The sequence below is a fragment of the Microtus oregoni genome, unplaced genomic scaffold, assembly GCF_018167655.1.
Source record: "Microtus oregoni isolate MIOR12 unplaced genomic scaffold, Mior012 000012F_ref0000307, whole genome shotgun sequence".
Lineage (NCBI taxonomy): Eukaryota > Metazoa > Chordata > Mammalia > Rodentia > Cricetidae > Microtus > Microtus oregoni.
This window is the reverse complement of record NW_024543071.1, coordinates 21,161,683-21,227,755: the sequence shown is the minus strand read 5'-3', so window position 1 is coordinate 21,227,755 and position 66,073 is coordinate 21,161,683. Positions and strand designations below refer to the sequence as shown.

General features: G+C 38.2%; 1 protein-coding gene across 1 annotated transcript; it reads left to right on the top strand.

The window, feature by feature from the left end:
- Nucleotides 1-27,213: 27,213 nt before the first annotated feature.
- On the top strand, nt 27,214-52,028 carry LOC121453780 (cytochrome P450 2C27-like). The gene is made up of 9 exons (XM_041660688.1): nt 27,214-27,429; nt 28,986-29,148; nt 29,551-29,700; nt 35,887-36,047; nt 38,833-39,009; nt 43,043-43,184; nt 47,142-47,329; nt 50,261-50,402; nt 51,547-52,028. The coding sequence occupies exons 1-9, from the start codon at nt 27,262-27,264 to the stop codon at nt 51,726-51,728; spliced, it is 1,473 nt and encodes a 490-aa protein (XP_041516622.1). The 5' UTR covers nt 27,214-27,261; the 3' UTR covers nt 51,729-52,028.
- Nucleotides 52,029-66,073: the final 14,045 nt, after the last annotated feature.

Sequence of the window (66,073 nt, the reverse complement as noted above, 5' to 3'; positions counted from 1 at the left end):
AACCAGTGTCCATGAGTAGCTCCAGTCAGAGGATAAGTCACAGTGAGGGGTGCAATTGCAGGGTCAGGTCATGCCTTGCTTTGCTGATAGTGTCAATAAAAGTTAAAATTTTAAATATACTTTTTCCTTGATGTTATTAGGTTAGAAGTGAGCATGCATTTTGTTTTCCTATTGCTAACCATGAACTCCATGTACATCCCTTCTCTTCCCAAAAGAATAATGGCCCCAGGAGGAGTCACATTTCTATCACTTTTAGATGCATTACTTCCTTCCTACTACATTACAAGTATTTAAATGAGATGATTATCTCTTCTCTAACTTAATCTTAAAGGGTCACTTTGTCTAAGTTCCTACCTTGGGTTCCACTGCAGATTTATTTCTGTATATACATTAGTGCACAAGCACATATACTCAATGCTATTTGATCCATAATACAAATTGTTGTGGTACAAAATGCGACTTTTTATTAAAGTGGGTCAAAGTACTAATATTTTACACAGTTATGTATTTCCTAATAAAGATATTCTGCACAATTTACTCTGCTATCCTCATGCCTTTAAACTTGCATTCAGACATGCCACTCGTTTTCCTGAGTATTTTTTGCAGTCAGCTTCCATAGGAAATTATCAGTTATAATACTATGTTTACCAATCGCTTTGATAAATTAACTCTCGTCCATCTATTATCTATATGTCTTTCTCTATATCATCCCCTCTCCCAAATATCTATGTATTTTGTCTCTCCTTTCTTTTTTTGTTTTATTATTATTATTTTATTACTATAAAAATACCAATTCAAATTCCCACTTCCTCCCCTCCTCCACTCTCTCCACATACCTTCCCAACCCTCCCTTCTGCAGTCCTAAGAGAGGACAATGCACCCTCCTCTGTGGCAAGTCCAAGGCCCTCCCTACTACATGTAGGTTGAGAAAGGTATACATCCAAATAGAATAGGATCCCAAAAAGCCAGTACATGCAGTAGAGACAAATTCCAGTGCCACTGACAGTGCCCCCTCAGTCTGCCCCAACTATCATCCACATTCAGAAGGACTATCTTGATACCATTCTTATTCACTGCAAGTCCAGTTGGACTTGCTGAGCTCCCATTAGCCCAGGCAAACTGTTTCAATGGGTGAACCCCTCATGATCTTGATCTTCTTGCTCATATTTTCACTTTTTCCACTCTTCAACTGGACCTTGGGAGCTCAGTCCTGTGCTCCAGTGTATTTCTCTGCCTCTGTTTCCATCTGTTGTTGGACCAAGGTTCTATAGTGATAATTAAGATAATAATCTGTCTAACTACAGGGCAAGGCCAGTTCAGACACCCCCTCCTCTATTGCTTAGGGTCTTAGCTGAGATCATCCTTGTGGATTCCTGTGCATTTTTCTAGAGCCAGGTTTCTTACTAATTCCATAATGCTCCCCCAATCAAGATATCTCTTTTCTTGCTGGCATATCTGTCCTTTCTCCATCTCGACTATTTCATTCCCTCAAGTTCTCCTCAACCCTCCCCTTCTCCCCTTCCATCTACTCCTGTCCCCTTGCTACCAATTTTGTCAGACGATCTTGTCTGTTTCCAATTCCCAGGTGGGTCTATATATGTTATTCTTTGGGCTCACCTTATTATTTAGTTTCTATAGGATCATGAACTTTTATAGGATCAATGTCTTTGTTTATGGCTAGTATCCACTTATGAGTGAGTACATACCATATTCATTTTTGTGGGTCTGGGTTACCTGACTTAGGATAGTGTTTTCTAATTCCATCCATTTACATGCAAAATTCAAGATGTCATTTTTTTTTAACAGCTGAGTAGTACTGTAATGTTTAAATGTGCCATACTTTCTTCATCCATTCTTCAGTTGAGGGGTATCTAGGTCATTTCCAGGTTCTGGCTATTACAAATAATGCTTCTATGAACATAATTGGACAAATGCTTTTGCAGCATTATTGAGCATCTTTTGGGTATATTCCCAAGAGTGGTATTGCTGGATACTAAGGTAGGTTGATTCACAATTTCCTGAGAAACCGCCACACTGATTTCCAAAGTGATTGCACAAGTTTGCATTCCCATGAGCAATGGCTGAGTGTTCTCCTTACTCTGTATTCTCTCTAGCATAAGCTATCATTGGCGTTTTCGATCTTAGACATTCTGACAGGTATAAGATAGTAGTTCAGAGTTGTTTTAATTTTCATTTCCCTGATAGCTAAGGAATTTGAACATGTCCTTAAGTATTTTTTGGCCATTTTAAATTCTTCTTTTGAGAATTCTCTGTTTAGTTCAGTACACCATTTTTAATTGGCTTATTTAGAAGTTTAATGTCTAATTTCTTGAGTTCTTTATATATTTTGGAGATCAGTTTTTTTTTTGTCTGATGAAGGGTTGATAAAGATCTTTTCCCATTCAGTAGGCTGCCTTTTTGTCTTATTGATTGTGTTCTTTGCTTTACAGAAGCTTCTCAGTTTCAGAAGGTCCTATTTATTTGTTGTTGCTTTTATTGTCTGTGCTACTGGGTCATTTAGGAAGTGGTCTCCTGTGCCCATGCATTGCAGGCTACTTCTCACTTTTTCTTCTATCAGGTTCAGTGTGATCAGATTTATATTGAGGTCTTTAATCCATCTGGACTTGAATTTTGGGCATGGAAATAGATATGGATCTACTTTCATTCTATTTCATTGACATCCAGTTATGCCAGCACCATTTGTTGAAGATGCTTTCTTTTTCCATTTCATAATTTATCTTCTTTGTCAAAAATCAGGTGTTCATAGGTGTGTGAATTAATTTCTGGGTCTTCAATTCAATTCCACTGGTCAATGTCTCTGTTTTTATGCCAATACCATACTATTTTCATTACTGTAGCTCTGTAATAGAGCTTAATGTCAGGGATGGTGATGCCTCCAGAAGTTCCTTTATTGTACAAGATTGCTAGGCTATCCTGGGATTTTTGTTTTTACATATGAAATTGATTATTGTTCTGTCAAGATCTGTGAAGAATTGTGTTAGGATTTTGATGGAGATTGCATGAAATCTATAGATTGCTTTTGGTAGGATTGCCATTTTTACTATGTTGATCCTTCCTGTCCAAGAGCATAGAATATCTTTAAATTTTCTGCTGTCTTCTTCAATTTCTTTCTTCAAAGACTTAAAATTCTTGTCAAATAGGTCTTTCATGTCCTTTGTTAATGTTACCTCAAGATATATAATGCTATTTGTGGCTATTGTGAAAAGTAATGTTTCTTTGATTTCCATCTCAGCTTCTTTATGTTTTGTGTATAGGAGAGCTACTTTTTTTTTAGTTGTTCTTGTATGCTGCCATATCACTGGAGATATTTATCAGTGTAGGAGTTCTCTGGTAGGGTTTTTGGGGTCACTTATGCACACTATCATATCATCTGCAAATAAGGAAAGTTTGACTTCTTCCTTTCCAATTTGAATCCCCTTGATCTCCTTATTATCTTATTGCTATTGCTAAAACTTCAAGCTCTATGTTGAAGAGATATGGAGAGAGTAAACAGCTGTGTCTTGTTCCTGATTTTAGTGGAATTGCTTTGAGTTTCTCTCCATTTAATTTGATGTTAGCTGGTGGCTTGCTGTATATTGCTTTTATTATATTTAAATATGATCTTTATATCCCTAATCTCTCCAAGACCTTTTTCATGAAGGGGTTTTAGATTTTGTCAAATGTTTTTTACACATGTAATGAAATGATCATATGGTTTTTTTTTCTTTCAGTTTATTTATATGATGAATTACATTGATAGATTTTCATATGTTGAACCAGCTCTGCATCTCTGGGATGAAGCCTACTAATCATGATAGATGATTTTTTTTGATGTGTTATTGAATTCTGTTTGCCAGTATTTTATTGAAAACTTTTGTGGCCATTTCATGAGTGAGATTGGTCTTAATTCTTTTTCTTGTTTGAGACTTTGTGCAGTTTTGCTATCAGGGTAATGGTAATCTCATAAAAAGTGTTAGGCAATGACCCTTCTGTTTCTATTATGTGGAGTACTTTGAAGAGTATAGATATTCGCTCTTCTTGAAAATTCTGGTAGAATTCTCCACTAAAACTATTTGGCCCTGGGCTTCTTTTGGTTGGGAAGTTTTTGATGGCAGCTTCTATCTCTAGGATCATGAATTATAGGCTCAATGTCCTTTAATTATGGCTAGAATCCACTTATGAGTGAGTACATACCATATTCATCTTTTTGGGTCTGGGTTACCTCACTCAGGATAGTGTTTTCTATTTCCATCCATTTGCATGCAAAATTCAAGATGTCGTTGTTTTTTACCACTGAGTAGTACTCTAATGCAATCTAGGTTGTTTCCAGTTTCTGGCTATTACAAATAATGCTGCTGTGAACATAGCTGAACAAATGCTTTTGTAGTATGATAGGGCATCTCTTGGGTATATTCCCAAGAGTGGTATTGTTGGATCCTGGGGTAGGTTGATCTCGAATTTTCCTGAGGAATTGCCACACTGATTTCCAAAGTGGTTGCACAAGTTTGCATTCCCACCAGCAATGGATGAGTGTTCCCCTTACTCCACATTCTCTCCAGAAAAGGCTATCATTGGTGTTTTGGTTTTAGCCATTCTGATAGGTGTAAGATGGAATCTCAAAGTTGTTTTAATTTCATTTCCCTGATCGCTAAGGAGGTTGAGCATGACCTTAAGTGTCTTTTGGCCATTTGAACTTCTGTTGAGAATTCTCTGTTCATTTCAGTGCCCCATTTTTTAATTGTGTTAATTAGCATTTTAAAGTCTAGTTTATATGAAAGCACAGAAGTATATATCTTAATTAAGGGAACCATTTTACACCTTTTCCACCATTGAAGACCCTGTGTTCTTTCTAACTTCTCATATCTTTCAAATCCTTCGAGATTCATGAAACGCACACTCTACTGTGCAGATTCTTGAGATACTGCACTTCCCTATTCTCAGAAACACTATTCTTATCACTTTTGCCCCTGTGTATCTAAACTTGATCATTTTTGTTTAACTGTAATACCAAGAAATTATTATCTTATGGTAATTTCTCTGTGGGACACTAATACTGCTGTGGATGGTTGGGTTTGTGGGGCAGGGTGAGACTTGGAGATTACAGGGTGCAATGTGGGGATGGTGAAAAGGCCTACTCAGCTAGTATTGATGTGTGGGGGATGGGCGCAGGATATGTTGGGTCCTAGAACCTAGAGACTGGGCAGTCCAGCTGGGAGACCAGCCATTCACCTCTTTGTGCAACCAGTGCAAGTGGGGTCTGTACCTATGAGATAGAATATTTTGAGTTTCTATGTATATTATTATATTATCTACAAACAAAAATTCTTTGACTTCTTCCTTTTCAATTTGTATTCCCTTGATCTCATTCAGTTGTTTTATTGTTCTAGTTAGATCTCCTAGTACTGTATTGAATAAACACGGAGAGATTGGATAATCTTGTCTTGTTTCTGACTTAGTGGAATTGGTTTCTGATTTTCTTCATTTAATTTGATGTTGACTGGAAGCCTTTTGTAAATTGCCTTTATTATGTTTAGGTCTGTTCCTTTTAGCCCTAGTCTTTCCAATTTTTCTTTACTTTTAAATGTAATATTTTTATTGATTATTTGGAAATTTCATTGAATGTACCCCATCACCCTCACTTCTTTATCTTCAAAGGTCCACCCTCCTCTTTTGTAACTTCTTCCCAGAATAGATAAAAAAATATGTCCAGTTTGTTTTGTTCCAATAGTCCATATATTGGAGTATGGTCAAACTCTTTTTGGTCAGACAGTTAAAAAGTGACTCCTTCTCTGTCCTGCTTCTACAAAACAGTAGCCATCTCTTTTGAAGAGGTATGGTTTATCAACCTTGTCAAAATTTTTATGAGTTCTTTTAGGTGGCTTCTTTTCTAGGTTTGTACCTTTTTGATGTTGGGGGTAGGGATTTTCACAAAATTTTCCTATGTCTCTCTTTTTTCTCTCTGAGTCTTCAGTCATTGTTACCACTGCAGAAGCTTACTTGTCCTTCATAATCAGCAAGAACACAGATCATGGACTTCCACATGGTATCTGGTCATAAATTGGGCTTCTGTTGTTTAATATCAACTGTAAGTCTTGGAGTAGAGAAAGAGGCTCACCAAGAGGTGAAGCCTTAATTATCTGAAGGAGTAGAGTGGTTCAGCATTCTTGGAAATGACTGACACCTGATGTGGGTTTCCTTCTGTATGCTATGAATATGTTTTGTTACCATTGGTGTATAAGAAATATTTAGAGTATACTTGGCAGTTATAAGTTATTACAACGGACCTGGGTTCGCTTCTCAGCACTCTTACAACAGCCTATAACTCCAATTGCAAAACAATGTACACCCTCTTCTGGCCTCTGATGGTATTAAATGAATGTAGTGAATACACAGACAACCAAGCATACACATAAATAAAATTAAAAAGTTAAAATATCCATCCCAAAAGTTAAGCATTTATTTACATTGAAAGAGTGAAATTGTAGGGATAGCCCAGCCCAATGGGGGGCGTGTTCGCCTCGGGCTAATGTTTACGTATAAATCTGGCAGGCATGAGCCCCACCGCTCTCTTTTTTGTATTTCCTGCCCATCGCTGGATCCTGGTGTTGTAAGCTATCCCTTCATTAAAATTTACTGTTTCATATTAAGCTAGCCTGGTTATCACACCACATACATTTGGTGCCCAACGTGGGGATTTTGGCTCCCCCCCCCCCCCCTGCATGGCCCTGGGGCCCAAGCTCAATCTTTCCCAGCCTTTGCAAAGTGTGACTGGGCTCCTGGCCTGCCAGACTTGCTGGGGTCAAGCAACAGTGGTGCATGCGCCTCTGTATTCAGCCCTGTCTCCCCCCCCCCCCCCCCCCCCCCCCCCCCCCCCCCCCCCCCCCCCCCGTGGCTGAATCCGGCCTTGGCTCTGCCTCATTTCCTGGCCCTTCCCCCTGCTGCTTACAGTTAACTTTCAGTTTTGGGTTTTTAGTAGACTTTTCAGACCCTCTCTGACTCCTGCCATGTGGACTCACGTGCACCTCACCACCACAACCATCTGCCGGCAGGAAACAGTCATTACAGGTAAAAATTTTCTTTTATAAATAAACATAAGTACAGATTTGATTGAAAATGCCTAAAAACACATTTTTGACAACACTCTGGCTGGACCTTCTCAAAATGCTCAGAGACTAGTTACAGTTTTCTTAGGTGAAAGGTTAATTTGGGAAGTTTACCATCATTTTCTTTCACAGGACCCCTTAAGAAGAACGTCGCCCCCATGTCAGCTAGAAACAATCTTAGAGGACGATGTCCCCTCTCCCAACAGAGTTTGCCCTCGGGGTTAGGGACATCATTTACTGGTTGGTTTAGGGTTGAGGGGATGGGGGAGATATTTTATGGAATTATGGGTATTCTCAAAGAAAAGTGGGGGGATTAACTGGTTTGATGGGATGATTGATATTTGTGAATTACTGTTTTTAGAAAATTATATTGGTAATGTTTCCTGTATATTGATATATTGAATATTAAAGGTGAGTGTTCCAACCTCTATTTTTGTACAAGAATATGCATATATCTTTCTCTATATTGTATTGATACATCTACCATATTACAATGTACATTTCTACCTCTGATATTATTTATATAATAACATTGTTTACATTTGATATGTAATGACATTGTTTACAGTTGAAGATCATTGTCTTCATATATTGCACAGTTGTTTATTCTCTTAGTCTTCAAGTTAGATAGGTATTGAGAATTATATGTTTGTTATATTTATTTTTAGGTTAATCAGGTTTTTTAGATATATAGAGATTATATTTAGTATAGATAGTGTAATCTTCAGCCTCTTCGAAGAGCTGTAGAAAATGGCCTTTATCTAACCTAGAAGATATTCTGTGCCAACGAGACACAATCACTCCTGGCAACGCCACTTCTGAGAAAACGTTGAGCAACAAAGACACTCCACTGGGAGCTTGTCTTCTTGGCAGAACTGGCCTTTGGGTTAAGAAAAGCCCATACCTCAACTACTGACAAAGATACAAAATATCCATAAGTGGATAAAACAGGATTGTCTTATCTTGCCAAGACAGGGTAGGATAGTTCTAAGAAAGTTCCTTGCCTTTAATAATGGTATGTCAGTTATGTTAGGCCTTAGCCAAAGTTGGTTGACTCAACATTGCAAAGGAGACTTTGTGTGATTGCCCACGTAGTCAGTTGTCTCTGTCATTTGCTGCACATTTTGGATATCTCTCATTTGTTAAGTAATATTTATTCCCTTCTCAGATCTTTGACTGAGTTGAAGATTATATAATTGTAGTTACTCTCTACATTATTTAGACTCCTTGAGATAAAATGTTTAGCAAAACTTTTGTTATATGTTTCTTGCTAAATATTGTTTGTTATATTTATTATTTGTTACCATTGTATATAGTTGCATTTGGTTTAGTTCTGTCTTATTTAGACAAAAGGGGGAGATGTAGGGATAGCCCAGCCCAATGGGGGGTGTGTTCTCCTCAGGCTAATGTTTATGTATAAATCTGGCAGGCGTGAGCCCCACTGCTCTCTTTTTTGTATTTCCTGCCCATCGCTGGATCCCTGGTGTAAGCTATCCCTTCATTAAAATTTACTGTTTCATATTAAGCTAGCCTGGTTATTACGCCGCATACATGAAATTTTTTTCTTCCTGTTTTGTAATTATACAGCACAGTTAATCACAAATATTTGAAAACCTTTCATTCAGATCTAATCATCAACTTTTCCAAAGCTCTCTTTCCTCTCAATTTTCTCAAAATTCAATTAACTATCATTTTACTTTAAATTTCTATTTACATTTACTTAAAAAAATCTTTCTATTTATTGAATTAAGAATATAATTTCATCTTTTTTTTCTTCATTTACCCTTCACAAACCCTTCCATCTATGTCCTTGCCTACTTACTCTTGTTCATCTTTAAACTTTGCATTCCTCAGGAGACTAAGTATGGAAATTGTCTTTCAGTGTCTTCTTTCCTTCAGCACAATAATTTTCACTACTATGGCAAGAGAGAGATTACATTTGAATGGCAGCAAAGCACTCTATCATAAGTATGTACCATAATTGCTTTGTCTGGCAGGAGTAGATGCACACCTAAGTGTTTTGGTTTTTTTTTTTTTAATTGAGAAAAGGAAGAAAAAAAAACAAGTTTCCACATCCTCCCAGCCTCCCATTTCCCTCCCCCTCCTCCCACCCTTCTCCCTCTCCCCCCATCCTTCTCCACCTCCTCCCAATCCTCTCCCCCTCCCTCTCCAGTCCAATGAGCAGTCAGGGTTCCCTGCCCTGTGGTAAGTCCTAGGTCCTCCCCCCTCTGTCCATATCTAGGAAGGTGAACATCCAAACTGGCTAGGCTCCCACAAAGCCAGCACATTAAGTAGGATCAAAACCCCGTGCCATTGTCCTTGGCTTCTCATCAGCCCTCATTGTTCGCCATGTTCAGAGAGTCCAGTTTTATCCCATGATTTTTCAGTCACAGTCCAGCTGGCCTTGGTGAGCTCCAGCAGATCAGCTCCACTGTCTAAAAGGGTGGGTGCACCCCTCGTGGTCCTGAGTTCTTTGCTCATGTTCTCCCTCTTTCTGCTCCTCATTGGGACCTTGGGAGCTCAGTCCAGTGCTCCAGTGTGGGTCTCTGTCTCTATCTCCATCCATCACCAGATGAAGGTTCTATGATGATATGCAAGATATTTGTCAGTATTGCTATAGGATAGGGTCATTTCAGGTTCCCTATCCTCAGCTGCCCAAGGAATTAACTGGGGACCTCGGCTTGGGCACCTGGGAGCCACTCTAGATTCAAGTCTCTTGCCAACCCTAAGGTGGCTCCCTTAACTAAGAATTGTGCTTCCGTGCTCCCCTATCCAACCTTCCTTTATCCCAATCCTCCTTTTTCCCCAAGTTCCCCCCATCCTCCCCTTCTCCCTTTTCTCTCCCCATCTCCCCTTACCCCCAACCCACCCCACCCCCAAGATCCAAATTTTCTCCCCGGCAATTTTGTCTACTTCCCATAGCCAAGAGGACAACTATATGTTTTTCCTTTGGTTCACCTTCTTACTTAGCTTCTTTAGGTTCACCAGTTGTAGACTCTGTGACCCTTATTTAAGGCTAGAAACCAATTATGAGTGAGTACATACCATATTCATCTTTTTGGGTCTGGGTTACCTCACTCAGGATAGTGTTTTCTATTTCCATCCATTTGCATGCATAATTCGAGAAGTCATTGTTTTTTACCGCAACGTAGTACTCTAATGTGTAGATATTCCACACTTTCTTCATCCATTCTTCCATTGAAGGGCACCTAAGTTGTTTCCAGGTTCGGGCTATTACAAATAATACTGCTATGAACATAGTTGAACAAATGCTCTTGTCATATGATAGGGCATCTCTTGGGTATATTCCCAGGAGTGGTATTGCTGGGTCCATGGGTAGGTTGATCGCGAATTTCCTGAGAAACCGAAACACAGATTTCCAAAGTGGTTGCACAAGATTGCGTTCCCACCAGAAATGGATGAGGGTACCCCTTCCTCCACAGTCTCTCCAGCAAAGGCTATCATTGGAGTTTTTTATTTTAGCCATTCTGACAGGTGTAAGATGATATCTCAAAGTTGTTTTGATTTGCATTTCCCTGATGGCTAAGGAGGTTGAGCATGTCCTTAAGTGTCTTTTGGCCATTTGAACTTCTTCTGTTGAGAATTCTCTGTTCAGTTCAGTGCCCCATTTTTTAATTGGGTTAATTAGCATTTTAAAGTCTAGTTTCCTGAGTTCTCTATATATATTTTGGAGATCAGACCTTTGTCTGTTGCAGGGTTGGTGAAGATCTTCTCCCAGTCAGTAGGTTGCCTTTTTGTCTTGGTGACAGTGTCCTTTGCTTTACAGAAGCTTCTCAGTTTTAGTAGGTCCCATTTATTCAATGTTGCCCTTAATGTCTGTGCTGTTGGGGTTACACATAGGAAGTGATCTTCTGTGCCCATCTGTTGTAGGGTACTTCCCACTTTCTCTTCTATCAGGTTTAATGTGTTCTGACTGATATTGAGGTCTTTAATCCATTTGGACTTGAGTTTTGTGCATAGTGATAGATATGGGTCTATTTTCATTCTTCTACAGGTTGACATTCAGTTATGCCAGGACCATTTGTTGAAGATGATTTCTTTCTTCCATTGTATACTTTTGGCTCCTTTATCAAAAATGAGGCGTTCATAGGTTTGTGGGTTAAAATTCGGGTATTCTATACGACTCCATGGGTCGGCTTCTCTGTTTTTATGCCAGTACCACACTGTTTTCATCACTGCAGCTCTGTAATAGAGTTTGAAGTCAGGGATGGTAATGCCTCCAGACAATCCTTTATTGTATAGGATTGTTTTGGCTATCCTGGGTTTTTTGTTTTTCCATATAAAGTTGATTATTGTCCTCTCAAGATCTGTGAAGAATTTTGATGGGACCTTGATGGGGATTGCATTGAATCTATAAATTGCCTTTGATATAATTGCCATTTTTACTAGGTTGATCCTACCAATCCAAGAGCAAGGGAGGTCCTTCCATTTTCTGGTATCCTCTTCAATTTCTTTCTTCAATGCCTTAAAGTTCTTGTCAAAGATCTTTCACTTCCTTGGTTAGAGATATCCTAAGATATTTTATGCTGTTTGTGGCTATCGTGAACTGTGAAGCTTCTCTGATTTCCCTCTCTGCTTCCATATCCTTTGTGTATAAGAGGGCGACTGATTTTTTGGAGTTGATCTTGTACCCTTCCACATTACTAAAGGTGTTTATCAGCTGTAAAAGTTCTTTGGTGGAGTTTTGGGGGTCGCTTATGTACACTATCATATCATCTGCAAATAACGAAAATTTCACTTCTTCCTTTCCAATTCAAATCCCCTTGATCCCCTTATGTTGTCTTATTGCTATTGCTAGAACTTCAAGCACTATATTGAAGAGGTATGGTGAGAGTGGACAGCCTTGTCATGTTCCTGAGTTTAGCGGGATGGCTTTGAGTTTCTCTCCATTTAATTGGATGTTAGCTGTTGGCTTGCTGTATATAGCTTTTATTATATTTAGGTATGACCCTTGTATCCCTAATCTCTCTAATACTTTTATCATAAAGGGATGTTGAATTTTGTCAAATGCTTTTTCAGCATCTAATGAAATGATCATATGATTTTTTTCTTTCAGTTTATTTATATGATGGATTACATTGATAGATTTTCATATGTAGAACCAGCCCTGCATCCCTGGGATGAAGCCTACTTGATCATAATTGGATAATTTTTCGGATGTGTTCTTGGATTCGGTTTGACAGTATTTTGTTGAGGATTTTTGCATCGATGTTCATGAGTGAGATTGGTCTATAGTTCTCTTTCTTTGTTGAGTCTTTGTGTGGTTTTGGTATCAGAGTAACTGTAGCTTCATAAAAGGAATTTGGCAATGCCTCTTCTGTTTCTATATTGTGAAATACATTAAGCAGTATAGGTATTAGTTCTTCTTGGAAGTTCTGGTAGAATTCTGCATTGAAACCATCTGGTCCAGGGCTTTTTTTGGTAGGGAGGTTTTTGATAACCTCTTCTTTTTTTTTTTTTTTTTTTTTTTTTTTTAAATTTATTTATTTATTAAGGATTTCTGCCTCGTCCCCACAACCGCTTCCCATTTCCCTCCCCCTCCCCCGATCAATTCCCCCTCCCTCATCTGCTCGAAGAGCAATCAGGGTTCCCTGACCTGTGGGAAGCCCAAGGACTGCCCACCTCTATCCAGGTCTCGTAAGGTGAGCATCCAAACTGCCTAGGCTCCCACAAAGCCAGTACGTGCAGTAGGATCAAAAACCCACTGCAATTGTTCTTGAATTCTCAGTATTCCTCATTGTCCGCTATGTTCAGCTAGTCCGGATTTATCCCCTGTTTTTTCAGACCTAGGCCAGCTGGCCTTGGTGAGATCCCAATAGAACATCCCCATTGTCTTAGTGTGTGGGTGCACCCCTCGTGGTCCTGAGTTCCTTGCTCGTGCTCCCTCTCCTTCTGCTCCTGATTTGGACCTTGAGATTTCTGTCCGGTGCTCCCGTGTGGGTCTCTGTCTCTGTCTCCTTTCATCGCCTGATGAAGGTTAATATTCCTGAGGATGCCTATGTGTTTGTCTTTGGATTCACCTTCTTATTTAGCTTCTCTAGGAACATGAATTATAAGCTCAATGTCCTTTATTTATGGCTAGAAACCAAATATGAGTGAGTACATCCCATGTTCCTCTTTTTGGGTCTGGCTTACCTCACTCAGGATAGTGTTTTCTATTTCCATCCATTTGTATGCAAAATTCAAGAAGTCCTTGTTTTTTACTGCTGAGTAATACTCTAATATGTATATATTCCATACTTTCTTCATCCATTCTTCCGTTGAAGGGCATCTAGGTTGTTTCCAGGTTCTGGCTATTACAAACAATGCTGCCATGAACATAGTTGAGCATATACTTTTGTTGTATGATAGGGCCTCTCTTGGGTATATTCCCAAGAGTGGTATTGCTGGATCCAGGGGTAGGTTGATCCCGAATTTCCTGAGAAACCGAAACACTGCTTTCCAGAGTGGTTGCACAAGTTTGCATTCCCACCAGCAATGGGTGAGTGTACCCCTTTCTCCACAACCTCTCCAGCAAAGGCTATCATTGGTGTTTTTTATTTTCGCCATTCTGATAGGTGTAAGGTGGTATCTTAAAGTTGTCTTGATTTGCATTTCCCTGATTGCTAAGGAAGTTGAGCATGACCTTAAGTGTCTTTTGGCCATTTGAAGTTCTTCTGTTGAGAATTCTCTGTTCAGATCAGTGCCCCACTTTATAATTGGGTTGATTAGCCTTTTACGGTCTAGTTTCTTGAGTTCTTTATCTATTTTGGAGATCAAACCTTTGTCAGTAGCAGGGTTGGTGAAGATCTTCTCCCAGTCAGTGGGTTGTCTTTTTGTCTTAGTGACAGTGTCCTTTGCTTTACAGAAGCTTCTCAGCCTCAGGGAGTCCCATTTATTCAATGATGCCCTTAGTGTCTGTGCTGCTGAGGTTAAACATAGGAAGTGGTCTCCTGTGCCCATGTGCTGTAGAGTACTTCCCACTTTCTCTTCTATCAGGTTCAGTGTGTTCGGACTGATATTGAGGTCTTTAATCCATTTGGATTTGAGTTTTGTGCATGGTGATAGATATGGATCTATTTTCATTCTTCTACAGATTGACATCCAGTTTTGCCAGCACCATTTGTTGAAGATGCTCTCTTTTTTCCATTGTATACTTTTAGCTCCTTTATCGAAGATCAGGTGTTCATAGGTTTGTGGGTTAATGTCAGGGTCTTCTATTCGATTCCATTGGTCGACTTCTCTGTTTTTATGCCAATACCAAGCTGTTTTCAATACTGTAGCTCTGTAATAGAGTTTGAAGTCAGGGATGGTAATGCCTCCAGACAATCCTTTATTGTATAAGATTGTTTTGGCTATCCTGGGTTTTTTGTTTTTCCATATAAAGTTGATTATTGTCTTCTCCAGATCTGTGAAGAATTTTGATGGGATTTTGATGGGGATTGCATTGAATCTATAGATTGCTTTTGGTAGAATTGCCATTTTTATTATGTTGATCCTCCCAATCCAAGAGCAAGGGAGGTCTTTCCATTTTCTGGTGTCTTCTTCAATTTCTTTCTTCAAAGACTTATAGTTCTTGTCAAGTAGATCTTTCACTTCCTTGGTCAGGGTTACCCCAAGGTATTTTATGCTATTTGTGGCTATCGTGAAAGGTGATGCTTCTCTGATTTCCCTCTCTGCTTCCTTATCCTTAGTGTATAGGAAGGCAACTGATTTTTTGGAGTTGATCTTATATCCTGCCACATTACTAAAGCTGTTTATCAGCTGTAGGAGTTCTTTGGTAGAATTTTTGGGGTCGCTTATGTACACTATCATATCATCTGCAAATAACGAAAGCTTAACTTCTTCCTTTCCAATACGAATCCCCTTGATCTCCTTATGTTGTCTTATTGCTATTGCTAGAATTTCAAGCACTATATTGAAGAGGTATGGAGAGAGTGGACATCCTTGTCGTGTTCCTGATTTAAGTGGGATGGCTTTGAGTTTTTCTCCGTTTAATTTAATGTTAGCTGTTGGCTTGCTGTAAATAGCTTTTATTATATTTAGGTAGGACCCTTGTATCCCTATTCTCTCCAAGACCTTTATCATAAAGGGGTGTTGAATTTTGTCGAATGCTTTTTCAGCATCTAGTGAAATGATCATATGGTTTTTTTCTTTCAGTTTATTTATATGGTGGATTACATTGATAGATTTGCGTATGTTGAACCAGCCCTGCATCTCTGGGATGAAGCCTACTTGATCATAATGGATAATTTTTCTTATGTGTTCTTGGATCGGTTTGCCAGTATTTTATTGAAAATTTTTGCGTCGATGTTCATGAGTGAGATCGGTCTGTAATTCTCTTTCTTGGTTGGGTCTTTTTGTGGTTTTGGTATCAGGGTAACTGTAGCTTCATAAAAGGAATTTGGCAATGACTCTTCTGATTCTATATTGTGAAATACATTAAGGAGTATAGGTATTAGTTCTTCTTGGAAGTTCTGGTAGAATTCTGCATTGAAACCATCTGGTCCTGGGCTTTTTTTCGAAGGGAGATTTTTGATAACCATTTCTAATTCTTCGCGAGAAACCGGTCTATTTAGATCATTCACCTGGTCTTGGTTTAGCTTTGGTATGTGGTACTTATTTAAAAAAATGTCCATTTCTTTTGTATTTTCCAGTTTTGTGGCATACAGGCTTTTGTAGTAAGATCTAATGATTCTCTGAATTTCCTCTGTGTCTGTGGTTATGTCCCCCTTTTCATTTCTGATCTTATTTATTTTCGTGTTCTCTCTCTGTCGTTTAATTAGTTTGGATAGGGGTTTGTCGATCTTGTTGATTTTCTCCAAGAACCAGCTTTTTGTTTCATTGATTCTTTGGACTGTTTTCTGTGTTTCTATTTTGTTGATTTCAGCCCTCAGTTTTATTATTTCCAGTCTTCTACTTCTCCTGGGCGCGTCTGCTTCTTTTTTTTCTAGAGCTTTCAGGTGTGTTGTTAAGTCCCCAATGTATGCATTCTCCGTTTTCTTTAAGTGGGCACTTAGTGCTATGAACTTTCCTCTTAGCACTGCTTTCATTGTGTCCCATAGGTTTGAGTATGTTGTCCCTTTATTTTCATTAAATTCAAGGAAGACTTTAATTTCTTTCTTGATTTCTTCCTTGACCCAGGTGTGGTTCAGTAGTTGACTGTTCAGTTTCCATGAGTTTGTCGGTTTTTTGGGGGCAGCGTGGTTGTTGCCTTCTAATTTTAATCCGTGATGATCTGATAAGACACAGGTGGACACTGATATTTTTTTGTATCTGTGGAGGTTTCCTTTGTTTCCGAGTATGTGGTCAATTTTTGAGAAGGTTCCATGAGCTGCAGAGAAGAAGGTATATTCTTTCCTATTTGGGTGGAATGTTCTATAGATGTCTGTTAAGTCCATTTGCTTCATTACCTCCAATAATTCTCTTAATTCTCTATTAGGTTTCTGTCTGATTGACCTGTCCCTTGGAGAGAGAGGTGTGTTGAAGTCTCCTACTACTAGTGTGTGTGGTTTGATGTCTGCCTTGAGTTCTAGTAATATTTCTTTTACATAAGTAGGTGCTTTTATATTGGGGGCGTATATATTCAGGATTGAGACGTCCTCCTGATGAATTGTTCCTGTTATGAGTATAAAGTGACCGTCTCGGTCTCTTCTGATTGATTTTAGTTTGAAGTCAGTTTTGTTAGAAATTAGTATGGCCACACCTGCTTTTTTCTTAGGACCATTTGCTTGAAACACCTTTTCCCAACCCTTTACTCTGAGTAGGTGCCTGTCTTTGTGGTTGAGATGTGTTTCTTGCAAACAGCAGAATGTTGGATCCTGTTTTCGTATCCAATCTTTTAGCCTGTGCCTTTTTATAGGTGAATTGAGCCCATTAATATTAAGTGATATTAATGACCAGTGGTTGTTTACTCCGGTTATTCTTATTGCTTTTGGTAGTAGAGATTGTCTCCCTTCTTTGAGATGTGCTCGTGAAAGGTCATTAGATGCCTGGGTTATTGTAGGCAGTGTTGGCAGTGTTGGATTCCTTGGGTTGCGATTTTCCTTCTATTACTTTCTGTAGGGCTGGATTTGTGGCTACGTATTGTTTAAATTTGTTCTTATCCTGGAATGTTTTGTTTTCTCCATTGATAATGAATGATAGCTTGGCTGGGTATAGTAGTTTGGGTTTGCATCCATGGTCTCTTAGCTTCTGCAGAACCTCTATCCAGGACCTTCTGGCTTTCATAGTTTCCATCGAGAAGTCAGGTGTAAGTCTGATCGGTTTACCTTTATAAGTTACTTGCCCTTTTTCTTTTGCAGCTCTTAATATTTTTTCTTTAACCTGTATATTTTGTGTTTTGATTATTATATGGCGAGGAGATGTTTTTCTTTGATCCAGTCTGTTTGGTGTTCTGTATGCTTCTTGAATATTTAAGTGAATATCTTTCTTTAAGTTGGGAAAGTTTTCTTCCATAATTTTGTTGAAAATATTTTCTGGGCCTTTGAGCTGTGACTCTTCTCCTTCTTCTATTCCTATTATTCTTAGGTTTGGTTTTTTTATTGTGTCCCATAGTTCCTGAATGTTTTGTGTTGAGAATTTGTTGGCTTTGCTGTTTTCTTTGATCTGTTCGTTTATTTTCTCTATGGTGTCCTCAGCATCTGAGAGTCTTTCTTCTAGCTCTTGTATTCTATTGATTATGCTTGTTTCTGTAGACTCTGCTCGTTGGCCTAGATTTTCCATATCCAGCTGGTCCTCAGTTTGTATTTTCTTCTTTGCCTTCATTTCAGTTTTCAATTCTTGAACTGTTTCCATTACCTGTTTGATGGTTTTTTCTTGGTTTCCCAGGGTATCATGTACGTATTTACTCATTTCTTCAAACTTTTTGTTATACTTCTCATCCATTTCTATAAGGGCATTTTTTACATGTTGTTTAAGGGACTCTATTATCTTCATAAAGTCGATTTTTTCCATTTCTTCTGTGTTAGGTTGTTCAAATACTTCTGTTGTAAGATCATTGGGTTCTGATGTTTTCATGTTGTTTTTCGGATTATTGGGAGAATTCTTGCCTTGGCGCCTGCCCATCTCCTCCTATTGATCCTATCCAATGGGTCCTTTAAAAACCGGATCAGGTTTCCCTGCTGGCCAAGGGCTCCGCTTACAAAATGCCCTCACTCTCTTTCGTGGTTCCTGCTGCCGGCCAAGAACCCTCTCACCCCTCTGAAGGATCTTCAGGACAGGAGCAGGCTCCCCTTGTGCCAGTGACCTGGCCAACCAAAGGCCTACCTCTTTGATTCGATTGTAGTAGGGCGATCTGCTCTCCTTATTGCACGCCTGTTCCAGCCGCTTGGGTCTGTCTCTGCGCCGGTCCCCGAAAGCCTCTTCCTGTATGCGGTGTTGCTCCGCCGCGTCTGGCCGCCGCCGCTCCGCCGCGTCTGGCCGCCGCCGCTCCGCCGCGTCTGGCCGCCGCCGCTCCGCCGCGTCTGGCCGCCGCCGCTCCGCCGCGTCTGGCCGCCGCCGCTCCGCCGCGTCTGGCCGCTGCCGCTCCGCCTCTGTGCGTCTCTGATAACCTCTTCTAATTCTTCGCGATTAACAGGTCTATTTAGATTGTTCACCTGGTCCTGGTTTAACTTTGGTATATGGTATTTATCTAAAAAAGTTTCCATTTCCTTTACATTTTCCAGTTTTGTGGCATATAGGCTTTTGTAGTAAGATCTAATGATTCTCTGAATTTCCTCTGTATCTGTGGTTATGTCCCCCTTTTCATTTCTGATCTTATTAATTTGCAAATTCGCTCTCTGCCATTTGATTAGCTTGGATAGGGGTTTGTCAATCTTGTTGATTTTCTCCAGGAACCGGCTTTTTGTTTCATTGATCCCTTGTATTGTTTTCTGTGTTTCTATTTTGTTGATTTCAGCCCTCAGTTTGATTATTTCCAGTCTTCTACTCCTCCTAGGTGAGTCTGCTTCTTTTTTTTCTAGAGCTTTCAGGAGGTCTGTTAAGTCGCCAATGTGAGCTTTCTGTTTTCTTTAAGTGGGCACTTAGTGCTATGAACTTTCCTCTTAGGACTGCTTTCATAGTGTCTCATAAGTTCGAGTATGTTGTTTCTTTCTTTTCATTGAATTCCAGGAAGGCTTTAATTTCTTTCTTTATTTCTTCCTTAATCCAGGTATGGTTCAGTAGTTGACTGTTCAGTTTCCATGAATTTGTAGGCTTTCTGGGGGTAGCATTGTTGTTGAATTCTAACTTTAATCCATGGTGATCTGATAAGACACAGGTGGTTACTAATATTTTATTTGTAACTGTGGATGTTTGCTTTGTTACCGACTATGTGGTCGATTTTTGAGATAGTTCCATGAGCTGCTGAGAAGAAGCTATATTCTTTCCTATTTGGGTGGAATGTTCTATAGATGTCTGTTAAGTCCATTTGATTCATTACCTCCATTAATTCTCTTATTTCTCTGTTAGGTTTCTGTCTGATTGACCTGTCCTTTGGTGAGAGAGGAGTGTTGAAGTCTCCTACTATTAGTGTGTGCGGTTTGATGGCTGCCTTGAGTTTTAGCAATGTTTCTTTTATGTACGTGGGTGCTTTTATATTAGGGGCATAGATATTCAGGATTGAGACTTCATCCTGATGAACTGTTCCTGTTATGAGTATAAAATGCCCCTCTCCATCTCTTCTGATTGATTTAAGTTTGAAGTCAACTTTGTTAGAGATTACTATGGCCACACCTGCTTGTTTCTTAGGTCCATTTGCTTGATAAGCCTTTTCCCAGCCCTTTACTCTGAGTAGGTGCCTGTCTTTGTGGTTGAGGTGTGTTTCTTGTAAACAGCAGAATGTTGGATCCTGTTTTTTTATCCAATCTCTTAGCCTGTGCCTTTTTATAGGTGAGTTGAGTCCATTGACATTAAGTGATATTAATGACCAGTGGTTTTTAACTCTGGTCACTTTTTTAGTCGTAGAGTTTGTGTGTTTCCCTTCTTTGATTTGTGTTGGTGAAGGGTCTCTAGATGTCTGAGTAATTGTGGTCATTGTTGGACTCCTTGGTTAGTGATTTTCCTTCTATTACTTTCTGTAACGCTGGATTTGTGGCTGTGTATTGTTTAAATTTGTTTTTATCCTGGAAAATTTTATTTTCTCCATTTATAGTGAATGAAAGCTTGGCTGGGTATAGTAATCTGGGCTTGCATCCATGGTCTCTCAGTTTCTGCAGTACATCTATCATGGACCTTCTGGCTTTCATGGTTTCCATGGAGAAGTCAGGTGTAAGTCTGATAGGTTTAACTTTATAAGTAATTTGGCCTTTTTCCTTTGCAGCTCTTAATATTCTTTCCTTATTCTGTATGCTTTGTGTTTTGGTAATTATATGGTGAGGGGATTTTTTTTTTTATCCAGCCTATTCGGTGTTCTGTATGCTTCTTGAACCTTCATAGGTATATCTTTCTTTAGGTTGGGAAAGTTTTCTTCTATAATTTTATTAAGTATATTTTCTGGACCATTGAGCTGTGCTTCTTCTCCTTCTTCTACTCCTATTATTCTTAGGTTTGGCCTTTTTATTGTGTCCCATATTTCCTGAATGTTTTGTGATGAGAGTTTGTTGGACTTGCTGTTTTCTTTGATCAGTGTGTTTATTTTCTCTATGGTATCTTCAGAATCTGAGATTCTTTCTTCTAACTCTTGTATTCTTTTGGTTATGCTTGTTTCTGTAGACTTTGTTTGTTTACTTAAATTTTCCATGTCCAGCCGGCCCTCTGTTTGTGTTTTCTTCTTTGCCTCCATTTCAGTTTTCAAGTCTTGAACTGCTTCCATTATCTGTTTGATTGTTTTTCCTTGGTTTTCTAGGGTATCATTCACTGATTTATTCTTATTCAATTCTTCAAACTTTCTGTTATATTTCTCATCCATTTCTATAAGGGCGTTTTTTACATGCTGTTTAAGGGCGTCAATCACTTTCATGAAGTCAATCTTTTCTACTTCTTCTTGATTAAGGTGTTCATGTCCTCCTGTTGTGAGGTCGCTGGTTTCTGGTCGCTTCATGTTGCTTTTCAGCTTGTTGGGTGAATTCTTGCGTTGGCTTCTGCCCATCTCTTCTTCCAAATGCTCCCTTATGGATCTTCTTTTACTGGATCAGGTCTCCTTGCCTACCCAACGCTGGCTCTCCCCAATGTTGGCTCTCCCCAACGCTGGCTCTCCTGGTGCCCCAACGCTGTCTCTCCCCAATGCTGGCTCTCCTGGCGCCAAGAGTCAGGCCTCAGTGCTGATGGGGCAGCTTGCAAACAAAGTGCCTACCTTGCTTGGTGCAGGCAGGCCATAGAAGCAAGGGAACTCCCACATGCTTGGGTGCCCCAAGGATTCGTACCCAGTGCCCAGACAGGCTGGGCTGGGTGATGTTATGTGCCGAAAGAGGGCGGTGGGACCGAAGTGGGGAGGGTTCTGGATGGAAGCTGGGTGGGCTAGGCAGAAAGAGGCGGTATGCCGGCAGTAGAGGCCCTGCTGAGAGCCCAGGAAGGATAGGGGGCCAAGGAACCTCTGAGCTCCCTGTCCCAGGCTGGCGCCGGGTGGGGCCAGAAACTCACCCCAATGCTGGCTCTCCTGGCTCCGAGAGATCAGGCCTCCGTGCTGATGGGGCAGCTCGCAAACAAAGCGCCTACCCTGCTTGGTGCAGGCAGGCCATAGAAGCAAAAATCTGGGTTTTTGCTTTATAACAAAAAGCTGTCACAATACACAAAAGAGTGAAGAGTATTTTCTGTACACTTTTTTCTATTGTTTGTGGGTATATAACAACCTTAAAACTGCTTATAATATAGTAGTTCTGATTTTTAAGTTTTGAGGTGTTTCCAGGCTGCTTTCCATTGTGAGAGTAATAGTTAACACTGCTCCAATAGTGCTTATATCCTTATTATATATTTTTTGTATCCTCCAAAATCCGTATTCTCACCAGCGCTTGCTTTCTATAATCATTTTAACAGTAGAGAACAGTACTATAGTGAGGTGATATCTCACTGTGTTTTTGATTATCTTTTCCAGAAGACTTTCATCACCTACTATTTCACAACTACACGTTACAAGTTCTGTCCATATTTGCTGACAGTCTTGTATTGTGTGCCTTTGTTATTTTACCAATAAAAAATGATCCAAGTCCAGTTTTGTCTAAATCCATTGGCATTGAGTGTCTGAAAGAGTATATGCAGGGAGTGCTCTGTCTCTGGGGTTGTGGCAGTTCCACACACCTTTTCTACAGCTACCAGCCTGTGGTCAGGACTTAAAGATTCTGCCTGGCTTTTGGAGGAATAACCATGAAGTAATAACTATCAGGAATTTATAATACAACCTGTTATCACCTGCTATAGTTTTCCCCACAAAGCATATTTGTGTCAAATTTTGCTTCCTGGCTTTGGATCCTGGATGGTGATGGAAGTCCTAGGGAAAGTCTGTTCTCTACCAAAATACTGTTCAGGCATATTGTAATTTTATAGCCATAAAAAGCTGCCAGGTGCTGGGGAATGTGATATTAAGGTTTGTTGCTTTTGCTTATGTTGCATTTCTTTAACTCCATGAAGCTGTGATACTTTTCCAGTCTAGAAAACCTGATGGTCTAATAAAGATCTGAATGGTTAATAGCAAGACAGGAAAAAAATAAGCAGGGCTTTTAGGTAGAGCAAATATATAGAAGAAGAAATCTTGGAGAAAGGAAGGAGAGAAAAAAAGAGAAAGACATCAGGGGGCAGCCATCCAGCTACACAAAAATCCACAGGGCAAGAGTGAGAGTAAGACTTACAGAAGTAAGAGAACAGAGAAAGTCCAGAGACAAAAGGTAGAGAGGATAATATAAATTAAGAAAAGCTGGTAAGAAACATGCCAAGCTAAGGCTGGATCTTTGTAACTAAGTGTAAGCCTCCATGTGATTTAGGAGCTGGTTGGCAGACACCCCAAAAGAGTCAAAAGTTTGAAACATTGAAGTATAGTCATGTCTATCCATGTCTATCCATGGCTGCACAGGTTCCCACAGGACTCTATGGCAGGTCCAGAAGCTCCATCTGTAAGCTCTGACCTTAGCACAGGGACATGAGTCCCTGCCTGTCATTTCTCACTGAATTGCAGCAAACACTGAAACCAATGAAAGAGTCTCTGGTAGCTCCACCCACCATGTCTCTCTTCAGGTCACAAGCAGTGGGGATTTGGGCAGGGTGGTGGTGACAGTTCATGGCTGGCAGGTCAATGTTGTTCCAGAAGGGTCAATATGCAGACACGCAAAGGGAGTGGAGCAATGAAGTGTTATCACAATTTGTTCAGAACTGGTTTAGAGTCCTAGGAAATGATCTTTGTCTTCCAAATGTATCCACTGCTCCTAGCTAAACAATAGGGAAGTAGATATGACAGAGACAAGTCTTGATTCATATGTTCTTGAATGTAATTTTTCTTTTCATTATACCTAGGCTGAACATTATAGAGTCTCACTTGGTTTCTTAGTTCTTAGTGCTCTAAAACGACCTAATTGAATAGTGTGTCTGTAGGAATATGAGCACTGGAGAACCTTATTTATTACTCTTTGATAATTTGTCCGAATAAATCACAAGAACAGCAAACCATATTAACACAGATTTATAAAATGATAAAAGTATTACTTACAAATACAAAAACCCACCCAATTCAGAACATACTTATGAGATATTCAATCAAGTCTTTGTGTTCCTTCTACTCTTTCCCCTTCTTTTCATTTCCAAAATGTTGGATTTAAATTTCTGTAAGGGTTAAGGCAAGGTAGACACTTAAGACACTGACAGTTTAATACTTTTCCTTATTTTACTTGTCAGAGCCCACCGTGTCAGAAAGGTATCTTTGTAGGGGAATCCACTTGTGAATACTACTTCTCTAAAGGTAGAAGTAAACATGAAGGTAAACTGAGTGGGTAGAACTGACATGCTACCATCCAATCTGCTTCGCAATCCTCCCAGCCTTGAATCCCTCTACACACTGTCATTTCAGGCTTGCAGAGAGGTTTGCTCGGGTTGATCATGTAATATACAAGACTACCTATATGACTTAGGGAAAGTGAGCAGGAGGCTTTGCAGCTCCCCTAGTCCTCAGAGGTCAGGCTTAAACCCCTTTAGCCTCCTTAGTTCTTCTCATTGTGGGGAGACTCACTCTAGGGCTTTCTGTGGTAACAGGTGTCGTATATACTATGCAGATGCTCTTCCCCCACTGCTGAGTACCTGCTGGCTCACTTGAAATTATCATGTGCAATACAAAAGCCTGTCTTTTTAAATTTTCCAATCCTGTTTTACAAGTAAAAAAAATTACTGTGATTTTTGTTTATATGTCCATATAGTTTTATGGAGTGCTTTTTTTTTTTTTTGGAGTTTTATGGTGGCTGTTTTTTGTTGTTGTTGCCCTAGGAAAAAAATTTTCTGTTGTCTAGTTCATAAAATAATAATATTGAATCCTTGTTTGTTTAATAAATGTTTGTATGCTTTTTAAAAAAGTAAGAACTTTAGTGTTGTGAAGAGGTTAGAAAGTCACAAGTCCAGAACCAAGTGATCTCAGGCCGTCTCAGCTTGCTTTCTGGCAATTTGTAGCAAATTTTTCCAAAATCCTTACTTATTATCTATGTGACTATTAGGCAATCATTTTGAATATATAAATTGGTTCCTGGCTTCCACCAACCAAAATGATAAGAATGTCAGAAAGTATTTGAGGCCTGTACCTGAGTTTTCTCTACATTTTATAATCACCTTACCTAATGCGTCCACTGATTAATTTTTCATGTTTTTTTGAAATTGTTCCCATTTTGGAACAAAATATTGGGGAAAATATTGTTCCATTTTCTCTGCCATATATATTTCAGTTCAGAATAAATTATTTCTTTTAATTCTTTTGAGTGAGAACTATTTCTTAGACATGGAAGAGGGCCTATTTCAGATGAGAAAGATGACTGGGAGTCATAATGAGGAGGAACCAAGAGGATAAAGAAAGGGTATTTACAATGTCACAATCATGATATACTTGAATAAAAGTGACATTATGGGATCTATCCAATTTTGTGATTATTATGCACTAGTAATTTTTCATAAAAATGTCAAAATCGTTTTTAAAATTATGTGATGTTGATGAAAGAAGTGGCAAGCTAAGAAACAAAATGTAATGAAGGGTCAATAAACTATTTTCTCAAGAGTCAATTCATCTTTGTATGAGTTACAGTAATTGGTTATACTTCATGAATCATCAATAGCTCTTTTCTTAAAAAAAAAGTTGAGTGCAGAGGTCCATCTTTCTTTCAGTGTTCTATGATTCTTATATTCTATAAAAGAAAAAGTTGGTCCAAAGCATTGTACTGACTTACAAACGTGCCAGAACAAGTATCACTCTGGGCATGAAAAGAAATTTACTAACACTGTTTTATTCGAATCTATTCTTTGGGATTTTAGAGCAAAATGATTTGGGCAACTAATTCCTGCTTACTTTATGGTAAATAATAAGTGTAACCATGACTTTGGGAAATTGAAGCTTATCTTAGCTCCCTTTGTAGAGAATTTTGTAATCTTATCTAAAGATTACAAAACTTGTTCAAACATTTCTGACCTCTACGTAAAAATAACAATGACATAATTATTAACTAGATTCATGTTTACTGTGGATGTTAGTGACTATGGTCAGTATAGTGCCATAGTCCACTGTCACAAATTTGTGATGGCTATAATTAAATGAGTGCTTTTGTGCAGGGAAAGGGGCAAAATGCAAAAAGTGTAGGTTGTTAGAAATATCTCCTTAGGCTAAGGAACTTGAATACTTAGTACTCACTTGATGGTGCTATTATGTGAGGTTTAGGTCATGTCAAATATTGTTGCTGTCTAGAGACTATTGTGGTTATTCAGTTTTACTACAGCATTGGTTGGACAAGAAGAATTCTAAAAACTTTCTTTTTCTTTTTTGGGGAGTATAACAAAGGGTTATTTATTTGGGTATAAACTCACAGTGAGGGTACCAATCCACAGTCCTCCACATGCTTTGGGAACTGGAACCAAATACAGCAGCAAAGAGGCCCATTGAATGCTTTTCAATCCCATTTATATCATGAAATTTCATCCAACATGGGCCACTATCTTAAAGGCTATTAGCCGGAGGAGATCCCACAGCACCTCCCCCTTTTGTCAGAATAAGAGAGTTCTAAGCCTAAAATAAAACTATATATAATAAGAACAAATATACATAAAAATTAGAATTACAACCAGCATGACTCCTTAGGATAGGATAACTATTGCAATATTTAGCATATGTTTCTTATTTGAATGTTGTTCTAACAACTTTCTTTAAGAATCTATGGTAAAGCTGGTGAACTATGCATGCCCATTAGATAGTCACTTTGGTTTTTAAATTCTTTCAGCTCTGAGCTGTGAGACATTGGCAGTTCTTTGTTTCCCATTAACTATAGGATAAAAAGGGTCTTTCATAGTTGAACTACACAACAATGAAAAACAGTTTTCTTTAGCTGAAAGATTAATATATATATTTTGATTCAAGATGTGTGACAGGTTGCTATGCTTTGTTATCTTAGTTTTATAAATGACCAAAAATGAAATGAGGTATAAGACTTACATTGTTAAACAAAATCTGTCCAAATGTTCAATAAAGCTAAGAAATATTTTAAATATGCATGACTATGTGGTGCACAAATATATTTCTAGCCATTGGGACAATATAGCAAAAAATTATCAGTTTGAGGTCAACCTAAGCTACATAGTAAAGCTTTGTTAAAAAATAAATATATTTCATGGGATATACAAACTATCCATAAGTCTTATATTTTTACCTGTTCACTAACATGAGAATGGACAGGGTGATGTGTTTTCTATCATCTCAAGATTAATTTACTGCTTCCCAAGAATTGTTACACATTACAAATATGTTTGTTTATTCTTATTAGAAATACTTAGACTCCAATATGTACTGTTAAACTAGAAATTCAAATGGATACCTGTAAAGAAGGATAAGGGAAAAGAACATCTCCATTTTGACCTCAATCAGTAGGACAAAGTCTACTAGAGAGAGAGAGAGAGATTAAAGGTTACCTGACAGATCAGTCAATGATGTTTCAAAGAAGGACATGTTGAATTTGCAGGTAGTGTTATAAAAGCTCCATACTGGCTGATCACAGCTGTGTCAGAGAGGAGAATCTCCATGGATGCAGTTGTGTTCCTGGTGCTCAGCCTATCCTGTCTGTTTCTCCTCTCAATATGGAGACAGAGCTCTGAGAGAGAAAAGCTCCCTCCTGGCCCCACTCCTCTCCCAGTTTTTGGCAACTTCTTCCAAATAGATGTGAAGAATTTCAGCCAGTGCTTGAGCAATGTAAGTATTCTTTGTGCTCCGCCAGTACCTTATAAAGAAGATAAACTGAAAGTTGCTTTAGATGAAAATCTAGTATTTGAGGTAATATTGCTATAAATAATCACAAAGTAAAAATTCTTGCAAAGCATTGTGTACCTTATTACTTTATAGCTGGTCATGGTCAGAAAATCAGTAACGAGTGAGGTTTCTGATGAAAGGACACTTACATCTTTGCATTGTATAAAAAAAATCCCACAAAATTGCAAAGTTTGTAGATATTTCTTATCTTAACAAAAAAAGCCCAACCTTTTCCATTATATTTGATTGAAGACCAATAGTGAGTAATGTTTTATTCAATAAGTCAGGTAGAATTTTAGATATATGTTTTTACTCAAGTTATCTATTTGAAGCTTAACTTTAAAAACATAACTGATGCTTAATTTGACTATAGATCAATGGACATGGAATAACACAAGAAATGCAAGAATGAAGCTAAGACTTCAGCATATTGATGATATTTATATTCAGTGTTAATTTTTGAAAACCCTAAGTTTGGGGCTAAGAATTCTGCCATAGAATGAAATGTTGTTTTTTTTCCCCAGGGAATATTGCATGCCTATGGTACATCTCCTGTGGTGTCCACTCTCTGTGATTTTAGTAACAGTATACCTAATCTGGCTGCTCAATAGAATCAAATGTGGCAACTTACAAATTTACATTTCCAAACTAAATGGATCTCACCTTAAAGCTTTATTTATGCATCATTTTGTCTATTCCATTGTTCTACTTGTCTATTTTTTGTGAAGGTCCTACGGTTTTACCACTATAACTCTTTAATATAATTTGCTGTCAGGTATTGTTTTAGCGCAAACAGTATTTTTACTCCTTAGAAATGTCTTGACTATTCTTGGTCTTTTGTGCTCCCTATGAAGTCCTCTGTTGTTTTTCTAAACCTGTAAATACGGCATAAGAAATCTGATGTATAGGCATTAAATCTTTAATTATAGTAGTATGGTTTTAGTAGTTTGGGTATTTTGTTCTTGGCTTCCACTTCTGCTCTGGTCTTCTAACTATAGTGGACTGTTGTTGAGTAGAGGGTCTCCACATCTTTGGGCTGGAATTCTATAGGTCAGAGTGGAGTGGTCTTTGTTCAAACAGGGTCTTTATGCATGAGTTGGGGGACTGTGGCATGGTAAGAAGGATGGCAGGAGTGACTGTGGGTAAGGTGGGCAGGCACTGAGAGAGTGGGGGCAGACAGAATGCAGGCGTGTGTCCTACATGGAGTTCAGGTTGTCAGCATCCTGCTGAATGTTTTAGTGTGAAAATTCATTGTAATCTTTGTGTAACAACTACCTGAGCTTTGAGTCATTACATAGTTCACTGTAGGTGATCAATAATTGATATTCACCATAATGTTATATGAGTAGGCTTCAGAACCATTTGAAACCAAGATTTGTCTAACTAAAGAATATTAAAATATAATGAGGGATAATATCAATGGGAATGAAGTTGACACCATGAAAATTAAAATGACGTTTTTTTTTGCTAGTATTCACATGATTTTTTCCTGTTTTCAGTTCTCAAAAGTCTATGGCCCTGTCTTCACCCTGTACTTGGGCATGAAGCCCGCTGTGGTGTTGCATGGGTATGAAGCAGTGAAGGAGGCTCTGATTGATCATGGGGAGGAGTTTGCTGGCAGAGGAAGCTCCCCAATGGCTGAAAGAGTTAGTAAAGGCCGTGGTAAGTAACTATACATGCTTATATGAGTGTTTCACAGTGTTTCTTGTGAAAGTGAAGACTAAAAGAAGGGGTGGGACCTCTTCCCTAGGTACTGGTTGGACCTCTGTTGTTTCCACCCATCAAATCTCTCATTTGTTCCTAGAGTATTTTCTTTTTTTATTTTACACTTTATTCTTTATTTTAACACTGATTAGTTACAGAACTGTCTCTTTACATAAGATATGACTTTTATTTTTATATTTATTTTTATTCATTTTAGTTTTTTCTTTTTAAAATTTATTTATTTATTAAAAATTTCCACCTCCTCTCCTCCTCCCATTTCCCTCCCACTCACTCTCCCCCTCCCTCTCCAGTCCTAAGAGAAGTCTAGAATATTTTTCTAGTGTTTTACTGTTTCTTTAGGCATTGTTTTTAGTAATGGAAACAGATGGAAAGAGACAAGGAGATTCTCACTCATGACTCTGCGGAATTTGGGCATGGGGAAAAGAAGCATTGAGGACCGCGTTCAAGAAGAAGCACAGTGCCTTGTGGAGGAACTGAGAAAAACCAATGGTAAGTGTAGGTGTATGCATCACATCTTAGTTTAGGTATGTGGATATGACATGTTAATCATATCCTATCTAAAATTTTCTTTGTTTCTAAATCAGAAACAACTGATATGCATTTCATGTTAATTTTCTTTTGAGCTGCATAATTGTGCATTTCCAGGAGCACAAGTGTACTTTGTCTTTGTGGATCGTTTCACCACAGAATAATTGCTATTTATAATAGTGGCAGATGCCAGTCAGAGGATATTTGTTTTCATTTTATTGGATTACAGACATTTGAGCAAATTAACTGAACAGTACAGGGATTCTTCTAGGCTAATGTTTACAGTCCTAGGTAACACTGATATGATTTAAGGTTTTCAATTCTTAGCCAAGTACAATAGAATTTTCATCGATTATTTTTTCTATTATTGCATGATCTCAGAATTGTGTTGTGATTTGTTTAAAAATTATTTACTTCATTGAGAATCTTATATAATGTGTTTTCATCATGATCTCCAACCAACTCCTCTGAGACGCATACCCACTTTCCTATATACCCTACTTAATGTTTTCATTTAATATCTTATCAAATATGATTTGTGCTTGGCATGTAAGATTTTTGTAAGAAAATTTTCATTAGTTCTTTCAGAATTAGGTACTTGTTAAAAGAAATGTTTTAATTGAAATAGAATACCATTAATTCTTCTTCTTTTCTCTTTCTATCACTTCCCAGATACCCTCTCTTGTCCCTTCTCATGCCCTTCCTACTATATAGTTGATAGCCTTTTTTCCTTTGATTAGTATTTTATATATGTATGTCCTTGTACACATATGTACACAACCTCTTCAGTACTCTTTGTTGTAAGGTATCATATATATGATTTCAGGGTTGACTACTCTGCACTTGGACAACCAGTAAGACAGCTTAACCATTGGAAAGGATAGTTATCCTTACCCCAGCAGTCATTAGTTGTATGAAGTTCCCTGTCTAGGGTTTGGACTCTGAAATTTTTCCCTTTCCACATTAGCACATCTACTGATTTTGCCATTTTTTGCAGTATTGTTTTAAAGTCATTTCTAAGAGGGACTGTTTTCTACTAGACTTCTTGATATTCTGATTCTTCCAATCTTTCTGCCTCCTCTTCTGTGATGTTTCCTGAGTCACAGATGCAGGAGTTGTGATGCATTTGTATCTATTAAGGGTAGGATTCCCACAATCAGTTGGTATCTGCATTGTATCCAATTGTGGCTTTTTTCTAATGATCTCTATTTGCTGTAAAAAGAAGTTGTTGTTTTTTTTAATAGGGGGTGGTAGCTACATTTACCTATAAATAAAAGGATATGATTTAGAATGTAGTAAAGAATTATGCTGGTCAAGCTGACTAAGTAGTAGTTTTTTTCTCAGGCCCATCACCTTACTAGCCCTACAGAAATGTCCCATTTTTATTATATTCTATTTATGCTTTCCCCTCTAATTTTTCTCATAGATACCTACTTTTCTTCCTAACAATTTTTTTGTATATTTCCTCCAAAGGCCAATTTGTGATGTTCAAATATTATTCTGTGTGTGGTCTTCCAACAAAGCATGGCCAATTTATCAGGGGCTACTCTCTTAGAGAAAATTGACCCTTCCTCTTCCAGAAGCTACTAATTGACAATAACTCATCCATTAACGTAGAACATTATGTCTAAATTCTATCTCCATGCAAGGATGATTTTTGGGCTTTGGCTTGCACAAATATTGGGCATACTGTCATATTTCCTGTGAGTCTAATCATGCATCTGGCCCGCTGTGCCCAGAAGACACCATTTCCTCATAGTTATCCACAACTTCTGGCTCTTAAGCTCTTTCTGCCTCCTTTTATTCAAGGATCTTTGCCTTTTTCTTTCCCTTCTTTCATTTTGATCACCAAGGTTTAGGAAGAAGCAGTGAGACATAGATTTCCCATTTATGGCCCATAATACCATAGTCTTTTTCCTCTGTGCCTTAAATAGCTGTGGGTCTCTGTGCTAAACATCATCTACCACAACTAAGTTTCTCTAATGTAGATTGAGAGAGGCATTGATCAATAGACATAGCAGGAATTTATTTGGAGTTAATACTATGCCCATTAAGCAGAGTGATAGTAGCAGATTCCCCCAGAAGTTGATGATATTTCTAGGCAGAAGATCTTGACCAGATAATAGTGATGATTATGGAATTTATATCCTGGCACAGGCCTTTATCCAAAAGAGAATGCTGTTTGTAACTTCCACGATGATCATTCTCACTGTGCACCAGTTGATCTGCCTTGCCAGCCAAGTTGTTATTGTAACTATGAGTTTATATCTGGGTGATCTTGATCACTACTTTTCTTTCTTGGTAGCCCACAAAGCACCTTCCAGCATTATGGGTGCTAGCCTATATAAAACATTTGAGAAATCTCAAATTAATAACTTAGTGATGGATATATAAAGTCTTCAAAAATGACCAAATAATAACATAAGAAGTAGGTAGTAAGAAGGCTGGATGTGGGGGTACATACTTTTAAACCTAGCACTCAGGTGAAGGCCTAAGTCACAAACAATGCCACACCAATTCGGGGTTATGATTATTAGGGTGGTATTTATTTAAAGGGGAAAAAACTTACAGATCACTGTCCCAGGCAACAGCCCTCTACGCAACCAGGAAAGGAGTCTAGTTGCCTGCGGAGCAGGAAGTGAAGAGAGAGAGAGGAGAGGGAAGTGGCCGCTTTTTTAAAGGGAGAGAAACCACGCCCCAATGGGCTGGTACCTCAGTGGTGATAGGCTGGAGGAGTGGGAGGACCTCCTGCAACACTCAGGAGTCAGAGATAGGTATATGTTTGTGAGTTTGAGGTCGGACATGACTAGATCATAAGTTCCTGGACAAATCAGTGCTATGCTTTGAGTCACAGTTTCTCTGTGTACCCCTGGCTTTCCTGGAGCTAGCTATGTAGACCAGGCTGGCCTCAAACTCACAGAAATTCATCTGCCTCTGTCTTCTGGGTACTGGGATTAAAGGTATGTGTCACCACTGCCCAACCTAAAATTCAAGCAATCTCAAGGATGGACTAAAAAGTTATGTCCCACCAAACTGAAAAATATGAAATAAACAGATATGTGTCTAGCCTGCCAAATCCAAATCAAGGTAAAATAAATAATTCAAATAGACTTGAAACATTCAATGATAAAGAAGCAGAAATTGAAAATCTCTCAACTGCAATATGCCAGGACAAGGTGGATTCAGTGCATAATTCTATCAGATTTTCCAAAAGGAACCAAAACCTATACTCCTCAAATTATTGGATAAAATAGAAAACGATGAAGTGTTTCTAAAAATCTTTTTACAATGTTGGTATTTCCCTGGTAACAAAAGTGGGCAAAGCATAAAAGAAAAGAAGAACAGGATTAAGATACACATCCCACACACACAGAGGAGAGAGAGAGAGAGAGAGAGAGATAGCAAAAAGGAAAAAATTATAGGCTTACATCTCTGATGAACATGGAGAAATTTATCTTTTCAATAAAATATTTGTAACCAAATTCATATTGCATGAAAGTGATTATGCACTGTGATGTAATTGGATTCATCCCAGAGTTTCAGGAATTGTTCAACATATATAAATCATTAAATGAGCATATATAAATCATTAAATGTAAACAGCTTCACTATTTTTATATCATCGCACTTACTGTTTTGAATTGCATCTATCGAAACACATATGATAGCACAAATCTGCAAGATGCACAAAGAGAACAAGGAAATTATTTCTTAATTAAATTATGTCTTTTAAAATGAACTGCTATTGTTAACCTTTTGATTCTGTTTTTAATCCTGCCGGTCACCTATGCTCAAGTTCAACATTTTGTGTGTTTTTGTAGAAAATGAAACACTTTTCTTTTGCTACCGCTATAAATGCTACTTCAGAAGTTTCTTTCCTGTAAAAAAAAATCTGATTACCTATTTTATTTTTAAGGACTTTAAGGTTTTTTTCCAAATAAAGTGAAAGGAAAGGCTAAAAATCAAATTTCATCTGTGAACAGCTTGCATACACATAAGAAATGTCGCAATCTTTTACCCTTCGATGTTTTTGGCTCAAATAAAACATTTCCTAATAGCATAAGATATAGTCATGTTTTTAAACCCTGGCATAGCCACAACACTATCAAGGAGTTTTCTATATTTAAATGTTTCATAATTTATTCAAAACACTTATTTTATGTGATCCTTATGTGGGGTCTACACATATGAATTTTGAATCAGTTTGAATGGAAAGTGTATTCATCATTTGAGCAAAGCAAACTCACTATAGAAAAGACATCAGAAAAAGCTGTTCTGAGAGCTGCAGTGAGATGGCTTATCACTTGAGAGAGATTGCTCCTTTAAAGAAGCAACAATGGGTTCCCAATGCTCATATCAGGTAACTCGATGAGATCCAACATACTCTCCTAGACTACCCAGATGTACATCACACACACACACACACACACACACACACACACACACACATCTGAACACATTTACACAAATAAAAATAGGCCTAAATATGAAATTTCCTTGTAATTTTTTGACCTGTAATATCATACACCTATGTGTTACAAAAATTTTAAGCATTATATCAGCATCTTTAATAATGGTGATTTTGGGAAATGTTTACAAATCTACAAACCACACTTATGCCTAGATATGCTATGTAGTTTTGTTGAACATAATAATTATTAATTTCTTTTTTTGTTTCTTTTTTTAAATTTATTTATTTATTAAGGATTTCTGCCCCCTTCCCACCACCGCCTCCCATTTCCCTCCCCCTCCCCCGATCAAGTCCCCCTCCCTCATCTGCTGGAAGAGCAATCAGGGTTCCCTGACCTGTGGGAAGCCCAAGGAGTGCCCATCTCTATCCAGGTCTAGTAAGGTGAGCATCCAAACTGCCTAGGCTCCCCCAAAGCCAGTACGTGCAGTAGGATCAAAAACCCACTGCGATTGTTCTTGAGTTCTCAGTATTCCTCTTTGTCCACTATGTTCAGCTAGTCCAGATTTATCCCATGCTTTTTCAGACCCAGGCCAGCTGGCCTTGGTAAAAACTAACCATTATTGTCACTAATACGTATACAGTGTGAGCTTCATATAGACATTTTGTCACTAATACGTATACAGTGTGAGCTTCATATAGACATTTTGCAGAAATGTAGCGTGTGCTTCGAACATGCCTCCCTATCATCACACTTCTGGAAGCTCCATTTCCATTTGTCCTACTGCAGCCTACACAAGACTTCTTAGTTAGAATTAAAAAGATTGTTTATTTTTATTTTATGTGTATAAATGTTTGCCTGCATATACACGTGTGCACCACTTTTGTACCTGGTGCCACAGAAGTAAGAAAATTGTATCATGTTCCTCTGGAACTGGGGTTACCGTAAGTTATGAGCCACCAGGAGGCTGCTCAGAACTGAACTTTGGTTCTCTAAAACAGCCGCAAGTACTTTGAATGCAGAGCTCTCTGTCTAGCACTGACCTTGTTATACTTTGTGTCTATTTTTCAAAGACTGCATTTACTTCCTCTGGAGAAAATGTGTTGTTTTAAATGATGAGATGAAAAGGGGGAAGTCTCTATCACTGCCTTATATTGTTTCCCCCTCTTGAAATCTAACTGTAAAATGAATGTTTTCATCCACATAGAAGTGGCTATTCTTGAGATTACAAATTATTCTTATGTAACTAGGAGGAAGTCTCCCATGCTTTTTTTTCTTCTAATACCAGAACTCACCTGCAGTGGGGTTCCTCCTTCCTAGGATCAATACTTGCTTCTTTGGTTTACTCACTGTGGCTGCAGATATTTCAGGTGTACACTCTTCTACATTCATCTGAGTGGTACATGGAAACTAGACATTCTAGTAAGAAGCAGTTCTGTTCAGAATACTAGAAATATTAGGTTTTTAAAATCTTTGGTTTTCTTTCAAATACCATATAGTTAAAAGTATAAGAATTGGTGCAATAGATATGAGCTGTTCTTATTTAGCTACTGAGGATGAGGCCACCTCAAATTGAAGATTAAAGTGGTATATTGATTCTACATATAATGAATGCTTAGTTGTTAGAAAAATTGTAGATAGGATATGGTTTAAAACTTCTAAAGACTCTTTACCTGTTAGCAAAGCCAAAACTTCTTCTTTGACTATTTTAATAATATTTTTCCAATTGCTTCTTCAGGTTTACCATGTGACCCCACGTTCATCTTGAGCTGTGCTCCCTGCAATGTCATCTGCTCCACTGTTTTCCAGAATCGTTTTGATTATAAAGATCAGAATTTTCTTAACTTGATGGGAAAAGTGAATGAGAATGTCAGGATTCTGAGCTCCCCCTGGATGCAGGTGAAGTCAAGATCTTTTTTTTTTTTTTTTCTGAGAACAGATTCATAGTCTTTCATTCTCAAAGGTCAAATTCAATACGGACCAAAAATTGAGGTTATTAGACACCACAGTTCTGAATACTATATTATGGAAAGAATATCTGGAAGGCAGGTGTTAGTCTTTAGCAAAACTGAAAGGCGATTTTCAGGTTGGCTTGAGACTGCTAGCTCCGTATCCATTGATTTTTCCAGTTGATGTTCACAGAGCTGTTTGTACAAAGTCTCGCACTCACATCTACAAGTGTGGTCAGTTGTTCATAGGGCCTTCTTCCACGCATAATTCTTATCTTTTCGATTATTAAACACATCCTCATCATACTACTAGGCAGGAATATTTTAGTTTTGAAAGAATATTCCCTTAAATGGAAAAGAATATTTATGACAATGCAATCTGCCAGGAAACACTGAGTAGTTTCAGTGGCTTGATGTGTCTGCTGGAATCCTAGTTAACAAATAAACAGGTAGAAATGAGGAGTCATTTGATGCTCTGTGACCCACATACATATTCTCAGAATTGTCCTATGCTAAACTGGCATCTCCTAACTCTCCGTAAAGAATGACAGTGATTAGGGCTGCCCCAGTGCAATAAGGCACCAAGCAGTCGGACACTGCTATGGTGAGCAAATGTACGGTGTGATGTGGGAAAGACAGAGATAGAATGGCTCAGTACAGATGGAGAAAGACCCATCTGAAGAAGTGAAACAGGGAGGAGTGGGCTGCGGTGGGTGGCTTGGTTGCCACACAGGGCCATGGTGATGTCTGGCACTTGGCTGCAGACAGGGTCCATATCTGAGTATATGGACCTGTTGCTGTCATGGTCTGTGTTGATGTCCATAGCTTCTGATAGCACATATGGCCAAGAGGAAAGGGCTGTAGATCAGGTCACTCACTGGCTGAAGCCCTAGGAAAAGTGGGCCCTGCCCCTCTTTTGGGTTCCACAGTGGTGCTAATCCTGCTAGTAGTGATGCGAGTGTGCCAACCCTAAGCATGTGAGGTTGGGATTCTGACCTGGCCCTCATCTGCCAAATGGTGGCATGGGCGTGAGAGAGACACCCCATACTTAGTGTGGCAGGTGAGAGAGCTGGTCCAGAGGTCATAAGAGCTGGAAAGCTGCCCGTGCCCCTACTATCAGCAGAACTCAGAAGAACAGACCCTATACCTTGCCTGGACAGTACAGAAGAGTTGAACATTGCACACAGGGGTGTAGGTGAGTCAACCACGAATTATGAGTGTGAGAGAGCTGGCCCTACTACTTGTATGTCATTTATTGGTGTGGTTGGGGAGGTATGTCCCCTTTACCATTAAACCCCTTACGCCTCAGGCAGATGAGGGAGATGAAACCCCCTGCCCTTATCAGATTCAGCACTCATTAAAGCAGGCTCTACTCCTAGCCTGGGCAGCACAGTAGAGTGGACCCTGTGGGTAGAGGCACAGGTGAGCTGGCCCTGAGGTTATGAGAGTGGAATAGTGACCACACCTACAAATATGCCATGTGGTGGTAAGAGTGAGAGAAAGATGTCCTCCTCCCCTTGCCACTGCCACCTGTGGTGTGCGAGGGACCTGAAACTCCTCTTTACCAACTTCAGCAACTGAGAAAGCAGGGCCTGTACCTCCATGGGTATTACAGCTGACCAGACCCTATTGACCTTACTGACCCTATTAATTGGGATGGTGGGCTGCATATGAACCAGCTTAGAAAATGTGAGCATAGGAGATCTGGCCCTTCCCTCATCTGTCTTATGATGGTATGTGTTGGGGAGAGATTGTCTCTCCTCTTTTGTAGCTTGTGGCAGGTTGCAGGGCTGACCTCGAGGTCATCAGAGAGGGAGACTTGATCCTGCACTTTACCATTTGCGGCACGTGGAAGAATGGCCTCTATACTTTGCATGGGTAACCCAGTAGATCTTACCCTGAGGTGTGGGGGAGATAATTCTGAGGGTATGAAAGAAGCTCATCGCTATTAGGGGTGAACCTGCCAGGTGTACCAGAGAGCTCACCCTGGTTGTGAAGATAGGGGGAGACCTGGAGGGCTGGCCAACACTGCAACTGTGTAGGGCCAGAGCAAGGGTTATGAAATGATTCACCTTAGCATCCACCCCATATGTGATCTGCTGGAGCATGAGAAGGGTTGGTACTGCAGAACCAGGGCTCCAAGATCTTCACAGTTCAGGGCAGTGATGAGATACCCAAGATTTATATTATATTATACTTCAGACTTGTAGAAAATATGTGGTATAAGTCATTAGTCAGTTTTCAAAGTACTATTTATACTAAAGGGATTTATGAATGTTGAAACTTGATTATGATCTTTGATCATTCAGGAAGGTCTTTCCCCCCCAAATCTCTCTGCTATCACAGGGAATTGTTTCTGTGATAAACACCTCCTTCTTTTATTGGACATTATTTTTATTTGTGTCTGAATCTATAAACCCAAGTTGGTCTTGCTATATATTATGGGTATGTGTATTTCCTCATCTCTGTTTCTTCAAAAAAAATTCTTTGGAAAGGGTTGGAGAGATGAAGCAGTGGTTAAAAATATGTGTTGATCTTCCAAAGGACTAAAGCCCAATTTAAGTACCCATGTTAGGTGTCCCAAAACCATTATCACATCAGATTGGATCTGATATCTGTGACTTCCAAGGCACCCACACACACCTGTCACACACATGGATGCATATACACACCACACATAAGACTAAAAGTAAAACAGTACACCTTAACAAAAGTTTCTCTGTCTGATTTTGTAGGTCTGCAATAATTTCCCTTCACTAATTGACTATTGTCCAGGAAGTCATCGCACAATACCAAAAAATGTTAATTATATCAGAAGTTACCTTTTGGAAAAAATTAAAGAACATCAGGAATCTTTGAATGTTGCAAACCCTCGGGACTTTATTGATTATTACCTGACTAAACTAAAGCAGGTAAAATATTAATATAAATTTGTGTGTTTGCCTGAATATTGTGGTTTGTGGAACACTGAAATGTTTGTCAGAGATGCTTTAAGTCTGGATTATTTGAAAAACAGTTTTAGTATTTATTATGCATTGGGATGCACCATATGGTTACTGATAATATAGAGGGAATTTGTTAACTAAAACATATTGGCTCTGTTCTTTAAAAATTGTAACTGAGGAGAAGAAGGATACAAAGGGAAGGTAAGCTGGGAAAGAATCCTAATCAAGTAGAAAATAACCAACTATCATGGCAGTGGGAATACTAGCACCGTAAATGCACATGTTGTGTCTTAGAATTCCTGCATGTCTAGTGAATTAAAATAGATCTGGCCATATTGTTATTTTAAAAGGATAGATACAGGAGTTAGTTTCAGAAGGATTGAGTGATGTAAAGAGAAGTATGTGGTGGAAAGAGAAGGTGTATGGAGGAATGAGGCTTTGAATACAAGTTCAAGTTAATTTTCACCAAAAGCGGTTGAGAATTGGTATCTACTGGGTATCCTGACAGCATGAACTGCATTGGCATTTTGTAATTTATTCAAAAGATAATTTTTCATTGAATATCTTCAGAACTCAGAAAAACCAGTTGACTCTAGATGTTTGGGTTTGGTTGTGGGCGTTGATTTTACTGCACCGATCTTAGATTGTCTTTTGCTAGAGGTTCACACTTCTGAGTTCTTCGTTACTGCAAGTGCGTAGCAATAATTAATATTCTGGAATCTGTGTCACCCAATATTTCTATTTTCTTTTGAAAGACTGTTTTGTCTATTTTGTGCCTTTTTTGCTTGGTTTTGTATTTGTTTGTTTTTTTCAAGAAAAGATTTCTTTGTGTAACAATCCTGGCTGTCCTGGAACTTGATTTGTAGACCACGCTGGACTCAAACTCAGTGAGATCTGCCTGTTTTTGACTTCAAAGTGTTCAGATTGAAGGCATACACCACCACTGCCAAGCTCATTTGTGCCTTTTTAATATATATTTTTTATAAGATATAGTTCACAAAGTTAGTCCACTAAGTATAAAGTGATATCTCAGAGCTGTAGTCATATTTCCCTTACATTATGATGATATTTTATGTGATTTCAAAGCAATGGAGCTACCAGCTCCTTTTTGTTGGAAAGCAATCCCTTACTATGACAAAACATACCACACCCACTACTGATCACTCTGCTCCCTTCACACCATCTTTAGCAATTGTTAGTGTGGTTTCTGTATGTACAGACTTTCTGTGATGAACGGATCATTTAAACTGGCTCAGTATATGTGGCTTCCAATTTCTGTTTTCTTGTACTTGTTTGGAATCTTAAACATTTTTTTTTAGTTCATCTTTTTTCAGTACTTCCTCCATCTTTTGCAGCAAACTACATTTTCATGCATTAATAACACAATGTACTTATTCCTCATGATGGATATGTTTCTTATGTTCTACCTAGGGCAACTCTAAGCTATATATGTGAACATATGCAGATACGTTCTCTGTTTATATTCCCAGGACTGGGGCATCTGAGTCAAATGATAATACCTTTCTTTATGTTTTTCTTTTTAAGATCCTGTTTAGAAATTCACATTAATACAGTATTTTATGTCTTTGAGATCCTCTATTCACCAAATAGCTGCCGAAAGTTTTAATTTTGAAACTTAATTATTAACACCGATTCAGTTAGTATGAAGTGGTACCTCCGGGCAGATTCAAGAGATATCTCCTAAATAGACAGTGAATATGGACATCTTTTTATGTGATGTTTTGCCTTTCAGGGTCTTCAGAAAAATTTTATTCTAATATTTTGCCCATTAGACTCCTTTCTGTGTGGAGCTAAGAAATTATGCATGTATCTAGATATAAACCTTTCCAAAGAAATGACAAGGAAACGTATTTCCATCCTGTGGGTTGTCATCTGCATATTCTTAGCTATGTCTTGAGTGCATCAGCATTTTGTTGTGGATGAAATCTGGTTTATCTGGATTTTGACACTTTGTTCTGTAATCCATAAGTCCAAGTCACAGGGAATGAAGCTTATCCCTATTTTATATTTCCAGCATTATTCTTTTTATGTAGTTCTACCATCATCTGGTGAAGACTCTTCCTTTAGATGAAGCAATCTTGGAACTCAGTTGTAAAAATATTGACCATAGATGTTTAGGTTCACCCCTGGTTATCAAAGCTCTATTGGTATTGATATTGATTTGTGTGTCAATACTTCACTGCTTTCATTACTGTAGCTCTGCCAGAAGATATTTAAATTGTTTTTTATGTTTGATACATTTATTTAATTTTATTTTTGCAATATTCCATGAATCATATGAGAATTTTTTTGGGGGGGGGTTCTAGACAGGGTCTCTCTGTAGCCTTGGAGCCTGTCCTGGAACTAGCTCTTGTAGACAAGGTTGACCTCGAACTCACAGTTATCTACTTGCCTCTGCCTCCCGAGTGCTGGGATTAAAGACGTGCGCCACCACAGCTCAGGGTTCATTTGAGAATTAATGTGATGTAATTTAAACATAAGCCTCAATTTTCGTTACCCTCCTCTTCATCCTCTTAATTCTTCTTTCCAAACTTTGTGAGTTCTTTCTTTCCCTCTTTTCACCATTGGGTCACATCATTGTAAGAAACTGACTACTTCTTCCCAGGATCTAATCAGCTAGAGGTGGGGTTTCATATTTTTTCCCCACCCCAACTTTGTATTGTGTTTTTATCTGATGAAACTTCCACAGTTTTTGTGTGACTGTCACAGTCACTGTGAGTTTTCTTGTTCTTCTGTCCTTTTGTGTCCAGAAAACACTGGTTCCTTGATGTTATTGATCACAGATGGCTCTTACAACATTCCTGCCTCCTCTTCCACAAAGATCCTTAAACCTGGGGAGGAGTGTGTTATGATTTAGGGGTGCTCAAGTCAGAGTGCCATATTCTGTGTACATTGAACAGTTGACTGTCTCTGTATTAATTGTCATCTCCTACAAGTAAAAGTTTCTCTGATGAAAAGTATGAAAGTTCTGATTTATGGATGTAGTAGTAATTTATTAGGAATCATTTTAATACCTTGTCCTTTAGAGTAATCAACTAGAGAATTGACCAACAATTCTTAGACCCTTAACAGTGACAGGTATGGGTCCTATGTAATGAAGGGGGTCTTAGACTGAATCTGAGATTATATCCAAAGAATATCAGCATATGGAAAAGGCACCTGCACATTTGTGTTGTTTACTACACTGTTTCTCAAAATAGCTGAGATAATCAATCTAAACCTCATCAATAGATGGATGGATAAGAATATTAGAGACACCTGAAATAATATATTACTTTTTAAAACTAAGAGAAAATCTAGTTATTAATGTATTGAGAAAGAATGAATTTGTTGAACTGAATGACAAAAATCTCATTACAGCCCCACCTTAGTTTAATAGGGAATTCCCAAAGATACAGTTAAATGTCTTCCCCTGTTCATTATTGTACTGAAAATACAGGCATTCATTTTTATGTATGAATCTGCATGTCCCAAGATTAGACCTATCACACAGTTTTCTTCATATGGTTTTATAGGACAAAATGGATAATGAATAAAATGTTTCATTTATTTTTAAATGTATAAAAGTAGAAAACTGCACTTAAGTGCAGATAATCACATCATTGCAAGAGTTACACTAGTCAGGGATTAAGAGTGAAATCAAAATTTATAAAAATCCGTGCTAGTCTTTGAAAAAGATGTGTTAATTTCTCCTTTCAAGAAATTTGTTGGAAACAAAATAAATATTTTGCAGAAGTCTTATTATAAAAAGTAACTTGCACATATATAAAACATCTTGTCAAATCAACTAGACCCAATGTCTACACGACTCAGTAAACTTCTATACAGTTAGAATGACCATTTGGAATGGATGTTAAGGAGTTTTACTTTAAATTTTACACTTTTAGTAGTAAATGCATAAACTTGTATAAAACTGCAGAGTATGTAATGAGATGTGCCGATAAAGATTTATTACATTATTGCATTAAATTATTCTCAGACAAACGACAATCAACACTCAGAATTTACACTTGAAAATTTGGTAACGACTGTGAGTGACCTGTTTGGTGCTGGGACAGAGACAACAAGCACAACACTGAGATACGCTTTACTGCTCCTGCTGAAGCATCCTGATGTCACAGGTGAGGACATAGTTGGGGACCATAGTGTTCCTATAAGATGCTGGAAAGACTCTGCTAGTGTCCTGTGTGTTGTTTTTATTACAGAAGTCTCAGTCCTTCACCTTCTATTCCACTCAATGGCTGTAATGAACAGCATGATTAAAGAAATAGACTGTAAGAGAAACAATCAAAGTCTGGTCAGTATCTGAGATTTCTGGATGGTAAATTGTAACAGGCATGGCTAGTATTTATTGTACTATGGATACACATGTTCTTTTATTCTTAAGTCATGTCTCAGGTCAGCTAAACCTTTCAGTTTCCTTCCCTCGTTCTGATGAATCTAACTTTGGAATGGAGAAAACTCACCTCACTGAAACATAAGTCGAATACCTAGGATTTACTAAGTCTGGCTAGGATAATGTGTATTCTGAGAAGAAGTCAAAACATTTAGACTCTCTAGAAACATTTTTTGAACAATGCAGAAATATAGAGTAAGGACTTTTCTTACTTGAGAAGTCTATTTCCTTAAACCTATGTTGAACAATGATTTATTTTCAAATGTATCAATAGTGTTTTCTTTTACAGCATAACTTAAAACTGATCCAGTGGTCCAGTATATATAAAACACACTCTTTCTCCTGTGGCCAATGAATACTACAAAATAAAAGCACGAACATAAATCATATTTTTAGTATAGGAAGAAAAAACAATAAGAAGGCTTCAACAAAGTTCTGGAATAATAACATTAGGAATGAGGAAAACATAGAGCAGGAAAGATGTTGAAACATAAACGTTAGATGAACATCATGCATGTGGTAAGACAGACAAGCTGTGTATCTCTATCTACAGACCTGTGAAGAATCTGGTTCCAAAGCAATAGAAGCTTAAATAGGAAACAAATTTGTATACAGGATTTTGACCTTGCTAAAGCTCCCTTCCTATTCCCATTCAGCATGTGACCCCTGTGTCCAGGAACATAAAATTCTTCTTTTGTTTTTTAATGCTTTTTGAGACAGGGTTTCTCTGCAGTTTTGGAGTCTGTCCAGGAACTAGCTTTTATAGACCAGGCTGGCCTTGATCTCACAGTAATTTACCTGCTCCTTCCTCTTGAGGACTGGGATAAAAGGCATGTGCCTCCACTGCCCAGCAGAAAATAATATTCAAAGAAACTGAGTTAAAGAAGCCCTTTACCTGAAACATTGATGATAGACAGGGAATGACCAATACATTGGGATGAAAGCAGAGGCCAGCAACATTTGATTCCCAAAATTCTGGATCTCAGAGCCTGTTCTCTGTCTTGTTCCATGAATGTGTGCAGCGGGGTCAGTCCTCTAGATGAAAGAACTAAATCGGAACTCCTTATTTCACCACCATAATAGAAAGTATTTCTCATGTAATAATCAGAATGGATTCAAAACATCCATCCAAGAGACAGACTCACAGTGTTCTCAGAACTTAATAGAAGAATAGAACCCTTCATGGAAATCCCTGAGGCACATGTAAACTATCCTCATCCAGGCTACACCAGAAATCTCAAGATCAGCTGGCTTCTTATGTGTTTATAAAATAAAAGGCAGATGAGACATCCACATTATCCATAATTTTAATCTAATTTTACATCATTTCATGAAATTTGTGAGAACATTTTACATCCTATTGTCTGAAGTAAAGTCACAACAAGTTATGGGCTCTAGTAGCATCAATAGCACTTGTGGGAGGGTGAGAGTATCATAGAAGTTGCTGGGTACCAGTCCTGGGAAGCTTCAAATTCAATATTTACCATGTGGGTGATGTAGGTGTGAAAAGAAAAAGGGAATGAAAAAGAAACAATCTGTAGTTGAATGCTCCTTTTAATTGAGACTATATTCCCAGCATTTAGAATTATCTACTTAAATTTCCAGCACAATTATAACTCAAAAAATGGAAAATTACAAATGAAAATGTAGCCATTAATCTAAAAGACTGCTAATAATGGAAAATAATCATAATTTTCATGATGATAAATATTTATGTAATTACAATTAATCTAACAATGAATGTTTGTATTGCAAAGTATTATAAGCCAATTTTCTGTTTTTCCCCTTTTTTGTAAATGGATTTTTTTACATAATATATCAGAATTACGGTTTCTCCTCCCTCTACTCTTTCCAGTTTCTCTCCACATAAAAATACCTTTTTTGTGCCTCTCTGTGGAAAACAAGAAGGCTTCTATAGAATAATAAATAATATAAGAAAATGTGATAAATATAGTATGACACAGCAAAAAAATAGCACATTGGAATTGGACAAAACAAAGGAACAGAACATAGGGGAAGGCCAGGAAACATAAACCCCTTCATTTGGACATCTAGGAAGCCCATAAAAACACACCTTTGGCACAATGTCAGGCCATACACAGCACAATGTGGTGTTCCAAAATAAGTATAAGTGTGCATTTTTATTTATGGATAAAAGTATTTATACATATATTCATACAGAAATGTGTGTTGTAGATTTATAACACTGTCATTCTATAAGATACTATGATAGACCAGGATATGTTTATTATTTAGGAGCCATACCAGGAAATAAAGTATTAGTAATTAAAATATGAAATAAAAAATATAGAAGTCAGATACTAAATCTGGATTTAAATATAATAGTCTCTTACAACCACATACTAAAGCATGTACATTTATGAATACATGTGTGCTGCATGTGTACAATTTGAAAGATTTTTCAGTTTTGTTCCCACACTCAGGAAAGAACAGTTCAACATCTTTAGCTACTTCTGAAATATATTCATATTTATAAAATGAATGTTTCTTATATATCCACATAGGACAACATCTGTTTGACTTTTATGCATTGGAAATGAAATTTCAGTTACATCTCGCCATCTACACACACACACATTCATATACATGCTTCCCCTTGCCCCTCACTTCATTAATAATAGCATACTGGAACCTCATGAAACTGAAAGCTTCTTCATGGCAAAGACAACATCATTAGGAAAAAATAACAGGCTAAAGAATGGGGAAATATTTTTATCAACTACACATCCAATATAGGAGTAGAATCCAAAATATATAAAGAATTCAAAAATGAGATATCAAGAAAACAAATAACCCAATTAATAAATGGGGTACAGATCTAAGCAAAGAATTCTCAAAAGATAAATTTCAAATGTCTGAGAGAAACTTAAATGTTCACAAACCTTAGTCATCATGGAAAATGCAAAATCAAATCTTCTTTGAGATTTCACCCTACACCCATTGGAATGGCGAAAATCAATTTTTAAAAAGTGACAGCTTATGCTGGAAAAGTTGTGGATAAAGGGGAGCACTTATGCATTTTTTGGAGAAGAGCAAATCTATATAGCCATTGTAGATATTAGTGTGACAGTATGCCAGGAAGAAAGAAAAAAAATCTACCTCAAGATACACTTATGTTACTCTTGGGCATAAACTTAACAGTTGTTTTATTCTATCACAGAAACACTTGCTCAACCATGTTCATTGCTGCTTTGTTCATAAAAGCTAGAAAATTGAAAATGAATTAGATGTACCTAAACAGAATAGATTTTTTTTAATGTGGCACATTTATTCAATGGAATATTAGCTCAATCATTCAAGAAGAATTAAATCGTGAAATTCTCATGAAATGGAGGGAACTAGAAAAAATCACCCTGCGTGATATAATCCAAACCCACAAAGACAATTATATGTATTTACTTAAATTTAGATATAGCTGTTAAATCAATGATAACCAAGCTACAATCTGTAGAACCACAGACATTAGATGTAAAGAAGGGACAAAGAAAGACAGATCTTTTTAGGAAAGGGACAGAGAATAGATAGTTATGGATTACTGGGGTGCCAGAATCAAGGCCTTAAGTGTGGAGGAGAGGCAGGAATGAGGGAGGAAAACCAGAGAGAGGCTGGAGGAAACATATAAAATTCTACTGTTCTCCCCTTTTTCACTGTGACCAACTAGCTAAAGTCCAGGAAGAGATTGATCGTGTGGTTGGCAGAAACCGCAGCCCCTGCATGCAGGACAGGAGCCACATGCCCTATACAGATGCCGTGATTCATGAGGTCCAGAGATTCATCAACCTCCTTCCTAACAGCCTGCCCCATGCAGTGACCTGTGACATTAAATTCAGGAACTACCTCATCCCCAAGGTTAGTTGTCTCTTCCCTGCTCCACCTCTGTGCTCTTGATGCTCACAGGTTCACAGTGTTATCCAGTGTTATCTGAGTTATCTGGTGCTGCTGGTGGATTACCCTGTTTCGTAATCAGAGGGGCAGCTCTACTGCAGGTGCAGATAGAACCGGTAATGACACTTCCACATTTGCTCTGTCTTCCAAATACTGTCTGACAACGCTGAGGTATTTTTCAACATTTTGTCAGTTTTCCAAAAGTCTTTTCTGGATTTTTATCATTATGAAAAAAATCCTTAAATTGGGAGGAATTGATAGCATGGAACGTCAACTCATCAATAAGGTTATGCCAATCAATCATTTATTTGTGGTGTTTATTTTTCTGTCTTGTTTCTTTTCATTTATGCAGTCTGTGAATATCTTATTAGAGGTTTTCTGAACATTGAATATCTTTTCTCTAGCACCGCCTCTGCTATTCTTTCCATTTGCTTAATGGAAACAATTTATGTAATCACTTTGTTGGCCTTGTTCTTATCTGAACATGTGAATTTTATTATTTCTAACAATGTTTATATAAACATATCTGAAATTGAAAGTGTTATGTGGGCTAATAGTTTTCTATTTACTTTTCATATTCCCGTGTTCTTATTTTCTCCTCAGTATGATGAATTGCAGGATAGTGATGAACAGACATGTTTGCAATGGGTATCACTTGTCTCATTTCTGATTAGGATGAAGGATAGTGACTTTAGTATCTCTATCTATGTCAGGTTTTATACTGATAGTTGTGTAGAGCAGATGAAAAATTTTAGTCTGATTTATTTAAGTGTGTAAGAGATACTTTATTATGGAGCCAATTAGGCATGAGCATGACCTAGGAACACAGATTTTTACTTTGAGATGAATTTTATCACAAAAGTCTGTTCCTTATTTTCAAAATTTTCCTCTATACATTTTATGGTTATATATATATATATTGCTTATTCATGATCACTGACTGTATATGTTTTAGCACATTTATATTGGATTTCTCCACTACATGTTCCCTATTATTTCTATTTTAAGAAAATTCTGTTCATAGTTTTTTTTCCAAAATCTTGTTAGAGTTTTTATATTAAAATCAAACTGTTGGCTTAAAAAATATTTTAAAATCTTCACTGATGTGGTTATGTTTGTACTTATTTCATTTCTGTGGCCACTTAGTGCTACTTTGAAGACACCAAAAACTGCAGATGAAAAATACAAAATTTTATAGCAATAACTCATTCACAAAGGTTGAATTTACTTTCTCTGGGAAGTCTTGTATTTTAGGGAATGGGCAAACTATATTGTTAAGGTTCCAGTTACTAACATCATGTGGAAAAGGTAGAACTTACTTTGCCAGATGGCAGTGGGTCTTGCTGTGTGATGACAGACTTAGTATATGGGTTAGGCTGTCATTCTGCTCCATTCAGCTAAAGGATTCTCCTGAGGTAAGACTGTTGAGGTCTGTGACCAATATGCAAACGTTTTTTTTATGTTATGTCCTTAGGGACAACTAAATAATAAGTAGAACAAAGGGCAAACTAGAAACGGCCTATCTCCTCGTAACTTCCTTGTGTTTAAATCCTAGTTTGAGGTGAGTGTTGTATCAGCTAAACTTATATCCTGTCATCTCTCTCCTGAAGGTTAATGATATGAGTGGTCTCTTACGGATCTAGTGAAATAGAATATTTCATTCTTGTCCTTTGTGAAACAACTTGGTGGTTTCACAGCTGATTTTACCTTCCTACACATATATAAATGATTTTTTTAGATCAGAATGGAGCCACTGATCTCAGCAGAACTAACAGATATGAAGAAACCAATGATTTTTGCCATAATGGTTTTCAAAGATTTCAGACTTCCTAGGCCAAGAAGATTATGCTGCCCCTTAAGAAACTCTCATAGCAGCAGAGAAACAGTCACAGACAACATGTGAAGAAATGATTATAAATATACTAAACTCAATGCCTATTGACACTAGAACTTAATTTTCACATAATTTACTATATCAATAATATTCTTTTAAGTTTCACAATTTTAAAATACAGTTAAACTGCATTCTAATATGTGTGGCAGGCAGCCTTGCAAAATATTTGTAGACCACATTCCTAAAAAGTTTGAAATGATATAATGTTAGTTTGTGTCCTAGTTAAAGAGAACTTGCCAGCACCACCTCCCAGTAATTTCTGTGTAGCTCCAGAAGTTTTATTGATTTAGCTGTAACCGGATCATCTTACCTTTATCATATTTTGTTTTATTTTATTGTTTCCCTTTCCTCTCCATTCCATTCCTCCATTTCCTTCTCTCAAATTGTGTTCTCATCCTTTATTTTTGACACATATACATATATATGTTCATTTCTGTGTTTGTGCCTGTGCTTCCATATAGATAGATTATATACAAGACTACGCATGTCTACTCTGGCACATTGCCCTGAAGTTACTTTCTTCTAATAGAAAAACAGAGATAAATAGATAAATTCTATAAATGAGAGAAAAAGGAGATACAATCATCTTTCCAAATCTTCCCTATTGTACATAATGAATGGCCTCCTATTCTGTTCAAAGCACTCAATAAATTATTCCACTTGGAAAATAATTTATATTAGGTGTATGTAGAAAGATGTGATGAGCTAGAGCAGCCAGTGGTCAGAGAAGAATGAGTTAAATCTGAAGAAAAGGAAGAAGAGACTCAGAAGTTTGACTTCAAGCACTTATGTGAAATGTCACTGAAGGCATGTTAGCCACACGACTGTGCCTGACCTCACACTCCTCCCTGCTACTTAACTGCCCTATGTGTTGAAATGTCCCTACTGTTCTTTGCACTTCATCCCTGCTATGGAGCAGAAGGTGAACTAGGTCATTTTCCTGATTTGTCTTAGTTCTATGATTTCTTTTTAACTTTATTTGTTTCTGTGTGTTGTTACAGGGAACAACAGTAATAGCATCACTGTCATCAGTGCTGAATGACAGCAAGGAATTTCCCAACCCAGAGATATTTGACCCTGGCCACTTTCTAGATAAGAATGGAAACTTTAGGAAAAGTGACTACTTCATGCCTTTTTCAACAGGTAATAAAAATTCATTTCCATGGATCCAGGGACACGAGGATCTGTGGAGACTTACATAGTGGCCCCCTAATGGCCAGTGATCAGGAGTATGACTTTCAGTGTTTATGCATGTCATGATAAAGAGATTTCTTCTCTGTCAGGCTATGAAAGTGAGGTTTTGAGGGTTCGTCCATTGTTCACAATTGAGAAAATTAGAGTGTAGGGCGTTCGTATTCTTTATTTAGCTTACATCACAGAAATACCAAAGAAAGCAAAGACCATTCACAGTTCACTAACTCACCGTAAAAACTGCGACATCATAGTTTATATTCAGGTCGTTTTTGCTAACTCACTCTTTCATGCTCAACTATACAATTACAAGTCTCCAAAAATACTGAAAAGTACCAGAAAGCCCCAGGTGTAAACACATGAATGAATAATCCTTATTAAAATTCAGCTGGACTAGGACAATGAGAAGGACCCCCAGATCTCTGGGTTATTAGGGATATAATCAGCATATTTATCTCTCCAACCTTACATATTAATGCAAAACTGGAGCAGTATCCTAATAAATTACTTTCTAGTTTCCTCAAAATTAGTAGAGAATTAAAAGAAGAAATCACTTATCATTAAAAAACAGTTCATGAACTCCTAGATCAGAGCATTTTTACTCAGTTCAGCATTCCAGAAATGCTAAGATCATCATGAGATGATGGTGATATTGTAGATGTTGTAGAACAGTCTGCAAAGATAATCAGTAATCCTGTTTCTTCTCATTTAGGATGAGAGTAATGTATATTGAGTCTACACCTCCCGTGTGTATTCTGCTTTGAATGTGCAGCTTCTGTCGTTTGCTTTGTTATTTTTGATAATTAACATAGAATCCCTATTCCTCAGTCTCCAAGGCAGTCTGATTACAGATGTGAACAACCACACTAACATAAAAAATATTTTTGAACAGTATATTTAATAGTATGAGTTCATTGAGAATCAAATTTGTTCTATATTTTTCTATTTGACTCATTATTGTCCTTTCATGTAGCCATTCATCTACCCATGCATCCAATAATTTACCCTTCATTTATAGACTCTTGTGTCAGTTACAAGTGCAGTGATTATCACATTTACAAATGAAAATAGTAATCTTTGTTTTTTCCCCCTTTAGGAAAACGGATTTGTGCAGGAGAGGGCCTGGCACGAATGGAGCTGTTTCTATTTCTGACTGCCATTTTACAGAACTTTAAGTTGAAATCTCTAGTTAGTGCTAAGGACATTGATACAACCCCAGTGGTCAATGGATTTGCCTCTCTGCCACCTCCTTACCAGCTCTGCTTCATTCCTGTCTAAAGGAGACCTGACTTTATGGATCATGTTGTGTTGCTTTCTACATTTTCACTCTAGACCATCATCCATTTCTTTATCCATCAGGGACAAGATGTCCTTCCCCTCTTTCATGTATAACCATTTGTCAAGACCCAGAAAGCACCTGTCAATCATTTTGCAGTTTATGGAATTACTGCACAAATATACTGCTATTTTCTATTCTCTGCAAGTATGTTATTACCCTTGTGCTAATGTGTATCTCATCTTCAGTTAAAATAGAACTTCACTGTAAATTAACTAATATAATAAAAGAATTCATAGTCATTTTTCTTCTGCATGTTTTCATTAATAAATATATTTAATTTGTGCACCTGCTCTTAGACCTGATTACAATTTAGGTAAGAAACAAAAGAAAATAGAGTTCCTAACACATCAGGTTATTGCACATATTGTGAAGCTTGGGGCATACAAGAGAGTGCTAGAGAGATATTTCACTCACTAACATGCTGGCCACACAAACCTGAGTACCAAAATCCAATATCTGAAATATATATATATATATATATATATATATATATATATATATGCCAGGCATGTTGGTATGTGCTTGTTATACCAACACTAGGCTAACACTAGGAAGACAGAACAAGAGATCCTGGGAGCTTGTAGACATCCAATGCAGCCTAATTAGTGTTCTATGTTTCCCAGTGATATACACTATCTCTAAAAATAATCTTGACATCTCCCAAGAAACAACACACAAGGGTCACCACTGATTTTCACATATGTGTATGTACATACACATATATATATATATATATATATATATATATATATATATCTGATTATACACACACATCCACATACATACATATAAAACAGAATGTGAATAGGAAGGTTGTACCAAAGCTCTTTGGCTGAGCTTACTTAGAGTCACTGTAAGTTTTTATATTTGAAACAAATAAAAGATAAGTCACAGGGAGGAATGCACCTGCATGGTCAGGTTTGCCCTGCTTTGCTAGTTAGTGTCAATACAAGGTAAAATTTTAAACATCCTTTTGATTTGCTGTTCTAAGGTTAGAACTGACCATGCATTTTCTTTCCTATTGATAACCATATGCTCCATATGCCTTCCTTTTCTTCCTAAAAGAATAGTTGTTTCAAGGAAGAGTCACATTTCTAGAATTTCTAGATGCAGTATTCCCTTCTCACTGCATTACAAGTAAACAAATGAGAAGTGTCATTACTAATTATCCTTTCCTGTCTTAGTCTCAAAAGAGCCACTTGGTCTGGTATTGCTAAGTTTTTACATTGGAGCAAACTGCAGAAACACGTCAGCACATACAGTAGTGATGGAGGAAGGTGATTGGCTAATAAAGGAACTGCCTCGGCCCATTTTATTGGTTAGAAGATAGGTGGGAGGAGTAAACAGAACAGAACACTGGGAGGAACAGGAAGTGAGCTCAGACTCCACAGCTCTCCTCTCGGGAGCAGACGCCTCAGAGAGACGCCATGCCCTGCTCCCATGCAGACGCGATTCAGCTCCGACCTAGGATGAACATTGGCTAGAATCTTCCCGGTAAGCGCACCTTGGGGTGCAACACAGATGATTAGAAATGGGCTAAATTAATATGTGAGAATTAGCCTAGAAGAGGCTAGATAGAAATGGGCCAAGCAGTGTTTAAATGAATACAGTTTGTGTGTTGTTATTTCGGGGCATAAGCTTGCCAGGCGGTCGGGGTGCTGAGGACGCAGCCCCGCTGCCCTTATTACTACACAGTAGTACACACTTTCATATTTTATTTATTTTGATTGAGGGAGACATTATGGGGCTAGGCAAGAAACCTGGCACTCGAGAAATTCCCAGGAATCTGTTGGGAGGAGGCTTCTTCTTAGTTGGTGCCAATTTGTTGGAAGGAGGCTGCTTGTTGGTTTCTGGCTGCCTAGTTAGCTTAGACATGAAATAATCACACAGAAACTGTGTTAATTAAATTATTGCTTGGCTCATTAGCTCTAGCTTCTTATTGGCTAACTCTTACATATTAATTTAACCAATTTTTATTAATCTGTGTATTGTTATGTGGCTGTGGCTTACCAAGTAATGTTCCAAGCATCTGTCTCCGGCAGGCTACATGGCTTCTCTCTGACTCCACCCTTCTTTTTCCCAGCTTACAGCCTAGCTTTCCCTGCCTAGTTCAGTTCTTCCCTGCCATAGGCTCAAAGCAGTTCGTTGTTCATTAACCAATTAAAGCAATACATAGACAGAAGGAGTCCACAACAGGAATCCACAAGAATGATGCTAGCTAAGACCCTAAGGAATAGTGGAGAGGGAACCCAAACTGGCCTTACCCTGAAGTCATATTGATGACTATCTTAAAAATCACCACAAAAGCTTTATCCAGTAACTGATGGAGATGAGCAGAGACCCACGATGGAGCACTGGGTTGAGGTCCCAAAGTCCAGTTGAAGAGTGGGAGAAATGAGAATATGAGCAAAGAGATCAAGACCATAATGGAGTCACCCACTGAAAGAGCTTACCTGAACTAATGGGAGCTTACTAATTTTTTCCAGACAGAGAAAGAACCAGAATAGGACCAAGCGATACCCTCTAATGGGTGACAGTTGTATGGCTCGGGAAGATTGTGGGACCACTGGCAATGGCACCAGGATTTGTCCCTGCTGCGTGTACTAGTTTTTTGGAACACATTCTCTTTGGATGGATACCTTGCTCAGTCTGGGTTGGAGGAAAGGTGAAAGGAATAGGAAGAGGGGAGGGAGTGGAAGCTGGGATTGGTTTGTAAAATGAAAAAAAAAAAAGATAAATTTCTTTCTTTTTAAAAAAATAAACAAAAATGTTCAAAAATATTATCACAACAATTGCTCTGAGCAACCCTCAGATTAACACTAAGTATATTACTAGACATTGGTTCCTAACCAGATTAAGGGAAGGGCAAGAACAACAAAATCTGCAAACACTGAAATATCCTTTTTAAAAACTAAGTTCCCATCGACTTCTTTAGACTGGATTGCAGCCTGAGGTAAAAGGAAACTGGGCTTGGGCATTTTGAAGCAATTGCAGGCTAAGGTACAGTGCCAAGCATGGGAATGATACCCTGATTTGATATCAGATCTCAGGAACATTCCAAAGAGAGACATGTCCTCAAATGCTTCCTCGTGTTCTCCTATCTTCACACATTAACGTTAAGTTTCATTTTTTTTTTTTTTGCGGATTCAGTATTGTATAAAGTCCCCTCATTGCTGCCCCTGTTTAAACTGACATTGAGTGGGAACCTGGCAGTACCTGTGGCATCTGCTTCAAATGGAAATGTGACAGACTAACATTGTCATTCTTCCTCTAAAACAGTCTCTGTGGTGGGGCTTGCTGAGAAAGGACTCTTCGGGCAGTTGGAAGACAGGTGCACTGGGAGAGAGGCTGCTTACCCTTGGGAAAATTGACAATAGTTGTCCTCATTCCTGGTGAAAATGACTGAGTTAGTTCATATCACTAAGAAAGGCCAAGGAGAAACAGCTTTTTTTTTTTTTCAGAAAATGAGAGGAGAAAGCAAAAATACTTAGAATAGCCAAAAGTGATACATATTACTTTCTTTTTGTTATTATATTTAAGTATACATTTCCTAAATTCCAGTTGCTAGTTTGGACAGACTAGTATAGAAGAGTGAAGTCAACTGCAATTTCCCTCAAGAGTTCACATCCTCAGCCTGAGAGGTCCTCAGTTTGTGCTATGGGAGTCTCTTTTTGAATGAAGACTTGGGTGGGATAGGCATTATGCTGGCTTCAATTCTATTGGTCCCTGTAGAGTAAGCCTAGCTCCATTCACTAGCGTTTTCTAGGACCTGAGGTGGAGTATTCTGATTGCAGGGCATGAATGAATATCATGAGCTGTTTCTGTAATGACGCGCAGTGTCATGCCACCCTTCGTTTGTGAGGACAGTGACCTTCTGACTTTGTGGCCTGTGGCCTTGTCCTCCTTACCTGGCAGTGTATCTGGTGTGGCAAATTCAGGATCTTGCAATTCCCTGGCATCTATTGAAAGTGTCTCCAAACCTTCACTGAGTGAGTCGACCGATTCAACATCATCGATGGCGCTGTGAACATGGTAACCATTAATCCCACTTTCCTCTATAGAAGTAGGTGGCTCCTTTTTTAATAGATTCTGACTTACTGGAGTCTGGGGCACTGTTATTTGCTTCTGGTGCAGATTTTGGTTTGCTTTTCTTCTTTTTATTCTTTTGCTTGCCTGCTACTATCTGTTCTTTGAGTACATCACTGGCACTGCCTTTCATAAATGCTTGTACTGTCTTGTCCACACAGTTGTTAAAGTGCTGCAAAACCACAATGATTTTATTGTTGCTCCTATTAGGAACTATTGCATGAACTGAATTTATCTTCTCCTTTGTGTTCTCAAAAGTTCCTTCATGAGTCAAATCAGTATTGGACTGCAGAATCAAAAATTAATCCTGAGAAATCCTTCTGGCTTAATTCCTAGATATTGCAGTTTTCTCAATGTCAAAGAAAATATACAGAAGAAGTCCTGGGAATCTTGCTAATTTAAAAGTGGGCAATAGAAGTCTGTAGTTAGAAATCACAAATGCAAAATCCTGATTGTTTAGAATTCTGTTCACTAGCTGTCATTTTCTTTTCCTTTTCTGGCATTAACTTCTTGTCATGATGTATCATGGCCGACCATCATGTCTTTTTCCAGGCAGCGTCTACCCCAGATCCCTGCAGTCGGCCAGCTCCCCAGTTCTGGCTCTGCTCCTGGGTCTGGGATCAGCAAAAATGTTTTAAGAGATATCCTCTCTCTATAAGGAATTCATTTCTGGCATTGTGGGAGAGGAAAAATGGTACAGAGCTATATTCCAGGAAAAAAGATGAAAAAAAGCAGGTGTAGCCATTTCTCCAGGGGGCAAAAATAATGTTGTCCTTAAAGAAATGTACTGAGCTTGTTTTGTCCAAAGTAAAGCTTGTGAATATGTGGATTTTAGGTCAATGTGTGCAATCAACAAATTATTGCTTATTATTGCTGGATTGAAATGCTTATTCACTTATTCTTTATCAATAAAACAGGTGAGTCAGTGTTGTGGGAGCTGCGGGTTGCATTCCACCACCCAGCTCCTGCCACCGGCTAGCTTTATTTGTTGAAATAACAACACACAAATTGTATTCTTTTAAACACTGCTTGGCCCATTATATCTAACCTCTTCTCGGCTAACTCTCGCACCTGGACTAGCCAATTTCTAATAATGTGTGTAGCACCCCAAGGTGCGCTTACTGGGAAGATTCTAGCCTATGTCCATCCTGGGTCGGAGCTTCATTGATCGCGTCTGCCCGGGAGAGGGGAGCATGGCTTCTGTCTGAGGCATCTGCCCCAGAGCGGAGAGCTATCGAGTCTGAGCTCACTTCCTCTTCCTCCCAGCATTCTGTTCTGCCTACTCCACCCACCTAAGGGATGGCCTATCAAAATGGGCCAAGGCAGTTTGTTTATTACCAATGACCTTCCTCCATCAAGTCAGATATTGAGGTAAGAACCTGTTTGATCAGAGAAGCAGTGGTGAAGGGACCAATGACATCCTCTGTCTCCTTTCTCCATGTAAAACAGCCAAGAAGATTTTTAAACCCTTTCCTAGTACTTTCTAAGTTTCTCTCTGTGTTCTTTGACTTCCAAAACCACTATGGCTAATTTTGGTTAGCTAGTAGATAGCGCCACTCTATGATTCTCAGAAGTGTCAGAGTTCAATAAAATATCTTGAAAGACTATAGAAGCCATGATGGGTGGACAGAAGATACAGGAACTCCAGCAGGGTGTAAGAGACAGGAAAGACAATGTCATAGAAATGCAGAAATCAGAGAGTTGTAGGACTTAGCAGGCAGCTCCTAGGGAAAGGCAAAGAATTTTCCAATGTAGAGGCTGAGAAAGGCACAGACAGAAATGAAGCAGGTAGCTAGAGAAGGAGAGAGGACAGAGAAGGAGAAACAGTAGCTATCCCCAAGTGTCTGCACAGCTTCCTAGGCCTGGATATAGCGGGGAGGGCCTTGGACTTCCCACAGGGCAGTGTTTCCGGCCCTCTCTTAAGGAGGGAGGGGGAGTGAGGAGGGTGAGTGGGAGAGCAGAAGGGGAATGGGAGGAGGGAAGGAGGTGTAAATTTTTGAATGGAAAAAGAAAAAAAAGAAAAAACAAAAAAGTATACATAAATTAAAAAAAGAGTAACTATCTACATGGGGGTAGCAGGCAAGAGGCATAGCAGGTTGCAGGAGACAGACAAACACTTAGGTGCTCATGTGAAGGGCATAGCAGGAAAGAGCCAAGAGAGTCAATTAGTTAGAAATCAAGTAGAGGGAAGAGACAAAGCAGCTGAAGAGTGGAGCTCGATTTGAAATCAAATATTGTGGGTGGCAGAAACAGTTGAAACAAATGATCTTTCCATACTGTAGGAGAAATTGATCAGCAGCTTGGTCTTGAGTAGTTGAGTTCATTTGGAAGAGAACTAATTTATGGCATTCTCATGATTTTGGTACCAAACAAATGAATATAAGAAATGAACAAAAAAAGGGATAGGATTATTCCTAGGTATGATGAAGGAGAAAGGCTATTGTAAGCTGAAGGGATAATATAATCAGAGACAGGAATATCTGGGATAAATGCAGAGTAAATACAGACTGAAATCATGCGAGGGAATCAGGATAAGGGAAGGGAGAAGATCTAGAGCAGCTTCCTACCAAAAAAGGGGAACCTGACCAAGAAGCTAACAAAGACGGTAGACAAAAAAGAAATAGATAACCAAAATGCCTGGATTATAAGGGGAAGGGCATTTGGGGAAACAAGAAAAGCAGACAGAAGACTTAGACATAGGAAATTTGACCCTTAGCTATAGACAGAGAGTGCTTCATGAAGAAGCAGAGAGACTCACCAGCCAGGGAGGACCATGTGCCAGGTGAGAACAAGTTGCAATTGGACTACTTCTTTGCTTTCTTCCCCTCCTCTAGCTCTGACTACCTTTTAGCAGCAAAGCTACAGATCCATCAATGGTATCTTAAAGACAGAACATTTGCATAAGGAATGGGTAGGGTGGAGCAGACAAAAACATATAGGGCTTAGTAAAGAGAAATAGAGAATAGGAAACCTCTTTTTATTCCTTGGCACTCTGATCACTTGCAGTATTTGTAAATATCCTGAACATTGGGATCAAAGGTGCCATATTTGGATTGATTGCCTAAGAAATTATGATTCCAGATTTGATTGCAAAACCAAATAAATTTGGGATTCTTCAGGTCATGTGCCAGGTAAATAGGTGAGAAGGTTTCCAGGAGGTATTCCAAGGGGGCATCCAAAAGGTATGGATGACACTGTTCCTTGGGTAAGAAAGAAAAGAAGGTCCTAATCCTGAAGTGGAGGGCATGCTCAGAACTCAGAGAAGAACAAGAAACACAGAATGCTCAGTGGAGAATCATCACACTCAGTGGAGGTCAGTTCTAGAAGACAGAGGAGACTAGGTACCTGGTACCTGTGCTTGCAAGTAAAGTAAAAAGGCAAAAACTGAACTAAAATTTGAAACTTCAAGGGGAAGAGTCAGACGTTAGGTCAGTAAAAACTGTTAAAAGTAACCTTAATCACCATGGCTCAGTGTAACGGCATAAATGAATGCAGACAGATTGTAAAAAATATATACAGCTTTAATGGGGAAATAAACTTACAGTATCATGGTTCCCGCGGAGAACAGGAAGCAGAAGGGGTGGCTGGGCACACACCCAGCAGATTTATAGGTAAACATTAGCCTGAGGTGAACACGCCCCCCCTAAGGCTGGGCTTAACCCTATATCTCCCCCTTTTGTCTAAATAAGACAGAACTAAACCAAATACAACTATATATAATAATAACAAATAATAAATATAACAAACAATATTGAGAACAAAAGTTTTGCTAGACATTCTATCTCAAGGAGTCTAAATAATGTAGAGAGTAACTATAATTATATAATCTTCAACTCAGTCAAAGATCTGAGAAGGGAATAAATATTACTTAACAAATGAGAGATATCGAAAATGTGCAACAATTGACAGAGACAAATGACTACCTGGGCAATCACACAAAGTCTCGTTTGCAATGTTGAGTCAACCAACTTCGGGTAAGGCCTAATATAACTGACATACCATTAATAAATGCAAGGAACTTTCTTAGAATTATCCTACCCTGTCTTGGCAAGATAAGACAATCCTGTTTCATATCTTTGTCAGTAGTTGAGGTATGGGCTTTTCTTAACCCAAAGGCCAGTTCTGCCAAGAAGACAAGCTCCCAGTGGAGTGTCTTTGGTGCTTACCGTTCTCTCAGGAGTAGAGTGGCGTTGCCAGGAGTAATTGTGTCTCGTTGGCACAGAATTCTAGGTTAGATTAAAGGCCATTTTCTACAGCTCTTCGAAGAGGCTGAAGATTATACTATCTATACTAAATATAATCTCTATGTATCTAAAAAACCTGATTAACCTAAAAATAAATATGACAAACATATAATTCTCAATACCTATCTAACTTGAAGACTAAAAGAATAAACAACTGTGCAATATATGAAGACAATGATCTTCAATTGTAAACAATGTTATTATATAAATAGTATCAGAGGTAGAAATGTACATTGTAATATGGTAGATGTATCAATGCAATATAGACAAAGTTATAAGCATACTCTTATACAAAAAATAGATGTAGAAACACTCACATTCAATATTCAATATATCAATATACAGGAAACAGTACCAATACAATTTTTTAAAAACAGTAATTCACAAATACCAATCATCCCATCAAACCAGTTAATCCCCCCTTTTTCTTTTTTTTTGAAAATACCCCTAATTCCATAAAATATCCCCCCATCTCCTCAACCCTGAACCAACCACTAAAATATGTCCCTAACCCTGTGGGCAAACTCTGTTGGGAGAGGGGACGTAGTCCTCTAAAATTGCTTCTAGCTGACATGGGGGGCGACATTCTTCTTAGGGGCTCCTGTGAAAGCAAATGATGGCAAAATTCCCAAATTAACCTTTAACCTAAGAAAATTATAACTAGTCTCTGAGCATTTTGAGAAGGTCCAGCCAGAGTGTTGTCAAAAATGTGTGCCATACGAAATTGTCTCGTGCAGTTGGTACCAAAAAACAGGTCTAATTTTAGCGCTTAAAAAATATTCATGACGTCATAAAAACAAGTTGAGTTGATGTCGTGGGGCCCCATCTTCATCCTGGAAACTTTAAAGATTACTGTAGGGAAAGTTGTTGTTTGTTATGGGAAATTTAAACATTAACAACAAGGACATATACTGACATATAAAGAAAGACACAGATATGAGGAAAAGCAAAGAAAGTTTATCAAGTACATAATTATTCTTATTCTGTCCCATTTCATGGCTCCTGACCCAAGACAGAAACTCTGAAATATCTCTTATCAACAGGCTTGGGATTGAAGAGGGACTGAGCCATAGTCCAACTCCAAAGCCAGCTCTACATATTTATAAAGAAATGTTTAATAAGACATATATATATATATATATGTAAATTAATACTTACAAAATGTGTTATCCATCAGTAATTAAATATTCAGGGTCCCTTAATTTCTTTGAAGATGAGTATTTTCCTGTGGAGATAAGAAAAGAACCCTGCCCCCAACCTATCTGTATTTCTTATTTATTTATTTATTTATTTATTAAGGATTTCTGCCTCCTCCCCGCAACCGCTTCCCATTTCCCTCCCCCTCCCCCGATCTGTATTTCTTACCATCTGTATGCTCGCTGTCCTTGTGAATGAATTGTTATTTATCTTCTCCAAGTGGCTTCTCTTCTTCAAACCGAACCTTTATTAATTTTGACAGGATCCACAATTTTTCCTCACCTGTGGAGATAAGAGCAAAACCCCTTCCCCAACGCAGCACATCTCCTGGCTTCCATTGTGAGGTCAGCACATCCTTGAAATAAACCGGTTGATTTAGTTCAGTAGACTTTTCCATTATCCAATGTCTTTCTGCAGCCATTGTTCCCTTCTCATTAGCATTGAGAAAATTCAAGGTTAACAAAGCATTATGTAACCTATTTCTGGGGGTGTTTTCCACCCCTTTCTGTTTGTTCAACATATCCTTTATAGTTCGATTTGATCTTTCTATGACTGCTTGACCTGTAGGATTGTATGGTATACCTGTAACATGCTTGATATTGTAATAATCAAAAAACCGTTTCATTTTCCTAGAGACATAAGCAGGACCATTATCTGTCTTTATTTGTGTAGGTATACCCATGATAGCCATGACTTCTAATAAATGAGTGATTACTGAATCAGCTTTTTCTGAACTTAAAGCCGTTGCCCACTGAAAGCCTGAATAAGTATCAATGGTGTGATGAATATACTTTAGTTTGCCTAATTCTGCAAAGTGGAACACATCCATCTGCCAGATTTCATTCCTATGGGTGCCCTTTGGATTAGCCCCTGCTGGCAGTGGCGTTTGGTTATAGAAAGAGCAAGTAGGGCATTTCTTTACAATCTCCCTAGCTTGTTGCCATGTAATAGAAAACTCTTTATTCAAATCTTTGCTATTAACATGATGTTTTTTTTATGAAATTCAGAGGCTTGTAGCACACTACCAATCAATAATTGATCAATTTCTGCATTACCTTGTGCTAGAGGACCTGGAAGACCCATATGGGATCTGATGTGTGTTATGTACATAGGGCAAAGCCTGTTCCTGATCAAATCTTGAACCTGGATAAACAATGAGGTTAGTTCTGTATCATCAATAAAAATGCCATTTACACACACTCTCAGCTTAGGTCTTTGATCATTTATAGAAGTTTGCCAAAACACACGTACCTCATCTTTCTGATCATTATTGCTTGTAACAGTAGGCATGGGGCTTCCAATTGTCCTGACGAGGCACGTTCTCTGCAGAAACTGGAAATGACTGAACCATGTTTGCCGTGGGGGCCTGTGAGCCTCCCCCCTCACGTTTCCCATCTGTATCAGGTTGCCTTGTCTATCTCTTGTAGACCTGCATTCATTCGTCCAGTGTCTGCCTTTTCCACATCTTCTACATAAACCTGAAGGCTGAGACCTCCTATTTCTGTTATTTCTAGAAGATGAATTATTATTATTATTTCTGAAAATCCATTGTTTACAATTCCTTTTCATATGACCCATTTTGCCACAATTAAAACATTTGGTATTCTGGTGTCTCCTTTTACCATTGGAAATTGCTTCTTCTACACATGCTTCAGTGCCATAGTCAAATGTATCAACATTCAGTGTCTGCAAGACCCATTCTTCCAAGGGCGCTGATCTGAGCTTTAAAGGCCCCAAAATCCTTTTACATTCCACATTTGCATTTTCATAAGCCAAAGACTCAATCATTATACGTCTTGCTTCTGGGTCAGATATCCCTATTTGTACAGCCTTAGTTAGTCTTTGTAAAAAGTAACTAAAGGGTTCTCTCTGACCCTGTTTAACTCTGACAAATGATTCCATTCTCTGTCCTGGGTCTTGTACCCTGTCCCAAGCCCTTAAGGCTGCTGTAGTACACATGGAGAGTGTGTTTTCATCCAAATTAGCTTTTTCCTGAAGGTCAGAAAAGAGCCCTTCACCTTGGACTAATCGCACTTCACATTGGACTCTGGTGATAACTACTGAACAGGTGGGAGATGGAGTAGCATTTGTTTCTGTCATGTGGGTGGTTCCTGGCTGATTGGCAATATGTATACAGTAGAAATTATTTTTAATATGCTATGAATTTCAAAAAGAGGTAGGAGGGGTATATGTGAAGCTCAGGAGGGAATAAAGGGTAGGGACAAATTATGTGATTATAACTTTAAAAAATAACTCTCTGTTCTCCCATATCCAATCCCATGCACTCAGCCCTACTTCTGTGGCAGAATCTCTATTGCAGCCATTTCTGGTCTTGTACCTTCCCCCCACCCTATCTACCCAAATAGTTCCCTTTCTAATCTCCTTCACCCTACTTCTTGTTTTTCCCCAGACCTAAGCCCCATCAGGTAACCCCTGTTATCCCAAGATCCTCACCCCACAGGGCAACAAGTAGGCTGAAAGGAGACTTAAACCATTATTTCTGCTCCTGGGATAAAATATCTCAGACTCAGACCCAGCTGTGTAGCAAGAAAATTCCTGATGTTTCCCTTTCCTCTGTAATACCATCCATAGTGAATCATAAATATTTTCTTCCTCAACCTTCTTTCACTCAGTACATTTCATCATCCCAGCCTCCAACACCAGTAGACAATCATTGGGAACACAGTAGCTGATTAGGATAGAATTACAACACCAAGACAAACAGGTGCCTTTGCTAACCAAAGTTTCCTGTGACTGTTCCAGCTGAGCAAACAGCAAAATCAACTATACACAGCCAACATACTCTCTGAAACTCCTGAGAGGAAATATTAATCAAGCATTTAAACACCTACCCCAAAAGACAAATCCAGAAACTAGTACCTAAACCTATAACCACCCCAAACCCAGATGTTAGATGCTAGCATAAGAACACAATTAATATTAGACAGACTAAGGTGATGCCTCTAGAGCACAAATATACAGCCACAGCAGGCCCTGACTATTCCAACATAACTGTAGCACAAGAAAAATACCATAAAACAACTAGGGGATATTGATAATTATTTGAAGCAGAAATTGATAAATCCCTTCAAGAAATCCAGGAAAACTTAAATATTGTGATGAATGAATAAATCTAATAAAGAAATCCAGGAAAACAATCTTAACAATTGAAGAAAATGAACAATAAATCCCATAAAGAAACTTAAAAAAGCATAAACAAACCAAGGAAGGAAATAAATAAAACTGTTCAAGATCTGAAAATGAAAAAAGAATCAATAAAGAACACAAAAGAGAGGAAATTCTATATCAGAAAAATTAGAGGATAAACAGGAACTACAGAGGTAAGTTTCATACACAGAATACAAGAAAATGGAAAGCTATCCTCAGACTTTGAACATAGATTAGAGGAAATGGAAATACTGTTCAAATCAAACTTTATATCCAAAAAAACTTGTAAAACAAATTATCCAGGAAAATATGGGTCACTGATGTGGCATTCCCATCTGTATGCTGTGAATACCATTGATGAATAAAGGCCTGTTAATAGGACAAAACTTAGGTAGGTGGGGAAAAACAAAACTGAAAGCTGGGAGAGGGAAGGAAGAGTCAGGGAGAAGCCATGGAGCCCTGCAGATGCCAGAACTTTGCTGGTAAGCCACTGCAAATGGATATACACAGATTAATGGAGATGTGTTAAATTAATATGAAGAAGTTAGCAAATAAGAAGCTAGAGCTAATGGGCCAAGCAGTGATTTAATTAATTCAGCTTCTGTGTGATTATTTTGGGGCTGAGCAGCCAGGAAAAACAAGCTGCCCTCCCCCAGTAAATTTGCACCCACTTGGCCAAGTAAAATCCATGTAAAACCTGAGAAGGCTTCTATGAATTCTAGATGCTAAAAAACAAAGTTTACCATATTTTATCTTCCAAATGGGCTTTGTTTGCTGGTAACACACAGCAGTAGCAGAAAAAAAGCCAAAAATTTGAAATGCTGGAGGTTCAGCTATAGAGATTTTAAATGGGGTATGTGAACAGAGTGCTACAACTTGCTTAAGGACAACATAGACTGACTGTGTGCCTAAAAATGAGGCTTTGAGCATGGCTATCAAAGGCAGCAAACAGCTCCACCATGCTGGACTGGCCAGGGCAATCAGGCAGTGCCCTATTTCCCCTAGCAATGGTGCTTCTTAAGTTCATAAGAAGGGCTTAATTACTTCTGGTAAGAAAAAGATAATTACAGATATGTAATAAAGACAACTTTAGATGGAAAAGACCTCTAAATGAGTTACAGTATTGGATAAATGTACGTAGGCTTGAGAGAAAGAAGAAAAAGAGTATAGAGATTTGGAAAAGAAGTAAATAGTTTAAAAAATATAAAACAAAGTCTTTTAAGAGACAGAGAGCAGACAGTAATAGATTAAAGGAATATAATAATCCACGTAAAAATAGAAAATTCACAGAAAATCTGGATTATATATATTATTGTGTTTTCTTTGATTTTATTCACTGTGAAGGAGCCAACATATGTACTTTAAAGGTTTCTTGAATTTAAAATATGGGTCTAAGGATATATTGCTTTGAAAAAGAGGTTCTTCTTTTGTTCCAACTAAAGATGAGAACCTGTGGAATTTTTCCAGACTAATGTTGTTTGATGGATCAATACCACCTGAAAGATCACCTTGAATACCCCTCAAAAATTACTTTGCCCAATAAATAGCAGGAAGCTGTTTGGAGAAGAACTATGACCATATTCCCAAAT

Excerpts from the sequence above, each read along its gene's own strand:
- LOC121453780 (XM_041660688.1), top strand. The coding sequence starts at position 27,262 with ATGGATGCAGTTGTGTTCCTGGTGCTCAGCCTATCCTGTCTGTTTCTC. Across the intron at positions 29,701-35,886 it reads GGAACTGAGAAAAACCAATG|GTTTACCATGTGACCCCACG; the intron begins GTAAGTGTAGGT and ends TTGCTTCTTCAG. Across the intron at positions 47,330-50,260 it reads GGAACTACCTCATCCCCAAG|GGAACAACAGTAATAGCATC; the intron begins GTTAGTTGTCTC and ends GTGTTGTTACAG.